The sequence below is a fragment of the Panthera uncia genome, chromosome B4 (genome assembly GCF_023721935.1).
Source record: "Panthera uncia isolate 11264 chromosome B4, Puncia_PCG_1.0, whole genome shotgun sequence".
NCBI lineage: Eukaryota > Metazoa > Chordata > Mammalia > Carnivora > Felidae > Panthera > Panthera uncia.
Window position 1 is genome coordinate 45,928,018 of NC_064809.1, and position 72,089 is coordinate 46,000,106.

Genomic DNA, 72,089 nt, shown 5'->3' on the forward strand with positions numbered 1-72,089 from the left:
TTTTATTCTTTCCTTTAACATTTATTGAGCTTTTACTGTGTTCCAGGCTGCATTATGTACTAAGAATATAGAGATTAAAGTCTCCGTTTCTGCTCTTCAGGAACTTAAAGTCTGGAGAGAGGAGATATGTACAAATGAACAAGGAAATACAGTGTGATAAGTGTATGGGTGAAGGTATACGTCAGTTAGTTCAAGAATGCACATGCACGGTTTTCTAACCAAGCCTGAAGCGACATCAGGAAAAGCTCGCCAAGGGTGGCAACAATCGAATGAAGCCTTGAAGTGTCATTAAGAGTCAGCCAAGTGGAAAAGGTCTGACGTAGAAGAGGAAAAGCCTACCCTTCCAGATAAAGGGAAAAGCACATGGAAGTGTATGGTAGATTCGATGAGCCACAATCAGTTTCTTGTGGGTGGCACTTTGGGTTTAAGTTGAGGAATCCTAGAAAATGAGAATGAAGAGGCCTGTAGGAGTTTGGAGCCAGACAATAAAAGTTAAACTCCCTAGCGTGGCTTTTGAGTTTTTATCTGGATGCCACTGGAGAGCTATTGCTGAGTTTTAGTCAGGGAACCGACTTGAATAATTTTATGTTCTAGGAGGATCCTTCTGACACTGTGTGAAGGATACATTGGAATAAGACTAGATCAGAGCCACGGAAAAAGCAATTGCAGTGATTCAATGCAATAAATGACAAAGGCAATTAAGAGAGGAAATAAAGAGTAGCAGATCGATAGGAGGCAGATAGATGAGAAAAGAGGAATCATCTAGAATGATTCCCAGGGTTCTACCTTGGGTAATTGGGCAGACTGTGGCACCAAAGTTAATATAAGAAGAGAAGCACACTGGAAAGAGAGAAAGAAGATGGGGAATTTAGTTTTGAGTCTGGTGGATTTGGAGTCTCTGTGGTTCATAAAAGTAAAGGTTTTAAGAATGTCTCTGAGGGCCCAGGAGAAAAAAATCTGGGTATACAGGTTTGGAAGTCATCACTTTTAGGGATGGATGGTCTGTGAAGTCTATGTAGATAGATCTGTGAGAAAATGAAGGAATCAAGAAAGGGAGCCCTGGAGCATCCCAATAAATAAGGTCAGCGGGGAGTAAGAGCTAGGACAGAAGGGGCAGAAGGAGAGCCGGTAAGGGAAGGAGACAATCAAACCAGAGAGGAAGTCATGAGAAGGAAAGGAGGTGGGGGGGGGGGTCACCAGTGTCAACTATCAAAGAGCGGCCAGGAAACTAGTAGGTCGATTTGTTGGGCTTCGTGCTAGGAAGTCCGTGGCATCAGGAAGGAGAATCGTAACAGAGGCACACAGTACGCTGTTAACTCAATAGACAGCTTCGACTCTGTTCATCAAGTATACACAGTGGGAACTCAAGAACACTGTGACTTTACCTGAACCATGGGAAGTAGGTTTGTCTCCATTTTTTAAATTTTATTTTTAAACGTAAAAATACCATTTTATTGTGCTAAGAACACTTACATGAGATCTACCCTTTTAGCAATTTTTTACATGCGCCATAGGTACTGCTGACAACAGGCAGAAGGAGGTTGTACAGGAGATATCTAGGGCTCATTTGTCCTGCATGATGGAAATTTTACGCCCATGGATTAGCAACTCCCATTTCCCCCTACCCCATTCCACTCTCTGATTCTATGAATTTGACTCTTATATACCTCATATATGTGGAATGTTTGTCCTTCTGTGACTGGCCCCTTTCACTTAGCATATATCCTCAAGGTTCACCCACATTGTCAAATATTGCAGAATTTCCTTCTTTTGTAAGGCTGAATAATATTCCACTGTTTCAAATAAGTACGTCAATATCCACTTTCAGGAGGCGTGTTTTGTCTATAATCAATTAAATGGTCACATCAGTTGTTCATCTTTTGTCTCTTCTGCAGTATAGGCCTTGTGAACTGAGTATATGATTTTCAAAAACCACCCAAAAAAAGGGGGTCGCCCAAATCTGCTACCACCTTCCTGCACTCCCCCTGACTCTGAAAGAGAAAAGGCTATGCCTGTGCTTCCAGCACTTTCACCCAAAGACAGAGGAATGCCACACCAGATGTGGGCTGCTGAACAGCCCTCACCGCTAGAGTGGCTCAACAGGAATCCTGGGTTAAAAGGCATAACAGAAAAGGCAGAGGTTATTTCTGGAATTATCATGATAAGAGATGTAATGAGAAACTCACTGCAGGGCTGGGTAGAAAAAAAAAAAAAAGAGGGAGGAGCTGACAAAGGAGAGAAAAGCTTCCCTGGTTTCCTTGCAAAGAAGCTGGAGGAAAATACCTGAAAATGTGTGAAAGTCGAGAAGCAGGAAAATGAAGAACGAGAGACATCAGCTACGGTTAGCTAATCCCATTTGCCTGTTTGTACATGAAAGACCAAAGCGAGAATCCTGACATAAAGCACATCTCAAGAAATCTGCAGGTGATGCACTGTATCCTGCGGTCTCTGCTTAAACTGTCCGGGAACAGCCTTGTGGGGCGGTGTCGTCACATATGTGCACAAGGCGCTCTGGGCACTGGCTCTCCAAACTGCTTGCTACCAATGAGGCAACCGGCTCTGTGGCTGACAGTCAATTATCATTTTCACCAAGATGCTGTGCACAAGTGCTGACTCTGTTCTCTTTCGTAACTGGAACTGCTAAGAGCCCTGGAGTCCAGTTCTGGCCGCTCGGCTGGTGTGTGTTTTGCGCTTCTGGGCTGGCATTGTCCAGATAACTAAGGCCCAGGCATCCCCGTCCACCCATTACAATGGCAATTACAATGCAGTAAAGCTAGACTGGCCGTCTGTTTTACAGAGTACGCAGGCTGAGGCTTACGAATAGTTGTTAGGTTGGGGAGGACGCTCTGCCCCAACTTCTGGCTGCCTCCCTGAAGGTCTACAAACGAGAGAAAGAGAAGCTCCCAGCTTCGAGAGAGGGTGGGAACAACAAGAAATAATATTTCAACGGAAGAAATGGAACTGAAAATGCCAGGTGTCTACAGCTTTCGGAGCGAAACAAAACAAAACAATTAGTAATTACCTAAGTGGGCCGGTTGTTTTCCTTGCACAGTTGAAACCTGGAGAGGCTAGACATTAGTGGGGTATTAGCTGCATATCATGTTGAGGGAATCGCCATTCAAACAGGAAAAAGCATCAAGCACAAGACATTCATGGTATCCAAGAGCCACAGAAGTTTCATGCCTCTGGTTACCAGCAAACCTGTGGGCCAAAATGTCCTGTCTTTTCTCAGGCTTATTCCCCTAACCTGGCTCTGCCCAGAATAGAACCACGTCACCCGACCAGTGGTAATTATACTCAAGCCATGCCTGAGGCAAAAGCAAAAATGCTGGATACCTTTGGCAAACACTGAGCATGAGGCTTGGGTTTCAGGGCAGGAAGAACGGATGGGGAAGGGAATCAGGCATCAGAACACTTAGAAGTTCGTGTGCGTTAATCCATACTGCATCCCCAAGAGCGTGAGAGTGGGGCCATATCTCCCCCTATGCTACATTCGGGGGTACGCGGTATTCAGTGTAGTCTCTGGGGTCCAACTGCAAGGTCCAAATCCTAGTTCCTCTATCCACTAGCTGTGTAACCTTCAGAAAGCCACTAAACCTCTCTGGGCCTCATGATTTTTTGGTCTGTTTTTTTCACCTTAAGTACTGATTCCATAGGGATGTTGTGAGCTTTAGCATGAGTTAATAAGTAATCTGCTTAGAACAGTGTCTGGTCTATAAGTGCCAATTTATTATAGAAGTGTTAGCTATTACTAATAGTTTATTGTCTGTCAGACAGGGTGCCTATCACTTTAGACAATCTTCTTTAGAAGAAGAGTTGGCACACACTGGAATTTTGGCTTGCTAAATCTTCTGATTTCCTTCCCCTCATTTCCCCTGCTTCCTGCCCTGGGTGGAGTCTACACTGTCCCACCTCCTTTTTTAGCTTCTCTTGCAATGTCTTCCCTTTTCCTTACCGTCTCTCTTACTTTCTCCACCTATATGTCAATCTTCTCACCTTCCTCACACTCTTTTCTTCGAGAACAGGGTTCAACACATTGCAGGCAAGGATTAGAACATTGTTGAATAGACAGTATGCAAAGCATGAACAGGCAGTTTGGTCCCAGAACACAACAATGACTTCAAAGTACAAAAAGGAAAAAAAAAAAGTATGACCAGGCCCTATAAGTTGTTTCTAATTTTAAAGACAGGGATCACAGAGAAAGAGGGAAGCAGTCACTTGCGAAGCGATATCCAGGAATACAGAATAAAAAATAAAAAGAGGAAGAGCCTGCTTCACAGTGGGAAGTGAGGTAGGAAACTCTGGTGGTCTGTGTGGACAACTGTGACACACGGATGTGCAGGTGGCACTGCCTGACCCTAAGCACCAATGTCTCTTTCGTGAAGGAGACAGAGACGGCCCAACTGCGTAAGGCTAAGACAGTCAAAGGCTATTCCCTGACTTCCTGGTAGCAAGGTTCCAAAGAAGTCTGCTCTACATTGTGATTCCTGCAGATTACTACAAAGGCAAGAGAAGGAGGCCAGTGTAAAACATTCAACCTCCCTTCCCGGAAGGTAGCTGCTCACAAAAGCCCATGAAGCCAAATGACCGGGCTGCCCAGTGTAGGAAATGAAGTTTAAAAATAAACAATTCTTATAGCCAATTCATGAACAAATAGTTGCCCCTGAAAATATGCCACAGTCAGAACACCGTGGCAAATCCAAACATGTGTTTGAAACCACAGATTGTCTGAACTATAAGGGACCTTAGGGACTTAATGTGACCCTCCTGATTCACAGAGGTGGAAAGAGAAGCCAGAGACATTAAGTGACTTGCTCAAGGTCACCCACTAATTGGTGGCAGAGCCAAGACTTGATAAGCCAAAGGGAGTGGATGCACCTGTTTCTGGGATACTAGGACCCAGTCAAGTAGTAGGCATCCTGCTTGAGTCACGGTAGCAGTGGGGAGAGACTGAGCAGAGAAAGAAATTAAGAATGGGGACGGGGAACATCCATGTCAAACAACTGGTTATAAAGATTCAGTGAAAGTTGAGTCCAGGGTTGAAAAACTAATTCAAAGAACAAATAGAGCAACAAAACCCACCAGGCAAACCACTTGCTGTCCTGGAGCGAGTGGTTATTAAATGGTGTCCTGGGGAACTGGGGACGTTCCAAGTATCTGCTCTAAAGGGCCAAATAGCTTTTTCATGTTCTAAAAACTGCTTGAGCTCTCCTTTGTGAAGAAAGGCCCAGGTGCTCATCTATTATTGAGCATGTTTAAAAAGGCATTTAGGGAAGAGCACCAAGAGGCAGATTTGCAACTCCAACGTCAGTCCCAGGAGGGCTGTGCTTGCTTAGAGAAGAAGCAGGGTTCACGTTCAGCAATAAGGAAGAAGCCAACACAGCCAGGTGTTCTAGCTTTCTCCAAAACACCTGTTGGTGTTCTCTCCTCCAGCAGTTCGCCAGGAAGTGAGCGATGCAGAGGGCAAATGCCAACAAGGAAGGGATCTTGCTACTGTCAACACACGCAGACCAACGAGCTATGGCCAAGATTTTACCCCACATGTGTGGGGAGGCACATAGGGGTGTAGAAATTTTGTGACATAGATACTTAGGTACAGAGTGCTTAAAGAATGTAATATGTGGAGCTAAAAAATTACATGATATATAGATGAACATAAATAGGTAATAGCTACATGGATACTTAATGATATAGTTGACATCGTATTTTATCTTTTCAATGTTTATTTATTTTGGGGAAAGACAGAGTGTAAGCGGGAGAGGGGCAAAGAGAGAGAGAGAAACACACACACACACACACACACACACACACACACACACACAGAAATGAAGCAGGCACCAGACTCCGAGCTGTCAGCACAGAGACTGATGCGGGGCTTGAACCCAAGAACCATGAGATCATGACTTGAGCCAAAGTCGGATGCTTAACTGACTGAGCCACCAAGGTGCCCTAGTTTATACCATATTTTAATATATCAATAATATATATTTGACATACTATTCACAAAGCATCATTAAAAATGTAGATTACAAAACAGGATATATAATACCATCCCAATTTTATAAAAATATGCCCTTATATTTCTAAAGCACATTTATAATATATAAGAACACAGAGGAAAAAAGACTGGAATGACAGAAACAAAATGTAAACAGAAATTATCTCTGGGAGGTAGAATTTGAGGTGCGCTTTATTTTCTTTTCATGCTTTTCTCTATTCTTTTTAGCTTTCCTCTGATGGACCATTACTGTTACTTTTGGAATCAGACACAAAGAAATACTGTTGCAGAAAAGAGAGGTTATCACTCAAGACGGGACGGGATTCCTCCAGTTCTGAAAAAGAAATCCTAACTTTGTGTACAATATGTTTATACCCACATTTTAGGGTGTTTTCCTCCTTTAGTCTTTAAGTGGCCAGTGATTCAACTGGAGAATATAAATACGGGTGGGGATCCTTGGGGGTTGCCTTAGTGGTTGCCTACCACAGTCATATTCGTCCCTGTATTTTATCTGTATAACATTCTTAAGAGGGTACATTTCTTGAGAACAGGGCATCTTATTTACCTTTCTTTCCTTTCAGCATCTAGCATAGGATCCTTCATGGAGAAGCCCTTCAGTATGTTTATTGAATGGAACTGAATCGGCCTGGAAAAAGAAGTGATAACTCTAAACACGGGAGGTAAAAGCAACACTTTTCTTCCACTGGACTTTGAGATCCTGCTTTCACGTGGAAAACAGCAATGCCAGTGGAGATCAAAGAAGAAAGGTTTATCTGAGCTTTGCAGAGTCGGAGAAAATGCTATACACTCACTGTAGTTCTTTGGATACTAGAAAGCTCCATCTTGAGATAGAATGTTTCTAACTTTTGAGCTGGGGTGGGGGAATCTAAAGTACCCTGTAGAGAGACCAAGCCCTCCCCTTACATCCTTATTCAGCACTCAACGCACAGTAAAGATACATGTGCCATTACTTTCATCATTAACGCATTTTTCTTTCTATTCTGCATGCTCAAAATCTCTGAGTGTGGATCTTCTCCTGCCAAGACAATTTCAACCTCTTTTCTTGACTCTGCTTTTTTTTTTTTTTTTCCTTTCTGTTTCTTGGCTTTGGTTTCATCAGAATAGCATGACAGAAGCCTTCTTGCTTTCTCACTACACTCAGACTCTATCACTCTCTAATTGCTATCGGTTTTCTGTTCCTTCGTTAAGATGTGACATTTGCCCACCCCTCCCCACCCCCCCCAGCCCGCCACTTCATTTCTAATTTCAGCTTTTCCTATTCCACATTCTTTCATTTGCCCACCCCCTTCCTTCATTCTCCTGGTCTCCCGGCTGAGTTTTTCCTCTGCCTGAAGCCTTCATTTCTCCACTAGGAAATGCCCCTGGATCATTCAAATTCCCCTTGAATGCTCACACCTATGAAGCCTTTCCAGGTTATTCATCCAGTTGGGATTATCTGTTACTTTGCCAAGTAAAAAAGACAAATACACACCCTTTATAAGACTAACACTTTTTAAGGCATCAGAAGTTTGTATTTCTGTATTTCACTGTCTCACAAATAGAAAGCCCGTCAGAATAGGTAATTTCTTTTTCCTTCTACAATTGTAAGGTGGATTTGGAAAATCGGTACAATATAGAACTATAATTGCCCAGGACAGGGAGGCATTTTTAGACTGTACTCAGAATTCTCAGCTGCCCCCTAGAGACTCCAAGGTGAACTGCAGCCAGCCATCAAAAGCGCTCCATAAATCCCCAATTCCTTAAAACTTGAATGTACCCATTCTCAAGGTATACATTCTAGATCTTAAGCTGGGACTGAATGTTTTCTGAATCCATTTCTGCTCTGTGAGTTGCAAACTCCCATATCCCAATCAGGTAGGTCATAAATAAAAGCGATGGGACATGGTGGGAGGCTGTACTGAACTGGAGAGCTGGAGAACGTGTATGCCATCCAAAGGAGGCTACACCCCTCAGCTCCAGCCGAATGTGAGCCCGGTGTTGCCACTCTCCTGATTCTTCAGGAAATCCAGAAATCTGGAGATCTAAGGGGAATCTCTAAATATTTACCCAAAGCAATTTAACCTCAAATACACCTCTCTTAAGCCACATAGAACATGTCTGTGGTCCAAAAGCAGTCTCTGGACTGCTAGCTTGTCACCTTTCCTCAAGATCCTCAATAGGTCCTCCTATAGTGTCACATCATGACCTCCAGGGTCAAATGGAGAAAATGGAGGAAGCGATTGCCACAACAGGTGCAAAAGAGTGGAGCACCTGCACCCCTTGGAGCAGGTGAGGGTAGGCAACTTCCTAAATACAGTTCTTACTAAACAATGAGGCCTAGTAGGTCTTGGTTATTTGGAAAAATCAAACATCAATACTGGAATGTTCACAGCCTGATGTGTCAAGTTACAAAGTTCACATCCCAATTCTCCGAAACCTAGAAACAAATGGAAGACCAAATACTACCCACATTCCTCCGCGGCTCAGAAGGGGGTCTATAGTCTCGACACAGTATCTACATACAGTTTAAGCGGAGGTCTTATGGGCATAATATGAAATACTTTTACATCAAGTTGCCAGTTAAATTTCTTACAACGGCCATTGGACATATTCCTTAGGAATTAAACTGGCAACTTATTTAAGATAATAAAGCCATTTCCAAAAGCCCCTTTGGGGGATGACATCATGTGGCTGAGAGCCATTGCACCCTATCTCGCCACCTCAATGGCACTTGGTATCATCTGAAATGATCCTGTTTATTTGTTGCTGTGTTTGTTGTGTGACCTTCCTTAACAAGACATAAACACCTCCAGGGCAGGGAACTTGTTGGTCTTATTACTGTTTACCCTATGCCCAGAACAGTGCCTGGCACTTGGTAAGGGTTCTGGAGATATTTGCAGAATGGATAAACCCAGACTTCCAGCCTAATATCAGGGAGTTTCTGTAGCAGTGATCAAAGATGACAAGTAATTCAGAATCTCCCGGAGTGAGCGGCACAGGCCTTAACTCTTTCTTGCCATGCTTCTGGATCTGTCCCTCACTTTATGAAGGGATAAAGATTTTTTACTTCGCAGTTAATGGCTGGAAAATAAAATGAGAACAGAGGACAGTGACAGAGTGGCAGTCTTAAATACCCATTAAACAAATAACTTCTCTCGTTCTCTTGTCCTTGTGAATAGGAAATGTCGGTGATAAACTATCCCTGCATTTTATAGGTCAGAATTCAGATGGTCGGGCCTCATTTTGGGGGCTTCTGAGGTAGGACCTGAGAATCTGCATTTCAAGTAAGTTACTAGGTATGCGGATGCTATTGGTCCAGGGACCGCACTGAGGACCAGCGGCGCAAAGTGTAAAACACTACTCAGGTGTCAGTACTATCACTCCCTTTATAGCCAACCCTGACTAGGACTGTCTTCTGTGGACGGAAACCACTTTCCTTTGTGGCGGGAATTCCTTGAAGGGTTGTGGGCCAATTACTCGCCACACGAGGAGGCCATAAAGGAGGGATTGGCAGTTCTTTATCGTCAACCACAAAGTGGTGGCTGATTACAGTGAAAACAAAACCCAAGGAGATCAAATGGCACAAGGACACACTACAAGCTTTCCTAAACTGTCATCACCGTTTAATGCATTTCGGTTGTTATTCAATAGTTACAGACAACCCACAACAGGATAAGTCTAAGCTGAGGAGGTTTTAAACGCACTGATGTCCCGGTGGCAGGCCCAGTGTGGACTTCTGTGCCATGTTGTGGACTGCGCTGTGTTACTGCCGTTATTTTAAGACTCAATTTTTAGAAAATCCTTGTGCAGGGGCGCCTGGGTGGCTCAGTCGGTTGGGCATCCGACTTCAGCTCGGGTCACGATCTCGCGGTCCATGGGTTCGAGCCCTGCGTTGGGCTCTGGGCTGATGGCTCAGAGCCTGGAGCCTGCTTCCGATTCTGTGTCTCCCTCTCTCTCTGCCCCTCCCCCGTTCATGCTCTGTCTCTCTCTGTCTCAAAAATAAATAAACGTTAGAAAAATTTAAAAAAAAATTCTTAAAAAAAAATCCTTGTGCAAAAAGTTGTTTAACAATAAAGGAAGAAAGCTTGCTCGTTACCAATTTATCTTTGAGCAAGTCAAGAATTCTATGTATTTCCTAGCTCCTTCCTTTCAGCGACTAAGGCCAAAATCCAACTGTGTCCTGTGGGTATGTGTTGTCATTTTCCTTCGCGTTCTTGTTTTCTAGAAGCCGGTTTCAACTGTGCTACATGGGTTTTACACTACGTTCAAGTAAAGTAACTGAACATTTGCACAGCACTTGCCCCGTGCCAGATATTGTACTAAGAATTTGACATGAATTAAAACTTATTTGATCCTGACGGCAACAGTTTGAGGTAGGCACTATACTTCCCATTTTATAGATGAGAAAACCGAGGAACAGAAAGGTGGAGCACCATTGTTGATACTTCTGTGGATAAATTACTGTGCAATGCGGAGGTAAGATATGATGCCTCTTGGGTTTTAAACTGTGCCTCAAAGGTCAAGCTTAATAATCCAAGGTCAAGGGGAGAGCATAAGCAAAGACATGTGGGCATAAAAGTACAAGAGGTTTTGAAGAAAGGTCAGTGGCAATTATGCTGGCGTGCAGACTAAATGCAGAGGGGTGGAGGGCGGAGAAGATGGGAAAATTGAATGCTGTGACTTGGGGGCTGGTGCAGGGAGCACATTTTGCCCTGAAGACGCACTTCGCAAATTTCACTCACTCAGGTACCACTGCAGCAATTTTCCCCACATCCGTGTATCACGCCGATGGTACTTTTAATTTAATATATGAAATAACCTTCCTTTTAAAATGTATTTTAAAAGTTCACATTACTGTAAATGTGAGGCAACTGTCACTTGCCAAAGACAGACAACTATAAAAATAAACACATGATTAGTTAAATAAAAAATACTCATCGCTCTTAAATTAACTCATGTATCACAGTGAAACCCACAATCACATTTGGGGCAACATTTAAGTGGCAGAGATGAATCACAGAAAATTGGTGTTCCTGTTCACTGAAGTTTGCTCTTCCCTTCTCTTTCACATATATATGGATTATATATATTTCATATAAGATACAATGTAATCTTAATGAACCTTCATCTAGTTTTACATGAGATCCCTAAACTCCACTACTCCTCTCTCTTAGCTAGTCGAGTTCATAAAATATTTGGTTGATTGTGTTTTATGTAAAGCTAAGTTAAAATTTCATGTTACTCTCCTACAAAGGTTTAAGGGCTGTTTTGTAGGTCAGCTATTTTAAATTCCCCTTGGTGTTTCAACATTTCTCTACACCTTCAGCGGATGTCTGATCAATGGGGGCTGCATGGCCACAGTGCCACAGCCATGGTGGCTGCATTTGAGAAAAGCTTTGAATGCAGAAGAGCACGGGTTCCTAGAAAATCCCCTCTACGCGATCAGAATTGGACAGCTGCTTCTGTAGGTAGTTATGCCTTTGTTATTGAAACATGTTCATCGACACAGTTTTGAGGAGACAGGTTCTTGCAGTCGACTGAAAAGAGGATACATGTATGATTGTGTGTGTGTGTGTGTGCATGCACATGTATGTGTGTGTAATAACAGTGAGGAGGTAGAGGGAGGTAGAGGAAGGTACGGATGCAGAAAAGCCTTTTTTGTTACTGTTCTTATCTTTCTTTGCTCTCTCCCTCCCTCTCTCTCTTCTTTTTTCATTTTTGCTCATCTCAGGAAAATGTTACACTGAAATAGCCAGTCACAGTCTGGGCTAACTACTAACTATTCCCCCCTCTCAAGGGTTTCCATGGTGTGATTTGTCCTCTGGTCTCCACAACTGTTTCCAAGGATATCGCTACACTCTGATCCCATTAGTTGTATTGTTATACTCTTCTGTGTGTTAAGGCACAAAGCATGCTGGATTAAAATGGAGCTGGATGTAAATGCCGACACCTAGTTCTGCCACTCATCTGTGTGGCTTTGGGCAAATCCTGTCACCTCTCTGAGTCTCAGTTTATTTATCTGTACAACTATTTGCCAAAAGTTTAATAGGAGTCAGAATGAGATCATATGCACTAAAGCTCTTCATAAGCCACATTGTTAATAAAATGTTATAGAAGTATCAGATGCGCCTGTGGCCAAACCTTAATTCTAGGCTAGACTGTTCTAGAATTGTACATCTTTCCCAGCTCCTATAGGGAAAATAAGGGTTCTGTTTGTTTTAACGTTTCTATAAAGAGAATGCTGAGGTGGCTTAACTACCCACCAGAAATTCTACTTGAGAGGTACTATTCTGTTCCTTTGCCAGCAAGTGCCTTTCCCTAGGGGATGAGTGAAAAAAAAAATGGTACATATCAGAGGAATAGCCAAAGACACTGATTTTAGAAGATATCCCACACCAAACCCTTGGAATAGACAAATGTGAAAGGATATCTAGAGGGGTTTGGTGTAAACACGGAATGCTGAACCCCTGGAAAATATAGCCAAGGAGAATGGTTTTCTTCCTCTCAATGTCCATTACTCTCCCCGTGACTCGTGTACATGTGTGTTCTTCTCCTAACTTGCCTCTCCAAATCACACTCGTCCTCTCACCTTCTCCCCCGCACCCCCCCCCCCCACATGCTTAAGTTTAAACCTTCAGAACATTTAGCTGGCAGAGCTAAGACCTGAAAAACCTGTTGAGTCAGCAGAGGGCAGCCCTTACAGAAAGCAGAGAAAACCCGGATTACATGAGGTGAGAGCCTCCAAGCCATCTGAAGTCCTCTTTCTCTCCTCCCACCTTTCTGTCTCTATATAGATACGTAATAGATAAATGTATATGTATATATACACACAGAGAGAGAGACGCATATGTGCATATATAACTGTTCCACATATCATGAACTAGATATACAAATACACTAATACTAATATGCTAATTAACTAGAATTAGAATGTTCACCAAATTATGAACAGAGATAATTCTAATAGACAAAATAATAAAACCACCCCAAATAATTGGAGTTCCATGGCTACTGTGAGAGATTAGTATCCATATTTCTTTTATTATTAATAGCTTTCATTATTTTGTAAAAAAATTTTAATGTTTGTTTATTATTTTTGAGAGAGAGAGACAGAGCATGAGCAGGGGAGGGCAGAGAGAGAGGGAGAAATGGAATCTGAAGCAGGCTCCAGGCTGCTGGCAGCACAGAGCCTGATGTGGGACTCGAACTCACAAACCGCGAGATCGTGACCTGAGCTGAAGTCGGATGCCTAACCGACTGAGCCACCCAGGTGCCCCAATAGCTTTCATTCTTAAAGATAATTTATTTTCTTAATGGGCCTACACTTCCTTTCAAATCTTTGTACTGCAGGCTGATTAGCAGCGTTAACATGTCAAGGTCAGAGCTTTTCTCCCCGTGTACATGGATTATGTTTACCCTGCTCCGGGCCAGCTCTCATAAATAGGTATTACAGAGAGAGAGGTTGTGTACGGACTAGTACAAATCCATCATCATTGCAGGAAAAACTCAAAGCAGATGATCTTGTCATGCTAGGTCAATAGAGCTTGTTTGTATATGAAGGACATTCAGATATTATAGTTTTGATGTCAAACTTCAGATCTCAGCTAGAGTCAACATGCTGTGAATGCATGCAGAAAGTATTTTCTTTGGTGGAAAATACATAAAAGTATAAAGAGAATAGCACCCTGCTATAGAGGCCTGGGCAGTCTTGAGGCATATCCGCCTACAAATAACAAGTGACTTTAGCCAGGTGCTGCCCCTACTGGTGAAAGAAGGGGATTCTCCTCCCTTCCTCCTAGTCACTTGTGCCACAGAGAACAGAAATAGCACTAGAAAGGCTGACATACCCAAGAGTTCTTTGGGAAAAGGGGTCTGAATTTTACAAGCTTCCAACTCTCAAGAAAATGATCCCCGTATGATGAAAACTGCAGACAGACACAGACCACACGGCCAACCCCATTCTTTGTATGCTGTAACTATCAAAGAAAAATCCTCATCAGCAAAGTTAGAGGGCTACACACTCAATCAGAAGATCAAAAGGGGAAAAAAAAAAAAAACCCTCCATGAGTCCTGACCGACCAGGAATCACAAAGTAGAGCCTTCCATTCCAACTGGATATGTGTCCATTGGTTATTAGCGAATTAATATAAATAACCCAAGCAATTCTCAATTTAAGGGCTTTCCTTTTTAATGTTTAGCACATTAGATAACAAAAAAAAAGTGGTCAAACCTTGTTACCCTGAAAAGCAGTCTTTATGGCGTCAGAGCTGGATTATCAAAAACTCTGAAATTATTTTCATATGAGCATTGCATGAAATATGATATGAATAGTTTCATTTCAGTCTCTATTTAATACACGTACGTTTAGTTATGAGTGACCAGTTTAAAGAAGTGGGATACATCCTTACAATGGAATATTAAACAGTCATTAAGTTTCGCGCTTTGGATATCAGGAAAACAGAAAAAAACATCTACAATATTATAGTAAGAGACAGTAAGAGAAGAAAGTAGATTGTAAGCTGTTGTAAGTTGTATTAGCGATTCTGCCATATCTCATTGCATTGTGTGATAACACGCACACGTAGAACACCCACGGAGAAGAAGCATCAGCAAGAGACAGAGAAATATAAATGCTAATTCTTTGAATGTATATTGTATGTATATTGTGTCTTATCTCCCCCACATGTCTTTTTAAAAAGAAAAATTTTTTAGTGTTTTTATTTATTTTTGAGACAGAGACAGCAGGGGAGGGGCAGAGAGAGAGGGAGACACAGAATCTGAAGCAGGCTCCAGGCTCTGAGCTGTTAGCCCAGAGCCCGACGCAGGGCTCGAACTCACGGACCGCGAGATCATGACCTGAGCCGAAGTCGGATGCTCAACCGACTGAGCCACCCAGGCGCCCCTCCCTCAAATTTCTTTAATAAGCATCAATTACCTTCATAATAAGAAAACCATAAATGTTTTTAACCTACATAACCTAGACAAGCACAAAAGTCTTCTAACCAGTATACCACTATTTCTTCTCCAATATCACTAATGGAAAAAACGCTATAACCTAGAAATCAGACAGATAGTTCAGGGGACTCAGGAGCCAACCATAAGATAATGGTCATGAAATAAAAATAAAACGTAAACAAGATGGACGTAAGCCGTATTTTAGTTCTGGGGACACATTCCTCACTGCCTTTTGTTAAGCCAGCACTTCAGTCTCCAAGTTCAATTCTGCTTTTTCTTCCCCATCAGCATGGATAGGTTTCAGAAGTAAAGTCAACCAAGGTTATCTTGTTCTTTTATCCCATTCATTCAGTGGCTGATGACAAACACACAGAGACAACCGGCCTTTATGAAATGACATTTCTGAAGTCTCTTCCCTCACTACATCCTGCTCTTCTCTTCAAATTATTTTAGAAACGTACACTGGGTTGCAGTTTGGCATTGTGGACTGAGTCTACTAACAAGCGTTGAGACACTGGTGGTTAAGAGTACACTTTCTGCTCCTCGGGGCTGGCCCCCAGTAGTCTCTTTCTGGAACCCCAGAAAAGGGGTTAACGAATAGGGTGGACCATGACTCTGGGAGATCAGTGGATAAGAAGGGAGCACTTGGATGTGAGAGTCCAAAATAATCACAACTCAGAAAGGCAGCCAAAAACATGTAATCCAGCCACCCTGTTTGTAAGCCATGGTCATAAATATATATCAGCAGAGTCTTTACCAACCAAGCAACATGAAAGAAACATCCACCCCATTATTCGACCATATCAAAGAGTAAGATTTAAAAACCACCTTAGGTTACAGAATTTTAAGTGTCACAATGAGCAATACCTTCCTCTTTCTCTTTGCAATACCTTTGTGGGTATGTATACCGGTAAATTTTACCTTATCCTCCACCCCCACATAAATTTAATAAGCAAAATGTCTTGGGGCACCTGGGTGGCTCAGTAGGTTAAGCGTCCGACTTCGGCTCAGGTCATGATCTCACGGTTCATGGGTTCGTCGGGCTCTGTACTGACAGTTCGGAGCCTGGAGCCTGCTTCAGAGTCTGTGTCTCCCTCTCTCTCTGGCTCTCCCCTGCTTGTGCTCTCTCTCCCTCTCTCTCTCTCTCTCTCTCTCTCTCTCAAAACTAAATAAACATGAAAAAAATTTAAAAAATAATCAAAATGTCTTTAGTAAGTATCTCAATAAATTATCTTTATAAGAAAACCATAAATGTTGTTCTCCTTTTTCCCCCAGCCACTAGGAAAACTACGACACTAATTTGGTGGGGTTAATGCTTGGTTCATGGTAGATGCTCAATAATTATGTGTGGGAGAGAAGGGAAGGACAGGGAAGAAGGGGGGTGGGAAGGAGAATGGAAGGAAAACTCACAACCATGTATTTCATGTATTGTTTTTTGGGCTGCACACTGCAGAGTGATGAGGACATATCCCATTTTTAAGACTTCCAAAGTCATCCCCTGGTGTCATTAACAGTCCTGGTACTCAAAACTTCTATCAAGAAGTTCTCCCTACAGCTAATATAAATCCTCTCTGCTTGATCTTAAGCCCACTTACTCCGGTTCTGTCTCGGAGGAGAAAAACGGAACAGCTGATCTCAACACTTGGTACAATAAGTCTTCATATATTTAATGAGAGTAAGTCATCACTTCATTGCCTTTTCTTCCTCCCCTTAACAACCCCAATTCCCATAGCCTTTCTCCATGGATCCCGTGTTCTAATCCCTTAATCCAATGATGCATATTAGTACTCAGTTCAAAGTCGGTAAAAATAGCATGTTGTCAAATGGCAGTATCGAGAGGTCCAGAACAAACACCCCCAACGTGAGGAGCTTCTGTTTCACCTCCTCAGACAACCTCTGTAAAGTCTGAAGAGAGCAGGGATGCTCCCTGGCCTCTCCTCCAAAGATGGGTGGTAGAACACAGTTTGTACAGGCATGTTCGGGCTGTCACCAGACATTTACTGGCCTGTTCAGGAATGTCTCGCGCTGTGCTGGGCACAGGCATACGGTGAATAACCAAACGGATGCGGCTCCTATGTCATGAGCAATCTGCCAGTTTGGATGTGAATGTGCCTATGTGTTTGTATGCACACACGCAAGGGAGGAAGTGGAGTGGCTGTTTATTTTGTCTGTCAACAGCTTTCAAGTGGCACCTGCCACAGCAGCAATCAACCTCTGCTGCATCATCACCAAACTGATCATTCTGGAATATGATCACTGGAGTCGTTAGGTGCTCATCGCACAGGGCATCCACAGCCTGGAGTTGCCGCTGTCTCCTGGATACGAAGCTATCGGAGGCATATAGCATCTCTTAACCTCTTTCATTCATCCCAGGCTTCAGATGCCAGTAGAACATTCTGTCTTATTATGTTGTTGCTGTTGTGGCTCTTGGGGGATCTTCCTTCTACCAGTTTAGTACCCTTCCTCCTCTCCCACTGTTCCATCCATTAATTCATAAATACTATTATAGGCCCGGCAGTGTGGGCTAAGTACTTTCATTTCTAGCACTCCGTTCAGTGGTGGATGTGGCTGTAATGTCTCAGTATTGCAAGCCTAAGGTGATAACTGGGATTTGGGGAGCCAAAACAATGACCCAGACAAATGGAGAATGTTTTAGTCTACATAAGGAAGGGCAATTTTCCAGTAGATGGAGGCAGAGAAGAGGGAATGCGGGCTTATAAAATACACCTGTTGTCCCCGGGGAAATGGTTTGCATCTCTGCCTGCCTTACGTCTCCTCCTGTAATTCGGACCCAGACAGTCCCTTTAAGGTCTGTTTACATCTTACAGCCTGAAAATGCACCATCATCATTTCTTGAAGTCATTACTCAGAACACACCCCCACTGCATTTCATTTTTATTATCCCCATTTTAGGAACGATTAAATGGAAGCAGAGAGCGGTAGCAATGAAGCAAATCATGAGAGGCTCTGATAAAGACAGAAGCTTGAATGCTTGCTGGAACTGCTTCTCTGTGCCAGACTATTTTTAATGCAAGTTTATGCAGCTGTCCCCCACTTAGAGAGAAGACTTACAAATGAACCCATTCTGCACGCATTTTTCCACCACCATCCCCTACCCTTTCCAACCTATCATGCTATCCCCGCATGCATGCAGGTGTGGGAAATGTTCTCCTCCACATTCCCACATACCAAAGACATTACTTGGCTTTCTGTGACTGTAATTCTGATCCAGAGATCTCTGTGCTATTCTAGCTGCCCCCATGCCTCCTTAGTGGCTATTTATACAGGATCCCATTACAAGTTCACAAGAGCAGGTGCTATTTTAAAAAAATAGGAGGTTGAGTAAATATATAGAATTTTTACATGCTTGCAGTATGTTCAGAGAAAATACGTAAGACCCTGGAAATAAGGATTTCTCTGGGGAGGAGCCTGGGGGAACTGAAGATCACAGATAAGAGGATGTTCTTTTCACTGGATACCCTTTTGTACTATTTGACTTATTACCATGTGCAAATGTTACCTTAAAAAAAGGGGGGGTGGAGGGCAGTGACTGACATTTGTTGAATACTGGCTATGTTTCAGTCACTATTAACTGGTATTTTATTATAAAAATCTCCTTTAATCTTTATAACAGCCTTATGTAAAACCCTATTTTACAAAAGGGGAACGGACTCAGGTAGTATGGCCACTTGGTTTATGCAGCTGATAGACGGCAACAAGGGGCATTCATCTCTGCTCTTTCTGAGTCCAAAACCATGCTCAGTCCCAGATTACGCTGCCTTGACTTCAAGTCTTTCAGAAGGAGCCAGATTTATGAGACAGTAGCTTTGAGACTATGTTTTAAAACCTGAGAGGGTATTCACATGGTTCACACCAGCATCTGAATGAGTCTTCGTCAACCTGAGGCTCCTCGTTGAAAAGTGTAAGGCCTGCCTCCTCTGGGAGGTTGGGCCTCACTGAAAATGGCGCCCACCCCGCCCGCCAGACCCTTGCTAGCACTTGGCCTGCTCACACTAGCAGTGGAGAATGTGCCTGCTCTCCCGCTCTCTTCAGTAAACCACTCCGTCCACCTGGAGGCATTTCAGGCAGAAGTGAAATGCCTGGTCAATATACTGACTCTCCTAAACATATGAATTCTTCATTTATTTAACAGCTATCTTTTGAGCCGTCACTCTAAGCCAGATACTCTTCTAGAGTATTTGGCTTATAGAGGTGAACAACGTCCTTGCTCCCAGGAAGCATCTGTCCCGGTGTGAAGAGACAGGTGATAATCAGGCAAATAGGCAAAACATCAGATAAAAAAGTATCCTGAAGAAAATTAAAATGAACTGTTGTGATAGGGTGGCTCAAGCTCTACGTTAGCTTGAGTCACCAAGGAAGGCCTTCTGAGGAGATGATATCTATCTAAATGACAAGAATGACAAATATTCCCTGGAAGCTACTGTCCTTAGAAACAAACTCAGGTTCTTTTTGTATGCTTCAGCTCCCATCCCAGTTCCATTCCAAGTGCTTACTTATTTACAACGTGAATTTTGTAATCCAAGAAGCTAGAGCCAGAAAGGGCCCTAGAAGTCGTCTTAATCTCATGCCATGATTTCAGACATGAAGAAAGAAAGATCCAGGAAAGTGAAAAGAGCAGGTCACACAGCTAGTTAAGGGCATGACCAGAAGCTGTGGGTCTTGTCTGTTGCCTCATTTTCCCCACAAATCCAGATTCCTTCTCCTTTTATCTTCCCAGCTTCCATCTCCTCCCTGTCAAATATTCACCCTGGTGCCTGCCTCTCTGGAGTCCACAGACACGAAATCTTCCCCAGAGGGCACATGGGACCCTCTGGAGTGGTATTAGAAATCCTGAGAATACAGAGGGTCCTGGGGGTCAGGGTAACAGTGGAAAAAAAAGGTTTGACTTCCCGTGGTACAACTTCAGCACATCCCAGATATGCACTAGAGCTGTGCCTGGCTCCTGCCACCCGTCTCTGCCCACAAGGGAGCCCTAACAAGGGGTTCCACACTGGGGAGCCTCCTGGATCTGTGAATCCAACGAACAGTAAAGACCACTCTTCAGCAATGTCCCCTGATTGAACCAAACCGTATGAATATGTGATATTCTATGACCTCCTACCCCCTCCCAAAATGCTTTACAAAAAGATTAACCACAGAATTTCTTTAAATAACAAGCTCCCTTGTTTAAAGTACATTTAAAGTATGATCTATGAAAACTCAATCTACATAACGGTTTTATCTCCCCTCTGCCCCCCAAAAGAGGTATTACATCAAGGGCAATAACGTAAACTTGGATTCTTAATGATGGATTTTCGACTCTTGTATTATGCAATGGTTCTCATTCACCTGACACATACTTATTGAACTGCTCTATGCAACACACTTTTCCAGGTTGCTGGGAGGACAAGACGATATAAAGACACAGTCTCTGCCATCTGGAAGCACACATCCACACAACTCTAAAACAGGCAGATGGGACGGTGCTACAACAGAGGTAGGGACAACGGTTACGGGGGGCAAGGGAGCGTGACAGATTATATTTTGGTCAAAGACGAGAGAAGAAGACAGTAACAGTTTCATTGGGCTTCAAAGGACGGTTATTATTTGTATAACTGGACAACTCATTTCAGAAAAAGGAAACATGATACATGCTGTACAGGAAGCAAGACATACAGGGAAATATCTTAGAACAGAGAGAGCCCAATGTAGCTTGACGGTGAGACGGGAAACAGCAAGGGAGAGAAGACGGGCTTGGAAAGGTAGACAGGAGCCTTGAACACCAGAATAAAGTTTGGACCCAGTGCATAAACTATAGAAGCTTTGAACAAGGTTTGGGCAGAGAAAGAACATGATCAGAGTTGTGCCTTAGGAAACTCATTCTAGCAGCCATGTCCAGGACTGATCTGAATGGATAAAGGTAGGCATCTATTTAAAAAATTATCACATGCTTCCTGGATCATATAAGGAGGAATAAACTCAAGAGCTACAGCAAAGGTAGAACTGATGAGAAGGGAAGGGATGCAAATCTGAGGGAGGGTGACTAGTTTGGGAAAGGGCAGTAGTGGGAGTGGTCACAGGCCTCAGATTCCAGCCTAGAGAAGTCAGCACGAGTGACAGTAAGATCTCTTTAAGGAAGGAGAGGTGTGAGATGCCCCATCCTTGAGGCAGTAATCGTGAGTCTACTGCATAAAAGCTACCCAACTGGACATCTCTGATCCATGTACGAAGCCTCAGTTATTAATAACTCCTCTTCTGGAGATATACAGAGGTGCCTATCATACATGAGTTCCAAGAACACTTCTTAAATTATTATGTCTCTATAGCAGCAGTGAAAAGCAGCTTGATTGGAGTGCAGGGCAGGAGCCCAGGGGAAAACCATTTCTGAACAAATGATAACTCAGTAGAGGGAGAGCAACTTTAATCAAGAACACAAGGAATAATCTAAGTCTTATGGCTGTGCCATGATATAAGGAACTCCATGACAGATTGAAGTCTTTCAAGTTTAAGAATAAGGCCCCAGGTTCCCACTACGTGAGCCACACATGCTGTTTCACAGATGAGCATTCACCTAACTACCCTTCCAGGGTTCACGGACAAGACTGTGAATTTCAAGACATTTATCTCTGGTCTCTTTTCCTGGCCCTTCTTTCTGGAAATATATAATGTGGGTTTCATTCCAGTCAGGGCCATGCTGACATCTTGAAGCCTGTTCTCAGCCAACTGACTGAGTCCATAGAAATTGCTTTAAATTGGTGTTTCCCAACATGTTTTACAGACTATGAATTTCATGAATAAAGGGGTCTAATAATAAAATAAATTTTGAAAATATCAGAGTAAGTAAAGTTAAAGATGGCCCTTTGCTATAGACAGTATTCCTCTGAGCTTCCAAATGTTACTAGGCTCTGGGAACCTCCCAGAAGGAGAGCCTGGAGGTATGTCTCCCAACCTTATTTATCTTCAGAACCATTTTTCAGCAAAGAATCTCGAGGGACAAATGACACCTGAAGAACATATACCAGAGAAACACCAGTGCTGACATTGCTCTGGGGAGCATTTGTATTTAAGTAGGAATCGGGGATAAAATCAAAAGCGAATACCTGTTAAGTTCTTACTGTGTGCCAGGCACCTTTCTAAGTCCTTTGCATATATTAATCTATTTAATCCTCATAACAACCCTGTGATCTCAGTACTTTTATTTTTATTCTCATTTTATAGATGAAGACACTTGAGGCACAGAGTACTTAAGAGATTTGTACAAGGTCCTAAGTAGACAAGTTTGTGAGTAGAAGAGCTAGGAAGTGAACCTACGTAGTCTGGCAATCACAGAAATTAATTTCTAATGGTAGAGTTTCAGATACTGTGGTCAGCTGTCAGCGGGAGAGATCCTGAGGAGAGCCTTGCATAGCAAGCCTCTGATCACAGTAAATTCAAACCCATGTGCTTGCAAATTACGTTTCATCGGCCTCCCCAGTACACTGTGTAGGACACAACTTCTGAATTATACCACTGATTTGATTTCTTCACTGAATTATGTTACATTATACATGTACACTCTTCCATTAGAATAAAGTCATGATTCACACAGCACCATAACCAATAAAAATGATAATGCATAAAGAAAATAATCTCTTGATTAACCAAAGGGCAAGAACACGAAGATGCAAGTTGGAGAAACTTTGAGTTTGAGCTTCTCCTGTACTCTCAAAGTATTGCACTCTAACTTCACAGCTCAGAGACCAAAACTAAGGTTGGGTTTGGTTTTCTTTTAATGTGTCGCAAAATTTTATGTCCCTACCCCATCTGCTTTGCTTGAGAATTGACAAAAGATATGTCCTACCCTCTCCCACTTCCTCTCCTTGTTCAGAAGGATTATCACCAGTTTCGGGTGCATCTGGTAACCATCTTCACTGAAGGACAGATTTCTTCCCTCAAAAGTGACATTGATCAGATATCTGTAAAGATAAAAGAAAACAAAGATTAAAAGTATGAAGAAGGTATGCCAAGAATAAGACAGGAAGACAGAGGGAAAGGTGAATGGAGACAGACACCTAGATAGACATACAAATATCACTGTGAAACTGTTAAGCATAGAGACATTCAAGTTTTCATTTAATAGGAATAATATGGAAAGATAAGAAACCTACTTCATTAGGTTTGTAAGGCTTAAATGAGATAACTTCCCACCGAGGCCTGGGACATAGTAAACCCTCCTTAAACATTAATGGTTATTATTCACAAAGGGAGGTCAATTAAAGGGTGGAGTCGGTAGAGAGAAGAAAGGGGGAGTGTACCAAGACAGCTTTCTGCTAAGAAAGGTGGCACACTGGAGCACAGGGTCTCTCTGCCTCTCAGAGATATGTACACACTTTTGAACTCTTGCCAAGATCCAGGCCATGCTTCTACAAGCTGTGAGAGGAGTCCAGCAGTCAGGGGTCTGGTTCCTCAGGATACATCTGGAAACTGGGGCTATTGCACTGTGTATAGTGAACAGAAAATACCGGGGGATGGGGGGGGGTTGGAGGAAGGAGGGAGAGGTATCTCAGAAAGTATTCCAGGCACAGGCACGTAAATTAGCAGTAACTCTGGAAGTAACTGGAGTCAAACCAATGAACTTATCTTCCCCCTCAACACCTGCACCTCCAGCTCACCCTTGTTCCTCTGCTGGCTGCTCCGATCTGATGAAGAGCTCCCTCACTGGGAATTCCCACAGGCGTGCTCATTACAACCACATTAGTGCAACTGTGCTGATGGTAATTAATGTCCCTTTACCATAATGGCCCAAGGAGTCAATAATGATTAGCTCAGTGTTCACATGACATGCTACTCCAGAGCCTTGGGTCTGGTGCCGTCGTGAGGTGTCTCTGCTGAGAAGCAAAAAAGGTATCTTGTAATTGCCACCAGGGTTCTAGGGGCTTCGAATTTGTGACCAACAACAGTTTCCTAACACACTGAAGGGAAGAAGAATGTATCAGGAGGCAGCTTAAAGGATCCTGTTTTAAGTCTTCTCATTCAATGAAACTGTGAGGCTCTTTGTTCTTCCAGGTAACATTAGGTTAACTAACAAGGTTGCTAAGATGCAGATCCTTCAGGCACTTATAAAAAGAATACTAGACTTCATGAACCAAACCCGCATGGACCACTTATTATTTCAAGAGCTGCCTGGGCTTTTTCAGCCTGTCATTCTCTGGTCTTATGGTCTTCACAAATGCAATCAAAAACACAGAAGGCCTCAAAAGAATAGAGGCCTCTAGAATCTCAGAATTGAAAGAGACTTTCGTAGTCAACTGGTCCACCACTTCTTACAGTTTATGCTTTCCCTCTCCAACAGAAAATTGGCTCTCTCAGCCCTTCTTGTTATCACCGCACCCTCTATCATCAAGAGTGCCATCTCACTGTTGGGCAGGGTGCCTTTTTTTATTTTTTGTTTTGTTTCGTTTTGTTTTGTTTTCTACTTAAAGTTGAAATCTGCTCAGGGCACCTTGGTGGCTCAGTGGGTTGAGTGCCTGACTTTGGCTCAGTGAGTTCGTGAGTTCGAGCCCCACATCAGGCTTGCTGCTGTCAGGACAGAGCCCACTTTGGATCCTCTGTCCCCGCCCCCCACCCCGTCCCTCCCCAGCTGCGCTGTCTCAAAAATAAACAAATATTAAAAAAAAGCAATTTACTTTCCTGAAACCCCTGGATACTGGCTCCTTCTTAGATATTATTCAGTCTTAGTCTACTCCTTCTTCCACATGAAAGCTCTTCAACTATTCAAAGACAATTATCATGCCTACCTTGTAAAGTAAATGTTAATCTTTGAAGAAAACTTAAGCTCACTTAGTTCTACAATTTTATGTTTTTAAACATTAAAACAAATTTTTTATTATTTATTTTTGAGAGACAGAGCGGGAGTGGGGGGAGGGGCAGAGAGAGACAGGGAGACCCAGAATCCGAAGCAGCCTCCAGACTCTGAGCTGTCAGCACAGAGCCTGATGCGGGGCTCGATTTCACAAACTGTGAGATCATGACCTGAGCCAAACGAAGTCGGGCGCCCAACCGACTGAGCTACCCAGGTGCCCCTAGTTCTATAATTTTTACCTGATAGGAAACCGAAGCACTGAGAAGTCAAATTATTTGCCCAATGTCCTACAACTAATTTAGAGCAGAAATTACATTTTAAGCCATATTTCTAGTCCCATGATCTCTACTGCACCAGCCTGACATATGCTACATCAGGTTTAACATCACCAGTTCCTTCACGTAGTTATCATATGCCATGACTTCAAGCCCCCATTCTCCTTATCCCCTGGCTGCTCTTTCTGGACACTTCCAACCGGTAAAAGTGTAGTGCCTCCTAATTCAACTCAACACTCCACACAGCATCTCTTCCATCCCTTGTACTGCCCCTCATCTCTCGGGTCCGTGCTGCTTGCTCAAGCCCATCACTAGTTAGAAAATAATAATCAGGTCTCCTATACTTTACAACTTCAACACTCCAGCCAAAGCCCTATATAATTCATTCCAAGGAACAGAATTACAAAACCACAAAACACTTCAAACTAACAAACCAGAATTTAAGCACCCAATGTAATTAACTTGGAAAATATATTCTTATTATAATAATACTGCATTGCTTAGAATAATTTCTGGAATTCTTCAGAGAAGGTTAATGAGACATGCAAAAAAATTTAGTTTTCTCTCTCTCTCTCTCTTTTTTTTTAGAGGAAAGGGAGGAGGAGAAAGGGAGAAAGAGGAAGGGAAAGAGAGAAATTAGTTACCTAGCTTAAGCACTCTCCTTTTCCACCTGACATGGCTCTGAATAATTCTGACTTTATCTAAAAGACCTTTACAATGTTTTTTAAGAAATGTCCATTTCAGAAAGCAATTATGAGAAAAGTTCCAAAAATAAGTAATAAGAAGCATAAATGCTTCTCAAGATGACTTCTCTGAAGGGGACAGCATTGAATTGGGTGTATAAGTTTTAAAAATTCAAACTGTCAGAAAATAAACTACATTCATGGATAATGTAATTGCTCTGTAGTTAAATTTTTCTAGTTATTCCTGTTGCACATCCTTTTGATTTTTTAAATGAACTCCCTCTGGGGTTCGCTCTCTTCCAGCTCTACAGGTCCATTTTATTCTACCTAGACACTTCTCATGTATTTTACACTTATCAAAAATATTGATACATTTTATGGCAATATGCAAAATATTCTTCTCAAAGTATCCCTTAATTATTCATATCCTTCAGCAGTATGCAGATTAATCATTCACATTTTGTTTTTCTGAGTAATTCCCTCTAACGTGCCAACATTTGGCCATTAGTGAGGAGCTTGCAAATACACACCCGGCCTGAACAAGGATGCCCTTTGAATAGCAGAACAAAGCAGTCCATTCACTAGGGACAGCAAGTGTGATAAAATAATCAGGAGTGTGGTCACTTCTAGGCATGGGACTTTGGCATTTCCTCTTCAAAATGGAAACACCATTCTACCTCCTGCTTATCGGAGAAGCCCAATGTGCTAATCAAATGAAATAATGAATTAAAAAAAATCAAATGAAATAATGGACAGGAAAACTATAGAAAACAGGATACAAACATAAGGTTATTTAATGGGAAGAATCAGAAAAAGAAATATCTTAGTGTCATTTGAATATCTAAAGGGAAGAAACTTGCCTCATTTTGGATCTTGTGAGTTAAAGTGTGATAACTACATTTTAACGAGACCCAGTTATCAATGGAATACACATTGGAGGAATGGAGATTGCACTCCACGTAGGGAGGGATAAACTAGGTCAAATGGTCACATTCGTCAATTTAACTTTCCATAAGGCCTGAAAATATCCAACCACCTTTGGATCTGGCTGCACTTTGCCAATTTTGAGCATTAATTAAAACCCCAAAGCTTCCATGTGTAAATCCTTGGTAAAGGATTAAACTATAATTAAGATGCGACAGACATTCTGTTTTCCTCTAAACGTGTCATCCTCAAGCAGACAGAAAGCCTAGCTCAAGTGGCAGTCAGATTCAGAAACTCTTCCTGGAAGATTCTAGGCCCCTGGAAATCCCAGCAAGGTTTGATATATATATATATATATATATGTGTATATGTATATATATGTGTATATATATATGTGTATATGTATATATATGTGTATATATATATATGTGTATATGTATATATATGTATACATATATATACACACATATATATATATTGCTTGATTTGTCTCCAGGATGCAGATGGACCCTAACGAACCTCCTTGTGTCTCATAAAGTTCTAATACTACACAGAACCTTAAACTGTTAGAACCAGAAGAAAATTTAGAAACTACCCATTGAGGGAAGGGGAAAACAGGTCCCAAGATGCTACCCTTATTTTCCAAGGTGACCTGCCCGTTCAGGACTGGAGTTCAAGTCTTCTGGTTTTCAGTTCAGTGTTTTTTTCGTTATAACACCGAGTGAAGGTGAAAGCAGTTTTGTGAGCCCCAGATGTGCATTTTAGCACTCTCATGTCACGTGTCATGCCTTGGACTATGTAGATCCCTAATACAGACTGCATGAAATAAAATACATCTCATTTCCTGCTTGATTCCTTGTTGAGAAAGAGCCTCAGAACCCCGATGGGCTCAGAGCCAATACATTTGCTTTATATGGCTAAAGTCATACTCCAGTGGGTTTAATGAGGTCAAGCTGAGGTAAAAAAGCCCTTGTGCCTCTTTGACATTGACCATGCCACTCAGAGCTCATCCACTGCACCACAATGATACCTAAAGCAATGATTTAGCAGGATGCCCTGTGTGGGAGGCATCCAGAAGAGCTCTGCTAGAATTTTCCCAGCAAACCAAGAGCCCTGGCACTGTAATTCTCATTCTGCCCTCCATACTTTTACAAGGCACTCAATTTTTAAAGTTAATGTCTGTTAATAAGAAATATAAGTGGTAATGGGAAAGATAAGTCTCTCCCTTCATCCAATCCTTTAATTTCTAGATGAAGCGGATAGAAGTCCAGAAGGATTTGTGGCTTTACCAAGATCACATGGCGGGGCTGGAAGCAGGATCCAGGTACCCTTACCCAGGGTCCAGCACATCTCAAAAAACAGTAGAATTTTTCATAGCTCTCAGTTTCCATTCTCCAGCTATTTTTTTAAAATTTTTTTTAACCTTTGTTTATTTTTTTTTTTGAGACAGAGAGAGACAGAGCATGAATGGGGGAGGGTCAGAGAGAGGGAGATACAGAATCTGAAACAGGCTCCAGGCTCCGAGCTGTCAGCACAGAGCCCGACACGGGGCTCGAACTCACGGACTGCAAGATCATGACCTGAGCCGAAGTCGGACGCCCAACCGACTGAGCCACCCAGGCGCCCCCATTCTCCAGCTATTAAGAGTGAAGCAATAAAGGAACAAAATTCCAGGCACAAAACTTGAATTCTTGATCCCTTGTTTACAATTTCTAACTCCAAAACTCTGTAACTCTATAACTGAATCTTTGGTGTGTTACTTACTTTCCAAGGCCTTCAGCTCCCTCATCTATAAGACTGACTGGTTCACACTGTCTTCCTTGCCTGATGAGGGAAGTACAGGGCTGCTCCCTGACATGAAATAGATGATCTATTTCATCTGTTACATTACATTATTATACTCTATCATCTGAACGGCAAAACCACAAATCTTTCTGTCTTTCTCTTGTCTCTCTTAACCACTTTACTATTTCACTTCGTATTCTTTCATACACACATTTCCTCTTGAAATAGTGGAAACAATTTCTCACAGGATTAGAAATAGCAGACTTTAAAACATTTAAAAGCTATCTGATTAGAGACTGGTATTAGGGAAAGGAGGCAAGGATATTGAAAAGTTGGACAGTCAGTGTTATGGTTTGGTAAACTAAATAGAAAACTTCTGACTTTTCCCCACCTTAGAAATTCACAATTATCAACGTAAATCCAAAATGACCAGTACAGCGCTGTCTACATGGCAAGCCATGGCCAGGGAAATATTTGTCCACTGGACTCACCAATGGGTTCTTCTGAGATTAAGCCCAGGAGAAATATATCATCAGTAAGATATCCTACAAAGCGAAGATTTAGACAATGTCCCAAAATGCTAATGGAAAATAAAGAGAAACAGAAAAGAAACTGAAGAGGAAAGGACTGTGGTGCACATTCTCCATAACCACCCATCACCACTACTAGGCAGCGTAGCATGGAGAGTGTTTTAAGAGCAAGGATCATGCAGTCAGACAACCTCTGTTCAAATCCTAGACCCATCAGTTCCTAAACTGTGTGGCCATCTTTTCAAGACTCACGAATTATTTTATTCTTGCCAGTAATGGTTTTCTTTTTAAGGAAAAGGTATTTGAAGAAGTTTTAAAGGTTTCCTCTGACATATAATGTCATATGTAGAAATATTACACCACGCTGTTGAACGGAATAATTAGAAATACCAGTTTCCTAAGCTGTCAAATACAATTCTTTTCTCTTATTTCTGTATAACGACACTTAATAGAGAACCTCAGGAAAAACTAATTTAAAGACTGCATTGCCATATTAATTTAATAATTGCTTGAAAAAGATTAAAAAATAGTTTGTCTTCCAGTAAATTAAACATTTTCTCTGAAATGGTGTTTATATCATTAATCTATTTTGCAAACCATTCTTCACAAATCACAAAAGGTTCAAGTTTGGGCTAGTCCATATTTTAGTGATTTAAATTCTAAATTCCCAGTGTTAAATTAATGAGATAGTAAAGTATCTTGAGGACTGACTGATATAAGTTTAATATACTTCCTCTCACCTGCTGGTGGGGAAGATTGTGCTCTGGCCCCTTAGCAGCCTGGGCTGAACTGAGTTCATTTGAGGAGTAAATGGTGATGTATCAATTCACCATCTATTGCAACCAAGAGGCTTCTCAGGCCCCTTGGCCTAATAGAGGGAAAAAGTGCTGCTTCATGAATGAATGCCATGAATTATTTTCATGTGAAATCAAAGTGGAGAGGCATTGCTGGAAGTTGCTCAACAATCCCTGCTTGAATATAAGAAGACAGAGAACATTAACGTTCCTCCAGAAAGATGTTAAAGCAACGAGCATATTCTGAGTGGCTATGCCACGAGCTGCAATGACCTCATGCCTACCCACCAGTAGTACCCTTTCACCAAGTCGGGTCGATGTGGCAGGCCATAGCCAGAAAACAACTCTCCTCTGGACTTCCTAACGGGTCCATCTGGATCAAACCCAGGAACTTGTCCTCATTAATAAAATAGCCTATCCTCAAATGAATGACAAAGCCTGGGCAATGCCTCAAAATGCTTTAGTGGTGAGGAGTAGAAAGAAAACAAAAGGGAGAAACAGAATAGGTTAAGCAAAGAGGAAAGGAATGTGGTATGCATTAAATACACACATACACAACAACAACAACCAACAACAACAGGCCTTGCAGTGGGGTGTGTAAGAGCAAGGACACTGGGGTCAGACAAGTTCTGCCCAAGTCTTTGATCCGCCAGTTCTGAAGCTGTGTGATCTCACAAATTATTTAACTTCTGTCTCCATTTCTTCCTCATTAAGGATGTGAATAAAAACAGTACCTACCTCATAGGACTGTTGTGAGGATCAAGTAATTCAATACACAGATCGGACTTAGAAATGCACCTGTCCCCCAGTGAACATTATGTGTTAGCTGCATCTCTTACTGTAATTACCTTTTTTTTTTTTTTGGTTGCTTAGTTATCAGAGAATGTAAGTTTGCAGGGACTTTGGGAATCAGTCTAACTTTTCATATTTAGAACCAAACGCACCAAGGCCTGGGGAAATGCTGCTATTCTTTGGCATGTTAAATTCAGAATCTGAGTCTCCTAATTCCTAGGTCTCTGCTTTTTCCCAATACCACCAGTCCAGAACATTTCCTCTAATTCCGACAATACCCCAAACTCTGAAGGCTCTGGACCATTTGGTTTCTTACTATGATCAGTAACCCTTGTGAGGGTCTGTGTAGTGGGGAATCACTCAAATATACTTCAATATAAAGTTCACTTCCTGAGAAAGGCAAAAGAGGAGCTCATATCCCCATAATTTTGGCCTAGAAAAAGTGACTCCTCAAAATGACCCCCATTCTGATCTCCTAGAGCCCTGCTTTCAACACTCTGTAATTCTCTTTAAAATTCCTTTGGAGCGGGGCACATCCTTGTTTGTGTATTCCTTGGAAACTAGTGAGGCCACCACCCCCCCCTTTTTTTTATTGCTACACCACTTCATTTAATGCTTTATTAGACACACAGTAGGGAAAACAGGTATACCTAATCACAACAGTGAAGTTTACCCTATTTTTTAAAGTTTTTATTTAAATTCCAGTTAGTTAACATACAGTGTAATATTAGTTTCAGGTGTACAATATAGTTATTCAACCTTCTGATGTCAATTAACAAAGTGTGCTGAACAGCAAAGCTGTTTCCCATTCAGGAAACTGTGCACAGAACTCAGTAATGGAAAAGGAATCCCTCCTTGCTCTCATGCCCATAAACTTTAGTCACCTCCACTATAGCTGAGACCTGCTAAAGTGCTAGGGAAATTCAGAGTTACTAGAGGCAGTCGGAAAGGTGGAACTTCCCAGTGGGAAGGAATCAAGTAACTCTTCTGGATACTGTTATTGCCACCTATCTCTTTTTGAGTTCTTATTTCCATTATGTACATAAGTTCAACTCATTTTCCTTTTAAAAAGTCCTGAATAAAAGATTTCTTTCCTGTTCCATAGATGAGGTGCTCAATATGTTGGAATATAGACCTATAGGCTATCAAAGCTAAGTGGTTGGACCTTCTCAGAGAAAACACCAAGACAGGTCAAAGGCGAGCTGATCTCTGAGTACACTGATATTTCTTTTTTATGCCCACTAATAATTTTAAGGTGAAGACTTGCCTCTCTGACACCCATTTTAGCCCATCAGCTGGCAATACTGCTCAGGGGCTATGCCAAGACCAGCCAAACAATGACTGGCAAAGATTTCTCTAGGACATTCACCTTTGACCGGAAGCCCTTTTCTTCCTGTGAACTTTCAGACTGAATTATAAGAAACCCTGGGCATATATATACCCAAGAAGCCCTTGGTCAAAAATTCAAAGTGATCTGGGAATGATATAAGGGGAAAAAAATAAGGAGGCGCTTCTTTTCGTTTTTGAGCTTTCTCCATTTCCTCAATTCGTTCTTCTCTATTCTGGAGCCCCTCTCTATTCTCTATTATACTTCAGGTGGTCAACAAAATTAACACGTCGGCAGTACCTCCATACACAATGGCTCCCACCGCCTCTGTAGCTACCATAAGCTTAATTTCACAACTCCCTCCAATAGTTCTAATAAGGGGTAGCAAAAAGGGTGAAAAAATGAATTATTGAGGTGGCTTCAGTTCCAGGGATTAGGAGTGGAGGTTATGAGTTGCTGTCATCCATGGGAAAAGGGGGTTATCATTTAGTCTCCCAGTAATGGTTGTCAGATGTCTTCAAATGGATATTTCTAGAAGCAATTATATTGAATGGCAGGGAAAGAGGGTCAAAAGAGGGAGAATATTCCAGGGTCAGGTGATGGTTTCCAACAGACAGAGGAGTCAAGATGCCTGGGTGAAGATTAAGTCTTAGGGGAGATAGGTGTTCCATAATTACACCATGCTGCACATGCCATACAAAAACAGCAGTATTCAAAAACATTTCTCTGTCTTCAGAAAACCCAGGGAGCAATACCTACCCCATGGAGAAAGCCCTTTCACATAGAAAATAAAATGATTTTTTGAGTCTAGGGTCCAGGGAAAGACCAGGGGAACAAAAGAGATGCTAAGTTCAATATAAAATGGGAATGGAGAAAGTGAACCATCAGGAAAGTTGGTCAGCAACTTGGTTAATGTGGCTCCCCCAGCACAGTGTGGAGAAATGGCTTTCCGGGACTACAGTTGAGTGGGAGGACCCATCCCCAAAAGTATGATTGGATTTGAAGGTACAGGAAATGCATACCAGGCAAAAGTGAAAGGGATCTCACAGAGTTGAAAACAGTGAGATGAAATGTATATCTAATCAACGAGAACACACCAAGATGGAAACCACAACGCCAAGGTGCTGGTCAAAGGTTACTAGCCAAACACACATCCTATGTTTCTAGAGTTTTTGCAAGTGCTGCTCTACATCACAGTACTTTATGGCACTGTTTTCAGATCAGGTTAGGATAGAGAGGTCAGGGAAAGATTAAAGTTTTTGTTTATTTAATTTTAGTTAGCTACTTAAGACACCCGTTGATCTTTTCCAATATTCTAAAATAAGCCTGACCCTTGAGTCAGAATTTAAAGCAAGGTGAGGGCAAGCATTTATTTAAAACAAACTCTATTTCCCTCTTTGCTTGTCCTCAAAAGGACAGCACCATGAACCCCAACTGTATCCTTCACAGGGAAGCTAAAAGAAACGTGTAATCATTTCTCCCTGCTGTACTGTGTGGGGGCTAGAACTCTGCTGTTCCTTCTTTGTCAGGGGATCCTAGCTCTTTCTCTTCCTCTGTAGGTTGATGTTTCCATGGAAACATGCTCTTTAATGCTTCTGAAATTACTGTGCATTTATACCATTAACTCTTTGTTGACCAAGGCAGGTCATAAAGTGATTTGTTTTCCGATCTCTGAAAAGTAATTCCATTTCCTATCTCATTTTACTTCAAACTGTTTAAAAAAGTTAACTGACACCTGATTGTCCCTTTTCCCCTATCAGACCTCACTCCTTAACCCTTGCAATCTTGGCTTTTGCCTCTATCATTCTACCAGAACTCTTCAATTTACAAGGTTATCAATAATTGAAGGTCAACAAAAATAAAAGCAGTAGGCTTTGCTTCATCATCATTCTCCTAGACATTATACAGTTTCTAACAGTTGACACTCCCAAATTTTCAGCAGCTATCCTTTCCCTTGTTTATTTGTTGTTTAAAATAGAATAATTTTTTGATTCTCCTCATACTTCTTAAGTTAGTTCTCTTTCCTTTTCTGTCCATTTTCACTTGAAACCCCCTAGCTTGGGGGTACCCCAAGACTGTCACCCCTGCTCTCTATTCTCTCCCCGAGACTCATTCATAGCCATCATATCAGCAATCACTTCTACACCAAGGCCTCCAAAATCTCCATCAGAGGTCCCATCTCCTTCCTGACCTTCAGTTTGATATCTCTGATTGGACCACTCTACCTGAGTGTTCTGATATCAGGTCAAACATAACAAAGCCAAGTCCAAGTCAAGTTCCTGCCTTTTGGCAACAAGACCACTACACATACAGTGTTAAAATTCTGGCACAGCTTTGACTTCTCTCTGTTATAATTTCATCTTTGCAACATGAATGAAGAGAAAAATAAGCTGACCACTCTTATTAGCTGCATTCTCAGAAGCAATAAAATCAGTTAAAATGTCAGCTGTAGTTTAACATTATGTATAAAATAAGTTGATTGATATTTTTCCCCTTCTCAGAATTTTGTCTCCCCAAGGTAAATGAATCTCATGGATGTCTAGCCTATAAGTGAAATTGCTTGGAAGTTGTATTTCTGTTCTGGTCATTCAATTAAAAAAAACCCCTCTAATAATGCTACTATTTATTGAGTACATGCCAAGCTCTGTTCTGGATGCCTTGCATTATTTTAAATTCTCACAGACATGCTATAAAATAATAGATCACATTGTAATGGAGATCCAAGGTTGGTGGCACTGGCAGTTGATCTCACTTAATTTTGTGCGATTCTAAAACCCATACTCCTTCCATTGCCTCATACTAAGAATAATGTTGTCAAGAGAAGCAACGGGCAGGAGAAAATTTCTAACATGGCAGGACTAAAATCCAAACCCAGATCTGAATGGCTTCACAGCCGGGGCTCTTAATCATTATTTAAACCACCACCAAGCGTTAGTTGCCTTTAATTGTCCCTCGTGCCAGCCTCATAAGGGAGGTCGGCAGGGAAGAGGGTGAAACACACTGCCTCTGTACAGCTCTAAGAAAGACTGGAGGCACATTGCTGGTCAGGACACACATACAGAATAACAAGAGAACTCCAGACTCTAGGACTGTCAATCTATCATATTTTACACGCACTAAGCTAAAAAAGTGAAGAAATGGAATTAATTTTCCTTATAGGAAAACAGGAAACAAACCACAAAGTAGTAAGCTTGACTAGACTTACAGAGGAATTAATTCTCAGATCACACTCTGGGAAGAAGTAACTTATGAAAGTCTAGGGCTATATTCTTGGTGTTCTTGTTAGAGACACACAACAAGAGCTAGAATATTTATTTACTTGGCGTGGTTAAGAATTGAAAAAGTTTATCTTGCTTTGGCACAGAATATCTAACCTCTCTCTGGACTTAAAGTACAATATTAAAATACTTATTTGGAGCTACAATCAACTCTCAGTTACCTTCAGTAACGGAGGCAGAACCATACTCATGATCTGAATAATCAAATACGTAGCGTATTCTCGGTACTTAGCTTGCTTCTTCCTTCTTTGCCTTCTTTCCTGTATGCTTTTCTTTATCTTTTCCTTTATTTGAGGTTTTTTTTTTGGGGGGGGGGATTCAGTAATGGTCTCCGTTCATTTTAGACATTTTCAGGACACGAATTCTTCCTCTAAGTGCATGAATCCCAGTTCTATCCCTGTGGTCCTGACCTCTTTCTCATCCCCCATTTCTATGTCTTGTTGGCCATTTCCGCCTGATTCCCCATTACAAACTCCAAGTGTAACAGATGGGTTTGTTTTATCTTCCCCCTCAAAATAGCTAACTTCCTAATTCCCCTCTCTCATTAGCATTTACCAAGCACTTGGAATAGTGCATGACACACAGTAGGCACTCAGCAAATATTAGCTATTAATATACAAATATTTGTTTATCTTGAAACCTCCCAGGTGTTTCTGACTGCTTCCTTTTCTTAGTTTTCCATGCCCAGTGAGTACCCTAAAACATTCCTGTTTTTACAAAATAATTATTGCATTTGTCTCTTCCTTCTTATCCCCACAATTTTCATCCTAGACCAGGCCTTTATCATATCACACCCAGTCCCCTCCTGGGCCCTCTGCCCAAATGCCACTTGAACTTAATCTTGCTAGACTTTTTAGTGCTATGTCACTCCTGCTCAAAACTCTCCAATGGCTCCCCATTCCCCTGAGCAAAAAGGTACCCTCAGTCAAGGCTCTCTACCTCCTGGCCCTATCTATCTATTTAGAGTTCTCTCATCCTCTATATGAACTCTTGCTGAAGCTAAGTGGCAGCTTTACCGTCCCCTGAATGTTTTGTCAACTTTCTTACCTCTCTTCTATTTTCACTCAGTTGAGTAATCCAAATCTTGCTCATGCTTATGGACTCAGGTCAAGTCTTACCCTCTCTCTACACCTCCCTGACATTCAAGGTCTCTCTCTCTCTCTCCCTCTCTTCTCTCCTCCTGCCCTTTCTAGCTGCCAGTCTACATTTCAGTACTTCATCATTACCAACATGACCTGTTTTGTTCCTTTTTATTACTTAACTTTTCATGTGTCTGTATCTTGTTTTCCATGATAGACAATACACTATTGGAAGGTAAGAATCAAATCTTGTCCTTTTACTATCCTTTTCAGAATTCAAATTAGTGCCTTGCTTGTGTTAAGTATTCGATAAATATTTATTGATGTGTTTTGAACTTCCAGAAGACTGCTCTTGAAAGTCTCCCTTGCTACTTTTCACTTCCCAGCCCCTCAACATGTACCGCTTCTCTCTCTCTCTCTCTCTCTCTCTCTCTCTCTCTCTCTCACACACACACACACACACACACACACACTTAACACTGAGTAAAAATTCATGTGGAAGAAAGTGACTGTCCAATTATCGATTAAAAAAAAAGGTATAACTACAACCTATCTAACTTTTCTGAAAACATGGAGACAAAAAGTGGAGTTGATTTCATTCTTGCTGCATGGGTCCTTTAAAAATCTTCCCCCTTCGGGAACACCTGAGTGGCTCAGTTGGTTAAGCGTCTGACTGGATTTTAGCTAAGGTCATGATCTCATGGTGGGATTGCAGGATCGAGCCCTGTACAGGGCTCTGTGCTGACAGGAGGGGGCCTGCTTGAGATTCTCTCTCTTGGACCCTCCCCCTCCCTCACACTATCTTTCTCTCTCTAAAATAAACTTTAAGGGCACCTGGTGGCCAGTCAGTCAAGCATCCAATTCTTGATCTCGGCTCAGGTTGTGATATCAGTTAGTGAGTTTGAGTCCCTCTGTGCTGGTAGCACAGAGCCTGCTTGGAATTCTCTCTCTCCCTCTCTCTGCCCCCCTCCTGCTCATGCCCTCTCTCTCAAAGTAAATAAACTTAAAACATTTTAAAATAAACTTTAAAAGAAATTTTCCCCTTTGAATGTTCTCCCCTTTATACTGTCCATGAAAACATCTGTCTGCCCATGAGAATCACAAATCTTATTTCATAAGAAAGAAAAAGAAATAAAACTTTTAGATATTACTGTGCTGGCAATGATTTTTCTTTTCAGTTTAGAAAAGAAAAACATTGGGGAAACCTGAAACATATGTAAAAAATAATATTTGCATGTTCTTCATCAATGTAAATTCACTTTGTTAGCTTAGGGACAGAGAAAAATAAAACTCATTTTGCTGATAACATTGAGATGAGAAGGTCTTTATGCTAAGTGAAATAAGTCAGGCAGAGAAAGACAGATACCATGTTTTCACTCATATGTGGATCCTGAGAAACTTAACAGAAGACCATGGGGGAGGGGCAGGGGGGAAAAAAGTTACAGAGAGGGAGGGAGGCAAACCATAAGAGACTCTTAAATACTGAGAACAAACTGAGGGTTGATGGGGGTGTGGGGGAGAGGGGAAAGTGTGTGATGGGCATTGAGGAGGGCACCTGTTGGGATGAGCACTGGGTGTCGTATGGAAACCAATTTGACAATAAATTATATTTAATTAAAAAAACAGATAAGAAGATGTGGTGTGTGTGTATATATATATAATGGAATATTACTCAACAATCAAAAAGAATGAAATCTTGCCATTTGCAACAATGTGGATAGAACTAGAGTGTATTATGCTAAGTGAAATAAGTTAATCAGAGAAAGACATATGATTTCACTCATATATGGAATTTAAGAAACAACACATGAACACAGGGGAAGGGAAGGAAAACTAAGATAAAAACAGAGAGGGAGGCAAACCATCTGAAACTCTTATTAAGCACAGAGAACAAACTGAGGGTTGCTGAAGGGGGGCTGGGTTGGGGATGGGCTAAATGGGTGATGGGCATTAAGGGGGGCAACTGTTGGGATGAGCACTGGGTGTTATATGTAAGTGATGAATCATTAAGTTCTACTCCTGAAACCAATACTACACTGTATGTTAACTAACTTGAATTGAAATTAAAAAACAAAAACAAAAACAGAAAAACAAAAGGGGAATTTGTTTTTTGTTTTGTAGTATTTTTCAGTTTTTGAGAAAAATTAAATATTCTCACTGGGGAAAGGAGATTAAGTTTTTTTTCAATGTTCACAATAACTACAAAATTCCTCCATTACCTCTCCTCCCTGCCTGCCCTTCCCCAACTAATCCATCCCATAAGATCAGAAGAGAAACTGAGGGTGAATATTCCTAGTAAGATCTTCTCTACATTTGGCTCAACTCTTGATAACCCAGGATATATCTGCAGAGATGCCTATGGGTCAATGCAGAAAATGCACAAAGTGAATATTTCACAGGTGGGAGATTAAGAGCTGAGGATAGTTCAGACTTTCTCTTTTGTAGATAACACCAGGATGCGAAGTAGTAGTCCAGGTGGAAATCAGAAAGTTATTATTAATAAGTCTCTCTGAACCTTAGCAAAGGTTTAATCCCTGTGAAAGCAGAGGGAAGTTAATTTGATTAACACTTGCCTGAATTCCCTCCTATTTGGGCATCCTACCATAACCTAGAGGAATTTAGCATTTGAGTCAATTTCCTTCTCTCTCTTCCAGTCACTACCGGGTCGCTTTGATTATATAAAGTTAAAACACATTCGATGTGATTGGGGGAGAGGAGAAAAACAGCCTGAAGAAATGCAGTGTTTGATGTGTTTAATTACAAAGGGGGTTAGGGTGGGTGTCAAGAGAAAGAGAATGTGAGGGCGCAGGCACACACTGGAGAGGAAAGAAGAGATGGAGAGAAGATGAAGCAGCACGCAGCATGCTGGATAACATTTCCATGGCAACCACATCACATGCACAGAGAACTGCCAGAATAAGTCAAGATCCAAGTGAGTAGGTGTTGGTGGAAGAGGAGATTAGAACTCGGCAGTGGACAAAAACCACTAGAGGAGATGAATGATCTTGGTGCGTTCAACTCTCCTTCCCATTTCTTCTTCCAACCATACTCAAAGCTCCAGTTTGAGTGAGAAGGCAAGTGCAGTGTGACTGCTGCCCAATCAAAATTTCATCCAGGAAGGTATCAGGATGATAAGAAAGAAGCTTAAGAGTCCACAGTAAAGCCCAAAGTGAGGTAAATAATTTCCTTATAGCTGTTAGCTTGATTTGACAACTTTTTTTCAGCCATTTGAACAGGAGGAATAAATTTGTTTTCATTTTTCAGGTGGCTTAAGGAAGGGAAACAATATTAATGAAAATATTATTGGGCATGAAAAGATAGGCAAAGTTCCTGCATGAGTGGTCTAGGCTGCCTGCCCATTGGTGAAATCTACCCCGTAATATAGGGAGAAGGCTGTTCAAAAATATAGTCAAGATGACCCTGGAAAAATTAGGTGCTTGCAAAGATGTTTTTCCTTTTTCCTGAGACATTTAAAATTACCCAGAAAATAATAGCTTTTCCTTTCTAACTTTAGGGCATCACACAGAAGAACCATCAAGAGTGTTAGAGTTTTTGTGCTTTCCCACAGCATTCATGGAGAGCCCAAAGAGAGCATGTTACATGATGCTCCTTCACAAAGCGTTATACCGAGAGGCTGAGCTATGTCTCTGATGCTCACCTGGGGAGCCTGTCAAAAATATGGATTCCTGGGCCGACCCCAAAGACAGGGATTCAATACGCCTGGGATAGAGCCTGAAAATATGTATTTCAAAGCTCCCTGACAGTTCTGCTGTATAGACAGGTTTGGAAACCATCCACTGAAGCATACTTCCTTCCTCTCACTTCCCTACTCTCTGCAAAAAGTAAGTAGGCAAGCCTTACCTCACCCCCAGGAGTGGTAGAATCATCAAACCTAGCAGGAGTTGCCCTTCACACACTCACCAGGCCAGAAAAACATCATTCTGCATTAAAAAATTAATCTTAGAATAGCACAGGTCGCCAACTACTCCTGTCTGGGAGAGTCTGCTTTTGGAACCACTCTCCTATAAATGTTGGTGGGTAAGGGGTGAACTAGGGAGAAAAGAGAACAGTTTACACTGAAGAGCTTAGACAGTAAGCAAGAATAATTAGGTCTTAAAGTAAAATAAATAGCTAAATTTTGAATGAGAAGTGAAAGCACTCTTTATTGTCCTATCAATCCACAGAGGTACTTCCCTGAATCGTATAACCTTGCCATAAAAATCACAGGCAATTCAAAGGATCCCTTGATATCACTTATCTCAAAACTCAATTCTTCTACCTTTTAATAACACCATCCTTCTGATTCAGATTTACACAACCCAACATTTGAGGAACCTCTTCCCAAACTAACTGATGTCTACCCAAAGTGATATTTACTAGGTGAGGCATCTGACAAGAGCAATATCACGTTATTCAACAAATGATCACTGAGCCCTAACATATGTCAGTCACTGTGAATACAGTGAGGAGTAAAAGACGTTACCTGCATCTCCCAAGCACTTACTCTATTAGGTATTTTGCATATGTTATTGCATGTAATCCCATATCACAGATGAGGAAACTAAGTCTCAGAAAGGTGACTCATTTTGCCAAAGTCATACACCTAGTAAATTACAGGATGGAATTAAAATTGACATTTGTCTGATCCCCAAATTATACTTTTGTAACCTGCCACACTAGCTCTTTCCTACAGTTGGGGATACAAACAAACATATATATAAAAATTAATATTGCTGACCATATGTCCACTCTTCCCCTCTACTTCAATCCCCAAACTGGTACCAAGAACACATGGATTTATCAAGGGAAAAAAAAAAGAATGCCCTTTTTTGAGAAGAGATGAGAAACTTCTGTTCCTTTGTCCAGGGCTGGGGAAAGTGAAGATAGCCTTTCCATGAGTGGAGTAAATACATATATCTATATATAAATATCTATATCTTTGTCTTTCATTTCTCCCCTTTGATAAGGCTTGAGACTTTGCCTTTCTTCTACTTGAGAGGCGACAGACTCTGATGAATAATGAGGATTTGATAGATCAAAGACAAGGAAAAAGGAGCTTGTTGTTTTATGGAAAGCTGCAAAGGGATCCCTAAGGATGCTCCACTCAATTATCCAAAGACAGAAAACACACAAGAAGCAGCATTTATCAAGGAAATAAAAGAATTTGTATTTTGGGTTGTGTCCCAACAGTCATATATATGTGTATGGTAACACCAGGAAGTGAGAGCACAGGGGAGGACACACACAAGCTGTGTGAGAAGGAGCTTATGGCTTCACAAGGAGAAGCTAGTTTAGCTGGGTCTTAAAGAATGAGTTCACCTGGAAGACAAGAGAGGGATGGAGAGCCTAGAGGATACATCATGTGCAAAGGCAAATGTCTGCAGGAATGGTGATAGTGTGATTGCAGGAATAGGATGGAGGAAAGGGAATACCGTCACTATAATCAGGAAAAGCAGTGGCAAGATTTAAGCCTAGAAAGAGAGAGACTGAGGTCATTTATGAAGGTCTTGAACATGATGCTGTATCTGTATAAATAAATATACATGAAAAGTTTCAAACAAGGCAGATAAGTGGATCCAATTAGTTTTTCTAATTAATATTTCTGTTCACCAAAATAATGCTTGGCATGAAGACAAGTTAAGGGGCTTGGAGTCTAGATAAGAGAAACAATGTGATTTTGAAACACAGTAGTGGAAACAGTGATTGAATACTGGAAGACAATCTAAGAGACTATTGTGAACCAAGCAGATGGATGTGGAATGTGAAATGTAATGATTTAACTGCATCAATTGTTCCTTCTCATTACAGGGAGAAAAAGCACAGCTCTGAGCTCTGCAGGCCACTCTCAAGGTAAGACACCTTGCATTTATGACCTTTATTATTCAAACTATTACCTTCTTAGGACTTCAAGGTCAGTGATGAACTGACTGGTTCTTATTCAAATTAGAAGAGGAAGGAGAAGGAAGGCTGGGAGAGTCAAGAAGGAAAGGGAGCTTGGGGTATTTAATAAAGACCTAAGAGAGGGGGCAGCATATGCATTTTCAGGTTGGAAGGTCACGCTGGCAGTAGTGTGGAGACTGACCCGAAGGTGCCAGCACTCCCCAAGTATCCTTTGGTAGGTCCAACAAAAGGAGTCCTTCTTTCTTCAGGTTTGAGAATTCTGCTTTCTTGCCCCTTTGTGGAGACCCTTTACCCATGTTCATTATTCTTGCTCGGGCCCTCTCAAAATCACCGGCAACTCTTTTACATGGAGAGAGAAGATTCTATGATTAACTCAGTAATTTTTCTAAAGTCCACACCCTCAAATGTTAGCATGCAGAGATACCAGTGCACACAATTTGAAAAAGTTGCCCCAGGTGATTCTAGAATCTGCTTCCACCACATAGTCTCACCCCCACTGGAAACTTCTGCTTTAATGTCTGCCTGACCTATGCTGAGTGAGAAGAAAGACTGCACACCAATTTGATACTTCAATGAACTCATATGGACTCAGGCTTCCTCTCATTACAGCATCATATTACAGGACCATGTTTAAGTCATGGCTCACCGCAATTCTGGCTTTATTTTGCAGTCCCCTTCCATTCTATTTTTCTGCAAGTCAACTCTTCATTACCAGCACTAAATGGAGGACAGGGAGGGCATACGTAACCAAAATCAACAGATAACTACAAACCCATATTGAAGGCAAAGGGTTCAAAATTCTCTCCCACTGAGTCTTTTGCAGAGCTCCTATCATGAAGCAAAACTTAATAATGCTTTAGCTGTTCTCTTTGCTTCTCCACACCTGCTAGTGGATGTCCTAACAAGCAGCAAAATGACCAAATCCCAGCAGGAGGGGTAAGGGTGAAAAGCAAAAGACCTAAAAAATTCACAAAGTGGATCATAAGTGCCTGACTGATGGGCTCTTGGAAAATCAGGTCCTGGTTGATGAGGCTTCTTTTTTCCCCTACATGCAATGAAGACAAATCATCAAGCAAGTTTGCTCCAAGATGTAAATTCTGAGTTGCCATGAATTACTCCCACAACTCAGGAGAGAAGCAAAGAATGGGAAAAGCCTCAATTTTCACTTTTTAAATGTGTAACCATAACCTTAAAATTCATCCAATTCAGGAAGCAGCTTGTCTCTGAATGTGATGAAAAAAAAAGTCTATTGAGTCTATCAGGGCTTCTGACACACTCACAGATGGTGCAATTAACATCTAGCTCTGCCTATATTCCAATCCTACCCTTTTCCCCCTTGTCAGTGAGCACCACCTGATTTCATCTTTCCTTTTGTTCTGTCCCTTGTTTTCTCTTCTGTGGGTGCTGCCTCATTGGGGGTGGGGGACTTCATTTCTTTTGCCAGTGACATTCCGAGAGCAGGAACCACAGTGGAAAGGCTAGAATGATGGCCCAGCCCCCCATGCTCCTTATCCCTGAAGCTCTTTTCATTTCCCCCAAGATTGTAGGGGGAAGCACAGTCTTTCAAAGAGATCTGAAGCAAATATGGCCCATGGTAACATTAAGTCTGGGTGGTGAATGCATGGTATCTGAGACAGTACTTTCGGCACTTCCCTGTGCATTTAAAGAATTTCGTATTTTAAAAACGTTTCACTGTACGGAACAAAGACAGCAAATCTGTAACAATTCTACTGTTCCACGGTTAATTAAAAGCAGGGAATGTTGATCCTAAGGAAAGTATTTTGCTGTTACGTGGTATTTACTCTTGTTGGAAACTAGGCTTCCATATCCAACTCAACATGCGCCTCTGAAACATGCACCAAAGTAAGAGATAAGGTTCACTTTTCCATCTCACCTATATCGGGTGATAAATCGAGCACTCTCCTCTATTATAGGTCTGTAGCATTCCTAAGTGAGAGGCTGGGACCTTATTCAGATGTAACCATGGTTGCACAGAACAGGATGGTTTCTTCCAGCTTCAACATTTAGCTGGAGGTCACCTCTCCACATCATTATCGGCCTTCTTCCATGGTTTATGAGGCAATGAACGCATAACACACGCTGCTAATGGAGCCACGTGCATGCTGGTCTGTACTGATGCAGCCTGATGTGGGAAGACATAATTTTACATTTAAGAATGTCTCAAGTTCCCAGCAAATTCTTGCCTTGTGAGAACAGTGAAACCCCCCAAATGGAGAGTCCCTAGGAAAAACAAAGCATTAGGAAAAAAAATTCCTTTTGTGGAGGCATGCAAATATTAACTGAAGTTGCTCTGATAGCATAAATTTTTTTTTGTATACACCAAATGATATAGGTGTGTCTGTATACACAAAATATGTTTATAGCATTTTTTAAAGTCTGGAGGAAAATACCGAAAATATAATAGTATTAGCTCTGTGTGTGATAAAAATCTTTGTATTTTTCTCATACTTATGTAAATTTTCAAATGTTTATAGATATCTCTATATATTATATATACATTCACATTTTAAAAACCAAAAAGGATTCACTTTGGTCATGTGCCTAGCCTATTACATAGTAACTAAACGCTATTATTGTAATATGTAGAAACTTGGGGAAAAGTCCATCCATCAAAAGATCACCTGAAACACACAGTGAAAAATTGGGTGCACACTGTGGCTTTTTGTACAGAAATAGGTACTCATGAGGTCAAAGGCTATAATAAAAGTACTTGTGTTACAGTGGTGGGAATATTAGTGAGTTTTCTTTTGCTTCCAATTTCCCTATTGCTCCTATCAATCTATCGATCTAGACATCATCTTAAAAATACACAATCATGGGGCGCCTGGGTGGCTCAGTCGGTTAAGCAGCCGACTTCGGCTCAGGTCATGATCTCAAGGTCTGTGAGTTCGAGCCCCACATCAGACTCTGTGCTGACAGCTCAGAGCCTGGAGCCTGTTTCTGATTCTGTGTCTCCCTCTCTCTGACCCTCCCCCGTACATGCTCTGTCTCTCTCTGTCTCAAAAGTAAATAAACGTTAAAAAAATTAAAAAAAAAAAAAAAACGCAATCATGAGGCACCTGGGTGGCTCAGTTGGCTAAGTGTCTGACTCTTGATTTTGGCACAGGTCACGATCTCACAGTTCATGGGACCGAACCCTGCACTGGGCTCTGTGCTTGACAGTGCGGAGCTTACTTTGGATTCTTCCTCTCTCTCTCTCTCTCTCTCTTCCCCATCCCTGCTTGTGCTCTGTCTCTCAAAATAAACAAATAAATAAACTTTAGAATATGTAATCACTACCACAGCTTGCTATGTCAGTTGATTACAGGTTAGGACCAAGTACCTCAAGAAATGGAGAGAAGCTGGCTCCGAGAGTAAACTGGTAAAGTTCAACTTATCATGGCGGATACAGGCTTGCATACAATATCACAAAGGCTGTGCAGGTAGGGAAACCTGAGCTGATGTCCCATCTGCCGTGGCACTTACTATGCAGACTGTGGGCAAGATGGCCTCTTGGAGGCCCCCTTTCCCCAAATACCCATGGTGTGATAATGTTTATGGGGGGCGGGGACACAGAGTAACACATCTATACTGCCTAGTACTAACAGGTAATTAATAACTGGTTGCTACTTGAGCCTCCTAAGTCAAATACACTAAGCAGAGCCTGGAACTTTTACCAAACTCATCCTAATGGTATAAGAAATCCGTAAAAGAATCAAACAAATTAACATATGCAAATTAATTAATGCATAATAGGAATTATATTATGCATATATATAGGAATATATATATTATTGCAAACAAATTAATATATGCATAATAGGAATTTCTGAAGAAAGACTGAATTGACAAAAGAAGCTTGCCAGTCTGAAACATAAAAGAACCAATGCATATGAATTTGCCAGTGACTCTTCCAGTGCTGTAGAGAAATGCACCTGGAAAGACACAAAATGTTTTTTTCTTATCCAAATAACATTTGGCAGGTAACACTGGGATTGAGACAGGTACATCCTAACTTTAGTGACACCAGCCCCTCAGACCATGTAATTTGCTTCTTTTCCTATGGTCAACCCCGGGGAAATCTGGTCTACCAGGGAATCTTGTTATAACTCAGCAGTGGTAACTCCATCATTTCAGTAGAACAGAAGTTCTTTGAAGAGCAGTAACATGCAGTCTGTGTGTGGGGAGATGGGGTGGGAGATGTGAGCACGCTGGACTTTTAAAACGTCATCTGCATAATAAACATACAATCTGAGTAAAGCCAGTGTATTTATTTGCCAGAGTTTGGAAAGGGGAATTAATAGGAACTTTAAGGAAGCCAAGTACTATCCCTCTCCCACTGGCCTATGTAATTTAGCTAACTGTAGAACTTTTCTATAAGAAGAGAATACAGCGAGCAATCAACTTCAACAGAAAATCTCTAATGTATTTTTAGTGAATATTGGAAGTTCATTAAAAATGGCTACAGGGCACCTGGTGACTCAGTGGGTGAAGCAACCAACTCTTGATTTCTGCTTAGGTCATAATCTCATGGTTGGGAGATCAAGTCCCATGTCGGGCTCTGTGCTGAGCATCGAGCCTGCTTAAGATTCTCTCTCTCCCTCTCTCTCTGCCCCTCCCCTGTTTGTGCATGTGCACATACTCTCCTCTCTCTCTTTCTCTCTCTCAAAATAAATAAATAGGGCACCTGGGTGGCTCAGTCAGTTAAGTGTCCAACTTTGGCTCAGGTCATGATCTCGTGGTTCATGAATTCGAGCCCCATGTCGGGCTCTGTGCTGACAGCTCAGAGCCTGGAGCCTGCTTTGGATTCTGTGTCTCCCTCTCTCTCTGCCCTTTTCCTGCTCACTCTCAAAAATAAAGAAACATTAAAAAAATTTTTTTCTAATATAAAATAAATAAATAAATAAATAAATAAATACAAATTCTTTGTCACTTGTTCTTTCAAGAGGTAGTCTATGTCTCCCCTCCTCCCCTTTTCTCCAAATTGAGTTAGGCTTGTGCCTGCTTTGACCAAGACAATACAAAAGTAACACTGTGCCAGGTAGAACTAGCCACCATGTCTTGAGGAAGCCCAAGTAGTCAAATGGAGAGGCCCTCATGGAGGAGACTGAGTCCCATCTGACAGCCATCACTGATGGGCTAACTATGAGTATGCCATCTTGAAATTAGATACTCCAGCTCCAGTCATTCTAACTGATGCCACTTGGAACTAAAATCAGCTGTCTCTATTGAGTCCTTCCCAAACTGCAAAACTGTCGGCCAAATGACTGTTATTTTAAACTAGTAAGGTGAACCATCTCAGTCTATCATGAGTTTGGTTAGGATGGATTATTGCCCTGATACTGACCAACTCAGAGAATAAAATTCAGATTGGGAGACCAGAAATTCAGTCATATAATCCTATCAAAGTAGAAACTTCTCTTCAGCTTCTGCTCAAGTACTCCACTGGCCTCCCTCTGCAATACTTTGTTATTCATTTATTATTCACTTACCTAATATTCACCTAACTAATATCAAACAAATATTATGTGTTAGGCTCTGGGGATCCAGTGGCAAACAATTTAGACCCAGTCCCTGGTTTCACAGTGTTCTTGTTCTCGTAGACCTCAAAGTTCACCTCACCAACTGCAACAGCAGTATCTGCTCTAAGTGAATTTACTACCACTGCATGATCCAGGCCAGATCAGAGTGGAGGTTCTGTTCTGGTGGTGAAAGCTGGCCACAGAATGGCACAGCTGAAATATGCATATTGAACTGCTGTGACCAGTTCCTGTGGCTTTTCCTCCAGGCTGGTGCTCAAAGATCCAGGTGAGAACTGTACCCATCCTTCCTGCACACCACCTCAGCTCAGGGTTCTTTGAAATTTTTTTTTTTTTAACGTTTATTTTATTTATTTTTGAGACAGAGAGAGACAGAGCATGAACGGGGGAGGGGCAGAGAGAGAGGGAGACACAGAATCGGAAACAGGCTCCAGGCTCTGAGCCATCAGCCCAGAGCCCGACACGGGGCTCGAACTCACGGACCGCGAGATCGTGACCTGAGCTGAAGTCGGACGCTTAACCGACTGCGCCACCCAGGTGCCCCGCTCAGGGTTCTTTGGATGAACAACCAATGCAAAGTAAAGCAGACGTTTAGAGTTATGGTGAGAAGAATCCTTGAAGGCCTCTTGAAAAATCCACATGCAACTCCTCTACCAAAGAAGTGTAGCGTCTTTGCTATACAAATCAATACTAGTCAATTTGAACTCCAAAAAGTTTTTTTTTTTGATTTGGATAACCTCAGCAATAACAGAACCTTAGCAATTTGTCAACTAATAGTCACTTTAATCAAGATTTGTATCATGAATGTTTTATGATTCATGGATCTCTTCCACATACCCCACAGTTCTTCCAGTATCATTCTCAGGAACTGTTTTCCATGGGGCATTAGATGAGCCATCATTCCCACAGTAACAGAATTGTAATTGTTAAACATGTCTAATATAGGGGCGCCTGAGTGGCTCAGTCAGTTGAGTATCCGATTCTTGATTTCAGCTTAGGTCATGATCTTGGAGTCATGGGATTGAGCTTTGCATCAGGTTACACACTTCATGGAGCCTGCTTAAGATTCTCTTAAGACTCTCTCTCTCTCCCTCTGCTCTACCATACTCACTCTCCCTCTAAAACAATAAATAAACAAAAAATGTTAAAAACAAAGTTTAAAGACCTCTACTATATATATAATTTCTTAAAAAAATGTCTAATTTGATTAGTTCAAAAATATGCTTGCCAGGATCTTTCCCTTGAACAGGGAATCCCAAGTATTCACTTTTTAGCTGATAACTTCTTGGATGCACACTCTATCAATCAAAACCACTTGGATCCAAGGAGCACTTCATCACCTGACAAAATAGCCAGAGCACGCACATGGCATCTGTTTGCTCAGAGATCTACTGGTTTCCTTGTGTGCTCTCAGGCTCCTGACTTTGGTGGATCAGTGATAGATGAAAAAAATTTAGAATGAAAATTGTCCTAAGAGGCTATGAAATAAACCAAGCAGCACAGCTGTTAAATGAGCATTAGGATTTGAAAACAGGAATAGATCCCATTAATCTGCCCTCCATAGAGGTCCGCACACCAATAGGACAAGTCTATCCATCCCTGGGACACGATTTTCATTATAAACCACGAAGGCAGTTCCTTTCCGAGGCCCCATGAGGAGGGGCTCCATGAGAATGAACAGACTGCTTCCCATGCACCCATGAACACAGGAGCACACAGACCAAGATTAATAATCTAAAGTATAGTTTTAGATTCCCATCTCCTTCCTTTCTGTTCTCTCAGGCCCTGGCCTCCCAGGTTCCTTTTTTCCCTCAGTTTGATGCCCCATGTTGTTTCAGGCTGTCTAAAGTTTCCAGATTCAGAGCTCTCTCAGGTGTCTTTTGCAAGGTGCAAAATATTCAGTTTGTTCCTCCCTTCCGTTCAAACCAGGTGCTCATCAGATCTCCCTGCTTAGAGCCAAGGTCTCAGCCAGACTAGGAGGAAAGCAACCTCCACATTACTGATTCATACCATGGTGGGGGAATGTTGCTTACAAGTGTGCAGCAATGTCCCCGTACAAATGCAGGAAGGTCATCAGGACATGAATGTGGCCAATTAGTGCTTTCATTATGATGGTTTACCAGCACATGGCAGTAAGGGGTTTTGAGGAATGAATACCTTTTTCTAGTTTGCACTAATGTGACCTGTGGGCAAATCGCTGATAAATGCTTGAACTCCCAGGGGTACTGATTTATTCAAATGAATCTCTAATTGGGCAGAACTTTTAGGAGGAGATTTTATGCAGTGGGTGGGCTTCTCTTTAAGTGATTCCACTCATATAATGTGAGCTGGAGGAGGAGGGAAAGACAGGCTACCGGGCCTCAGTTGGCTGTAACAGTGGACCTCTTCCTGGGTGCCCACTCTTCGTTTTAGTGTTGGTCCAAAAATACTGCTGCCCTCTCACAACTTTATGTGTATATTTTATTGTTCATGTATTACATGTTCACTGCAACAAATCAGAAGATGCAGTTAACATATGTGGAATTTAGGAAACAAAACAGATGAACATAGGGGAAGGGAAGCAAAAATAAGATAAACACAGAGAGGGGGGCAAACCATAAGAGACTTAAATACAGAGAACAAACTGAGGGTTGCTGGAGGGGGTGTTGCATGGGACATGAGCTAGATGGGGGACAGGTATTACAGAGGGCACTTGTGATGAGCACTGGGTGTTATATGGAAGTGATGAATCACTAAATTCTACTCCTGAAACCATTATTACGCTATATAGTAACTAGCTTGGATTTAAAAGAAAAAAGAAAATGCAGTTAAGAGAAAAATGTCACCCTCCAGAGGTAACCACATTATTATTTTAGCAATTTTCTCATTTTCATTTTTACATATTTTCCCAGAATATGTAAATGCAATAGAAATATATATCACATTACACACAAGTGCTCTAACCTTCTATTTTTTACATTAATGCTCTCATCTCTCTTTCTTTTTTTTAAATTTTTTTAATGTTTATTTTATTTTTGAGAGAGAGAGAGACAGAGTGTGAGCAGGAGAGGAGCAGAGAGAGAGGGAAACATGGAATCCGAAGCAGGTTCCAGGCTCTGAGCTGTCAGCACAGATCCTGATGCAGGGCTCGAACCCATGAACTGTGAGATCATGATCTGAGCCGAAGTCAGACGCTTAACTGACTGATCCACCCAGGCACCCCTCTCATCTCTCTTTCTAGTCACACACACACACACACACACACACACACGCACAAATGTGTAATATTTTTAAAAACCCATAATATCTCATTAACTAAAATTTGATCAATCCCTTCATAATGGAAATCTAGCATGTTTTCAATTTGTAACTGCTAGATGATCACCCTCCTCTGCATATCTTCGTGCAGTTAACCTTTTCTCTATTTTAAGTAAGGCTGACCACAGCCTCAATCAATTTACTCCCAGCTACCTCTTCCCACCCAGGGAACATATATACATATATACAAAGGGGTACAAACACACCCTTTACTGTGTATACACCTCTATATAGTCACTTTCATTCATAATCATACTCAGATTCAAACTTAAACTTATGAAGAAACCCAGCCAGTATACAGATTCAGGTATTTAGCTTGCCTCTGTGATCCAAAGTGAGGGAGAGGCTGTGGTGGGGGGCAAGGGGTGAGCAAGGATGGAGACAGGGTGGGAGGGGAGTTCTGAAGGTGTGGGATAAACGAAGCCAGGCAGGGATTGTCAGAGACATAAGAACAGTCACGTGAAGAGAAGGCATTGCGGGCCCCAGTTAGGAAAAGGTCTGATGCTGAGACTGGGAGCCCAGCAGTGAGGTCTATGCTTAAAGGGCACAATGCAGTGAGAAAGACCTCACCAGATAGCCAGCCACTCACTCCCTAGCCGCGTAGGGCCAAGGCTAGGGCCAGGTGAAAATGGCCTCAGAGAACAGAACCACAGGTGAGAAAAGAGAGGGAGTGGAGAAGGGCTGACAAGGAGAGGAAGGATGTCATCCCTGTGAAACACACTGCTCAACTGGCCAATCCCTGCCCATGCAGTCTCCCAGCATCTCTGAATGACTCAAACCAAATCCTGACACAACCTACAGGTAACCTCTTATCCCGTATTCATCTATGTTCAGAAATATGCTGAAGTAGTGCTTGTAGCATTACATATGTCCTTCTTGGTCACCACACCATCCCTCGGTGATACTCCAGCCTGAAAGTATCCATATACCCACCTAATCTGGAGCACTCCCCCTCCCTCAATCCTATTGGTACCATCTCTAAGTAAACTCCTTGTCTGATACTCAGACCCCTCTCCCCCACCAACTGCATCTATTCCCGTGCAATTTCTTCTTAGTCATTTCCATATCTGTCTCTGTCAAATGGAGAAAGAACAGCATGTGCCTCATAACGCTGCTGTGAGGGTTAAATGCAGTCATATGTGTAGAAAGACTGAGAACTTTGCCTGGGATGTTGGAAAAGCTCAAAAATGTAACTATTGTTACAATTATTTCCTTGTTTATAAATAAAATTCATGTCACTGGTACTCGCCATTCCTCATCTTTCACCTAGCACCAAATTTCGAGAAGCCAGTTTGTTCTTGTCTGACAAATCAGTGCCAAATGACTAACATCAGCGGAATATTCCCAGAACTGATACTTCCTCAGATCCTCCTTCTTCAATGCCCAGGTGTCATCCATCACACCAACGTATCTCAACTGGACCATTCTATTCGTCCTTTTCCCTTTCCTCTGATGGTACTATGCCATCTAGACACATCTCTGAATACCCACAGTACAATGTTTTACACATAGGAGGTATTTAATGAACGCTGAATTTTATTCCCCTGCTCTCCCACCTTAGACAATCCCCATAACCTACGATCTCCTTAACCTCTCCATAAACCACAAAGCCATTTCATGAGAAAAATAAATGTCATACACTCTCTAGTTGTTTGTAATAATCATTATGTCTATTATCTCATATTTCTTGGACAAGGTACTCTTAAATACACGAGAGAGAACACTTCCAAATTGATCAGACAAAAAGGGAATGGACAATATAGAGCATAGTGCCTTATCTTCTCTAGGTTTATAATTCAGAAGTAATTTCATGACAGGAAGGCACATGACCATGTCCCCAAGGATTTCAAAGAAACATATGTATAGTATATCACAATGAGATTAGGTCTGTCAAAACAATAAAACATTTTTTAAAAATGCATTGTGCTACCAACATCCCTACCTAAAACCTGGTCCTAGAACCAATTTTACTTCCGTTGAAAATGGCCAATGAACTTCTTCACATTGAAAGCCACCTATGAGATCTCCCAAACAGTTATTTTGCACTCAGTCAAAAATTCTGTTCACTATAGTAATTATTTTCAAATAATGTAGAGAAACTCAATAGTTCAGAAAACTTCAATAAAGATAGATAAAGGGGGAGCCTGTGTGGCTCAGTTGGTTAAACGTCCGATTTCTGCTCAGGTCATGATCTCACAGTTTGTGGGTTCGAGTCCCACGTCAGGCTCTGTGCTGACAGCTTGGAGCCTGGAGCCCGCTTCAGATTCTGTTTCTCCCTCTCTCACTCTGTCCCTCCCCCACTCACACTCTGTCTCTCTGTCTCTCAAAAATAAACAAACATTTAAAAAAAAATTTAGGGGTAGCTGGGTTGCTGAGTTCGTTGTGCATCTGACTTTGGCTCGGGTCATGATCTCACAGTCCAGGGGTTCAGGCCCTGCATAGGGCTCTGCACTGACACCTCAGAGCCTGTAGCGTACTTCGGATTCTGTGTCTTCCTCTCTCTCTGTCCCTCCCCCTGCTAGCACTTGATGTCTCTCTCTCTCTCTCAAAAATAAATAAACATTAAAAAATAATGAATAAATGAATGAATGAATGAATGAATGAATATTTCAAAGGGGTGCCTGGGTGGCTCAGTCGGCTAAGCGTCCGACTTTGGCTCAGGTCATGATCTTGCAGTTTGTGAGTTTGAGCCCCCCTCGGGCTCTGTGCTGACAACTCAGAGCCTGAAGCCTGTTTTTGATTCTGTGTCTCCCTCTCTCTCTGTCCCTGCCCCCACTCACACTCAGTCTCTCTCTCTCTCTCTCTCTCTCTCTCTCAAAAATAAACATTAAATTTTTTAATTAAAAAAAAAGATAGCTAAAGACATAGAAATAAACCCTTTGATGAACAGTGCAAGAAAGTGGAGTTGTATAATGTAGAGAGAAGGGGTAGAAGGTGATGAGATTTTGTCTTCAAGTTCATGAAGTGCTGTTTCTAGCGCTCTAGTAATAATTTTCTATCTATGCCCACAATGGGCAAAACAGGAGAAAATAAATTAACTTGCATCAGGAAAGACTTCAATTAGACATAAGGAAGAACCTTCCAGCTGATTAATTACTAGGATGAACTACCTGGGGGAGGCTGTCAGTCTCCATCTCCAGTGTTCTCCAAAGAGAAAGTTAAAAAAAACTCCATCTTGGCAGGCTTTGGAAATCATCTACCTATAGGCACAATGACCTCTAGAGGTCCTCTCCAATTATTTGATTTGAGGACTCTCACAGTGTTTACTGATCGTATAAATATATTGGAACTGGCAAGGGGCTGAGGATCAATAAAGCTGAAGAAAAGCGAGGATTAGTGGTAGAACTAAGTGCTGAATAGATATCAGAAGTGCCATCCTCCAATATAATCATATTCTAGGGCTGTCAAGATCAAAAGAAAAATGCATCAACCCATACTTTCCCCGTGGGAGACTAAATGGTTAGAAACACAATAAAGTTTCCTCCAGTGACCTAAGCAGAACTCAATCAGTAGAGAAAATTAAAAAAAAAAGCCAAAGTAGACTCATTACGTACCACATTTTCTAGTACACCAACATACCTCCGATAGACCTAAAACCCCAGCTTTGTGCAGTACCACCTCATGGACAGCAGTGTTCGCCAAATGAGTCTTCCATGTTTCCTCCTCTAACTTGAGCTTATAATCCACCTCCCCTTCCTCCAGTCGTGTCTGACCATCAAAGTCTTCACTGCTTTTACAATCTCCACTCAGATGCCACTTTCTCTATAAAGATACTTCTCAAATCCCCCAAGCTGGAGTCACATCTCCTTCGCCACATCACTGCATTTGTACCTCTGTCACTGCACCCATCGGTGCTCTGTGAACCCTACTTGCTTTGGTTCTCTATAGCTACAGAAACAGATGACTGGCAGTCAAGTACAGGAGAAATGCTGGTCTGCCTCATCCCAGGCCCAGATAGCTCCCATGGCTGTCTTCCCTCCCTTTGCTGCAGGCTCCCTGGACATGGTCTCCTTTCCCCTCCACTTAGGAACTTGTAGCACATTCAGTTATCCCTTGTCAAACCTCTTGTTGAGCCTGGCTACGGAAAGGAAATCAGTCTCTCCAACCCTTCACTTCTTGCTGCCCATAAAGGCAGCATATAAGCCCCTTTTTGTTCAAAAATCTTTTCCTTAGTCACAATAGGCTTATAAATAAGTGGGAATGAATTTTTTAAAACATCGATTATAATAAAAATGAAAATGTTCTTATGGTTTTGGTTTGGCTCCTTAGCCGTAACTCCCTCCTGAGATGGTAAATGGAAGTCTCATTTGGCTTTCATTCCTAGAGAACCTACCAAATAGCAATCCTGTCACCTCTCAGCCTGTTGATGAAGGCCTTGAGGTCCTTTTCACCCTAAAGAGATTTATTCAAAGGAGAAGAGCAGATCTACCCTAGCATCATGTGGCATCTTGGAAGACCTCCACACTGGACAATACCCAGTTAAGTAGGTCTCCTTACACTCTGTAAAGAACATATTTTAAATGATGGTCTATGACTCTGGAGAAGCTTCTGTCCCCCTTTCCATATTCAATCCCTACATCTTCTCCTTGAATTCAACAGCTATGATACCAAAGAGTAATGAGAGCTGACGACACTCAGAGAGGTCCATTTGCTGTGTATTTATACTGTTTCGAAGACATTAACAGCATCTTCCCAAAGTCTTTAGAACGTTGCAGGCATCTAAAGAAAAATTAAATTGTGTTGTATCAATGAACAATTAAATCAAGGCAGCCAAGGCATATTTTTCAACACTTACCAGATCTCTTGCATGAATATGTGGCAGTCTTAAAGTCTGAAATTTTCATCAAGCATCTATTTGGTGCAGGGCATGGGTGAGTTGGAGAATGTGAGAATATATAAAATATAGATGCTTGGTGGGCATTAGCGTGAAAGATTTGACTAGTTTAGTTTTTTGTAAATGTTTTTGGGGATACTTCGATGCCTGAAAAGAAAGAATGAAAAAGATAAAACTCTTTGGTTGAGAAATGATGCACTGAGAATCCGTAACGAGTGAAATGCTAAGCAAGGTTATTGGGTAAGAGGAACAGGCTTCTAGGTCCCCCACAGAGCTCTGGTAGAGAGTTGCTCTGGTGTGGATCCAAGCTGAGTCTGCAAGCAAAGCTGGATGAGGGATGAATGTGCCGTTTTGGTCTGCAGGCACCAAGGAAGTCCCAGGCTTTATACAGTAGGAGTAAGTCACAGTAGGCTGAGATTCATCAGGCAGAGAGTTGTGACAAACTTAGCCTGGCTATACCAGACCAAAAGGTCAATAGCAGCAAAACTAGTAAGGTTGTCAATTTACCACTGCCCATCAGAATTGGTTTTGGAATTGAGCCGGCAATTATAAGATTCTCCTTGACAGGCTGGGGAATGAGAAGAATGTGTCCTCTCATTACCCCCAATCCCCCACGATTTTTATCCTGCCACACTTAAAACAGCTCTGTGGGAGTAGTATTACTCCCACTTTACAGAGAGAACTGGGCTCAACCTGAGGGAGGTTAAGAAGAGTCACCTATGAAGCCCATATAACTTCAAAGTCTGTGATATTATCCGTTTCCATTTGAAGAGCATTTTCGTTAATAGAGAAGATGGAAGGAAAATAGGAATGGAGCAGTTCTGCTTTCACTTGTCAACCATTCACACAAAACCAACAGCCCTGGGACATGATCCCTTCTTTTGGTTATTCTTTTTTCTCCAAATCTTTTTTTTTTTTTATTTTTTTTCAATGTTTATTTATTTTTGAGAGACAGAGACAGAGCAGGAGTGGGGGGAGTTGCAGAAAGAGAGGGAGACACAGGATCCGAAGCAGGCTCCAGGCTCTGAGCTGTCGGCACAGAGCCCGACGCGGGGCTCGAACCCACGACCCATGAGATCATGACCTGAGCTGAAGTCGGACGCTTAACTGACTGAGCCACCCAGGCGCCCCTCTCCAAATCTTAAGTTGCCTTCATTGTTGCTGCATCTGAAGAGGAGTGGAGAGAAAATATGTTTTTGAGCACCTACAATGTGCTCAACACTTTCTACATTTCCCCCTATTAAATATTTTCCCATTATATAAAAGAAGACCCTGATACAAACAGAGAGGTTAATCAACTTACATAAGGTCACAAGTATTGGTCATTCTAATTATCTTCTTGCAATACTGCTATTAGTCCTTGTTTACTAGCTTATTTTTCATTCATTCTAAAATATTTATTGAATGCTTTTGAAAAGTATTTAGTTCCAGACACTGTTCTGAGTACTTGGCATACGTGATAATAGAACAAATAATCCTTGCTCTTGTGAAGCTTGAATTCTAACGGTGGTAACCAGACAATAAGTAACAAACCCAGGTACATAAATGAATAAGTGGGTTTTCTTTTATCTTGTGAATGCATGCTTTTGAAATTCAAGTTTAGTGGCTCTGGTTTCAGGTAAAATGGAGCAAACGCCAACTGTTCTCTGCTGTGGAACACAGCTATAAAACCTGGACAGAAGGCATGAAACAGATACTTGAGGTTTCTGAAAAGCAAATATCAACAGGCATATTGGGAAGGACACCGAGATTCAAAGTAACACCAAACTTAATGGCTTTAAATGAGGCTCAGAATCTCATAACAACAAAATTCAAAATATTTAAAATGCAATCTAAAGTTACTCATAATACTCAAAACCATGAAGATCTCAACTTGTATGGGGAAAGGTAACCAGCGGACACCAACAATGTGATGACACAGATGTGGAAAGCTTTTAGAACAGCTGTTCTAAAAGATACTCAAACAAGCAATCATGAACACTCTTGAGACAAAAGTTAAAACAGAAATCAAATGGAAATTTTAGAACTGAAAGATATAATAGCCAAAACAAAAAATGCCCACCAAATGGAAGCAGTGACCCGAATGTCAGAGGCAGAAGAAAGAGTCAGTGACTTAAAGGTAACAAGAATATCTGGGGAGTACTTCCTCCTTGGAACTCCAAGTCCCATACCAGATTCATGTGGCACCATGAATATGTCCTTCTCTAAGCTTCTGAATTCTGAAAACCACAACCCTAGCTCCAGGAGTAATAGCTGTTCCTAAAAGTATCACTTCCCAGTAGTCCCTTTTTGTTCCTTCAGCCCTCCAATTTCCTGTATTACATTCCCTCTGTTGACTGCAACACTCGTACATTTATGGTGGGAATGTAAAATTATAGAACCATCTTGAAAAATGGTTTGGCCATATCTTACTAAGTTAAACATATACCTATCCTATGACCTAACAATTCTCTCCCTGGGTATTTACTCAAGAGAAATGAAAACACATGTCCACGAAAGGATATGAACAAAAATATTTAGAACATTTTTACTCATGATATCCAAAAATTGGAAACAACTCAGATGTTCATTAACAGAAAACAACATACTCTAATATACTTACACAATGCACAATTCACTTAAAAACAGAACTACTGATAAATGTAATAACATGGCTGAATCTCAAAACATTATGTTGAAAGGAACTCAGACACAAAACAATACATATCATATGACCGCATTTATATGAAGTTCTGAAACAGGCAAAATTAATTGATAGTGAAAGAAATCAGATAATGGTTACCTTTGTGTGTTGGGGTGAGGGTAGTAGTGGTAGGTAGGAAATAGACTAGAAAGGGGCATGAGGCAAATCTGGCAATGAAAATACTCTGTATCTTGATAGACATGTGGGTTATACCCATGAAGGCATTTGTCAAAACTCAATACACATCTAAAATACATGTTGAGATACCTAGTTGCTTTGTTTTCATTAGAATCTTATCTTTAGATGGTATTTTCATCTCTGGACATCAAATCAAGCCAATGTTTTCTATCATCGTCTGAAATATCTTTCCATAAAGTATAGGGCATATGTTTTCTAACTTCACAATTTTAAACCCTAAGTTAACAGGATCATTATCTCCCAAGATTCCCAAGGTAGCCACCTTCACATCTTCAAACAGCTCTTGGACACAGCTTCTCTTGGTGCTTAATTTATATTCAGGGTATGTTGTACTATAGATATTTCTTCATTTCAATTTACTTCACTTCAGTAAGTATTTATTGGCCATAGTTGTGTGCAAGGCAAGGTGCTAAGCAATGTAAGAAATCCAAAATAGCATACAGTCCTCTCTTCAATATGCTTATCATCTAGAGTAAGGTAGAATGTAGTTTTTAAAAGCATAACGGGGGATCAACAAGATATAAAACTTTCACAATAAATATGAGAAATGTTAGGTACTTCTTTTAACATCCTTGGTTGAAAGGCATTCTACATTAATAACATGATTTTTTCACTCCCACTCTCAGTCCATTTGATGTGCTACTTTTATGCTGTAGCAAACATAATTAGCAGACATTGATGATTTCATTCCACTAGATCTCCATTCCTATTAGTCCTAATAATTTTAGCAAGTGATCTTCAAAGAACATTGACCTTAATGGCTTAGACCTCACATATTCAGGAGGTCCCCAGCTTACACAAGACAACCAGTATGATCTCCCCGCCCCAAAGGGGCACCAACTTCTTTCCAACAAAATCACAGAATCTAATTATCCTGAGAATTATCTAAGCAGTATTCATAGCTTTCCAATAAAAAGTCGGCCAAGAACTACTTCTTTCCTAGGAATGAGCCATCAGTGTTTGTAACATACTCTTAATAGAACAAGAAGTCACACGCATCAATATTTCATTCCACACGTAAAATGAAAATTCTGTAAGTGAACAACTCAGAATCTGGCTGTATTTTTTGCTACTTTTTTTTTTTTTTAAATCAATGTCACCAACGTTTAAGAAAGAAAAGTACGAAGAGGATGGGACAAAAGTTGGTGCTATACAGCTTACACATTTGGAAATCTGGGTTTGCAAGATCTTTCCTTTTTCTGAACAAAAGCTTGACATCATTACCAATCATACAGAGCTGTTAGGCTGCCTGGCTGGAGAACAATGCAGTGTTTAAGATGCTCTGTCACTAGAGTCTTGTAAGGATTTTTTCCTTCCTCCAAAGGACTCATTCTTATTGCTCCTTTAGGACCTAAAGGGTATGTAATTTTCAGCTTCTGTTTAGAACTGACAAGATGGGTAGTGTTTCTAGCCCTATGTTCCATAAACAAAATCTCCAAAACTCCAACTCAGAAATTAAATAGATTTCTAAAAATGGACCCTCTATCACGCAACCAAAGTCTGTCTCTCAGAAAGTAGGTGGGAGTAAGATTCTCCCCTTCCTGTTGTCCCTCCCCCACCCATCCTTGTTGATGGATAAGAGATGTCAGCTTGTCAAGTCTTATTGGGTGCTACCTGATGTCAGTCCACACTCAGGCAGGAAAAATCTGTTTGCAGTCAGCTCTTTTAATAACTCTCAGCAAATAGGAGGAAAGCAGATCTATTCATAAGATACTTCCTCTGATATGGTGGGGGAAAAATAGTCCATGACAGAGGCTTGATATGGAGAAGATTTTTAAACAAAGAACAATTCTTTCTTTAGAGAAACTGGAGAGAAATAGTTTCCCCAGGGATTTGGGGATTCTAAGAAATATTACGTTTCTATGCTTATGATTTAAGGTCACCTAGACTTGAAGCTCTTCGAAAAGGAGGTCATATCTTCTCCATAAAATATCCCCACTCCACAGAGTCCTGCTGAGTTCCAAGCATTCTATGGATTCTGAACTTTGATGGATAGTATTGATGCTGCCCCTTAATCTCAAGCCCAAGGGAAAACTCTGGGAGGGTGCCCAGCGTTCCATCTATCCCAGAATGGATAAGAAAGACTAGAAGATCAAATGTTCTGATGGTATATTTTATGACATAAAGCACCTAATTCTTTAGGGAACCAAATTAAACAGGTTTCTCTGACAGATTTTAGAATTCTACGAAATATATTTCTATGCACCGTGACCATATTATTAAGGTTAAATTAGGTGCCAAGCTCCTGAAGACGGTGGTCCAATCTTTCTGGTAAATATTCTCATGTATAGTGTCTAGAGCACTGCTGGTGGACCATGGGTCTTACGGTGCTAAATACTGAGTGGTAGCGGTGGGTATGATGGTGATAGTAATGAAGACAATCATGTGCACTAAAAAGACTGAGCCAAAATTAAAAAAAAAAAAAAAGACCAGAGTGCACTGAGAATTATACTGAGTACAATTACTATGTACGTATTCACTCATTCACTTTTCTGAAACCTCTCAGCTATCATCCTCCAGGTAATATTCACTTCTCCTAGAATAATATAGATGTGGCAGAAAGTGAATTCCTAGAGTCTAGTTAACAGCATTCCGGTTAAACAGAGAAATATTTTTCTTTCTGGTTAGAATTAATAAAACAACTACCAAAGTTCTCAATATCAAGCTATTCAGAAATAGTTTTGCATAGAAGGTTAAAGAGCTGTCCTTGTTCCTCATCCTCCAAGGCAAAAAACATGCAGTCAACACTTAGTAAATGTTTTGAATGAATGCATGCATGACTGTAAATTGAATTAATACATGAATAAGTGATAAAATGAATGAATGGCTCCTTGCACTGTATTTCTCTGCCTATTAGAATACTTATTGTGTGGGTAAAGTTGCGTTCTAAGAATCTAGCACTTAGGCTCTAAAAGAATGGTCCCAGGGAAAACCGAATGCTGATCTTTGAAGTGAGCAACACAAGATTCTATGAGCTCCAGAAGCATGTTGCAGAAATGACCCCTTGGTGACAAAGGAAAACAAATTGATCATAAGGATGTCATAAGAGCAAGTTTTTTTAAGCCAGCATAATTTTTCATGTCTATTTTAGTCAGAAGATTTGTGGAAGCAGAAGGATTTGATCCCTAGACAAAGTGGTGATGGAGGTGTGTTTCTTCCAGTGTTTACTTCCCCTATAGTATCTACTCCCAAATCATTAACCTGTCCATAATGATTTGAGTCCAAACTGAGGTAGCTAACAGCCACAAAATCCTCTCTATAGGGTTAAAAGAACTCTGAAACTGCAACCAAAGTATCAATGGACAGCTGGTCACCTAAACCACTGCCAGGTTGAAAACCCCCAGGAATAAGAATATCTAATTTACTTCAGCATCTACAGCAAACTGAATATAAAGTTGTGAATGGAACAACCTCCTAATAAACATCCACTGATTAAACGAAGAAATGAGCCTAGGGTGATGCAACAGGCAATAAATACTCTAAGTTTAGAGACAAAAGAGCACAGTGTGGGGAGGTGAAGTCAGAATAGACTTCACAGAGGACATGGGACTTAAATAACATGATTTCATTCATAGGTGGAATTTAAGAAATAAAACGAATGAATGAAGAGGAAAAGGGGAGACAAACCAAAAAGCAGACTCTTAACTACAGAGAACTGATGGTTACCAGAGGGGAGGTGGGGGCAGGGGGGAAGGGTGAAATAGCTGATGGGGATGAAGTGTGTACTCATCTGGAGGCACCTGGGTGGCTCAGTCGGTTAAGCATCCAACTTCGGCTCAGGTCACGATCTCATGGTTCATGGGTTCGAGCCCCATGTCGGGCTCTGTGCTGACAGCTCAGAGCCTAGAGCCTGCTGCGGATTCTGTGTCTCCCTCTTTCTCTCTGGCCCTCCCCCATTCGTGTTCTGTCTGTCTCTGTCTCTTTCTCTCTCTCTCAAAAATAGATAAATATTATTTTTTTAAAAGCGTGCACTTATCTGGATACACACTGAGTAACAGATGGAATTGCTGAATTGCTATATTGTACACAGGAAACTAATATAACACTGTAGGAATTAAATATTACACTGGGGCTAAAAGAAAAAAATTAAATAGTATATTGAAAGAATGGTCACATTATGAGCCAATACTGAGCTAAGCGCCCAATACGAAAAAGTCCTAAGCTCCTAGGGTCCCTAGTAATCATAGCAGCACCTGACCCCAGGTTTTTCTGACATTCAGTATCTTACTCTTTCAGAGGGACCATGGCTGAACAGGCCACACACTTTGTCACAGTGGATGAAGGCAGACGAAATAGCACAGGCTTTGGAAGACAACGCAGTCAGAAGCAACACTGCGTAAGAGCTCAATGCTAAATTTCAAGGATGAAAGACAGGGGGAGGGAATGAAAGTGAAAAAGAGAGGTAGAAAGAAAGAAGCGGTTTCAATGAGAAAAATCCTCCGTTCTCACAGTTTCAGGTGAAGGATTCGTCTGTCCTGTGGGAATGAATGCCACGGAATAGTCTTCAAGAAAACAGGAAACAGAGGGGGATTTAGAGCGATCCAGTATCCCTATCATTCGATTCCTGTTCTGTCCACACACGGTGGTGTTGGTTTTTTCATCTTTGGTCTTCAGGACTGAGACAGTCCTTCCTATTCATCACCTCAGAACACTGTGAGTACCCCAGTGGGACTAAACACACAAGGGCTTGGTTCTTTGATCACGAGAATAAGAACTGCAGAAAACTACTAAATTTTATGCAACCACAGAAGAGAAGAGTAAATTCTTATCAGAAGGGGGGATGAGGGAAAGGGGACTGGCATGTCTTATCTAATAAGTGTATTATACATTCTATTAGGCTATGTACATGTACACCCATAAATACCTATATCTGTATATATTTGTATATGTGCATAATAACTCAACCACCACAGAAATCCTTAAAAAAATTAATATCCCTTTTTTTTTTAAAATGGTAAAGCTGAGGTGCAGATAGTTTTATACAAGCTGAATAGACAGTAGGGAGATCTGGGATTCCTAATGAGGTCTGACTGACTCTAAAACATACCGCAGCTCAGAAAATAGGCAGAGAGCATGGCAATTCCTGGTAATAAAACAAAATTCTGATTTAAAATAAATGCAAAGCAGAAAAGATCATTAGAATTATACTCAGAAGGCCTTACTAGGAATGCCCTTGCCACCGCCAGCCCTTGGACAAGTTTCTCTGAGTTAGCCTCGGTTTTCTCCTCTGTACAATGGTATCACAACAACCGTCCGACAATGCAGCATCACAAACTAGATATGGTCTCTTTCTCAACGTGCCCAACACCGTAGCTACTACGGTAATGCTCCTGGCACATAATCTGAACCTGGTAGGCATTCCATAAATCTGTGCTGGACGATAATGAAGTAGAAGTGAGAAAACCCACAAGAACCACTCCTGTTTTCGAAACTATGACAGATGGTCAACTTATTCTTCAGGATTTCCGATCTCTCAGAAACCACTCGACCTATGCCTTTGCTGTTATAAATCAAAAGTGAAAAATACAAAAACACAGGAGGTGGAGGTGAAAGCATAGCCTGGCAGTGGTTGGGGGTCCAAAGTGGAAAACAAACTCGTCCTTTTTCAACAAATCACAAAGCACCTCTTTGTCCCTGGAGGTAGCTTCCCCTATGACCACAGTTTCCCTTTGAGTGAAAAACAGGCGAATCCCAGAGGGAGCACAGGGGCGGACCCCGAGGCACAGTCCTTAACCAGGAGGGATACTCTCTGGGGCCCTTCCCTCCCATTTTTTTTTTTCTGTTCCATCTTTCCTCTTCTCTCTCTTCCATGGCCAGCCTTGTTTCTTGAATCTATAATGATGGTTTCCTGCTTCTCCTTATGGAAGGAAAGTCTGGTGGCTCTCATGGGAAATTACCGTCTCTCCTCCCCGCCCCCCTCCCCCACAATATTCCTCTGTCTCCCTCTGGGTGGGGTTTCAGCTGTGGCAGCTCCTGTGGTCTTCTCTGTGGAAAAGTTTAGGGGGGGGGGGACTTCAGTTCCCAGAACAACACCTCTGTCACCTGCAGGCCACATAGACCGTTCTCCCTCCTCGTCGTCACTCTTAAGGAGAGGGGACAAAGCCTCTTAGGCTCATCATTCAAGAAACTCAACCGACAGTATTTGAAGGAGAGAACCACAGCTGTGAAAGCCCACGGAAGCCTTCAAGTGCTAAGCAAGAAGTACCAGGGAAAAAGGGCAGACACCTGGACCAGGGCAATTTCACAGATGAATGGGTGAGGTGAGGGGGGAGAAGCAGGAGCTGTTGCTGGCTTATACCCAAGTGTAAATTGCTTGTTTTGCCCTACAGCATTTTATGGTGCTGGGAAGCTTCTCTAGGAATCTCCTGTGGGACTAGACATGATAAAAATGTAAATAAGAGAAGCTATAATGCCACCTTGCACTCCAACTTCTGAAGAGGATCCAGAAGCCCCTTTCTTCAACTGCGTGACACCCCTGGGAGTCTAACTCTGTCACATGAGGTTCAGTGTAGTAGAGAGGAGAAAGTTAAGGCAACACAGGGCTATCACTGAAGATGTGGCTTCAGTGTATTTAATTTTAAAAGGGGGTACACTCACTGGTTCCCTTTGTGCCATAAGTGGAAACAGAGAAGAAAACAGGCTTCAATAAGTACCCACCTCTCTCCAATTCAGCCACACGCATAATGACCAAAGATGCCCTTATCTACCAAGACTCCCGCTCCAGAATACAAAAGAGCAGTGCCCTGCCTGCTTGGCTCAGACACATGCTCAGTCGCAACTACTCATGGGGTTAGAGGCCACCATCCACCCATACACCTGCTCTCACATGCACGAATCCTCCCCAACAGTCCCTCGACACACTGAAATCCCTTACACATGCACTTTCTCCCATCACCACTCACCTTCTTCCCTTTCCAGAACCAAAAGCTGACCTACACCCGCCATTTAACGGAGGAGACTGGCACTCCTGTGCACAACCCACCCCACCTCTCTCTCTCTTGCGTACTGATCCACTCGCTTCTTCAATCAATCCCCGGCATAAATACATGCACAGTGCATCCTGTCACTCATTCATGTTATTTGTGTTTGCTTTTTCCCATTCGAATGAACTCAGGTGTAGATCTACTCCTTAATTCACTCATCCATGCTAATCAGACAAGTATCAACAAATCACCCCAGTACTCTGCTATAAATTCCAAAGCTTGGACATAGCTCCTTTTCAGGAAAAAGTGTCTAAGTTCCCCAATAAATTTTAACAACTCTTTGTTTTCATATGGCACTTCGGCCAAGAGAAACCCTTCTTAACAACTCAATGACAGTAACACTCTGGTTTACCACCATATCACTGTAAGAAGCGGCATAGAGTTAGACAAATATCGTATGATCTCACCCATATGTGGAATTTAAGAAGCAAAACAAATGAACACAGGGGCAAAAAGAGGCAAACCAAGAGGTGGGCTCTTAACTCTAGAGAAAAAAAACTGAGGGTAAATCAGGGGGGAAGCTGTTGGGGGGAAACAGGGGACGGGGATGAAAGAGGATACTTATCATGATGAAAAAAAGAAAATTAAAAGACAAAGCTTTTTTTTTTTTTATGTTTATTTTTGAGACAGAGAGAGACAGAGCATGAATGGGGGGAGGGTCAGAGAGAGGAGACACAGAATCAGAAGCAGGCTCCAGGTTCTGAGCTGTCAGCACAGAGCCCGACGCGGGGCTCGAACTCACGGACCGCGAGATCACGACCTGGGCCGACGGGACGCTTAACCGACTGAGCCACCCAGGCGCCCCAAGACAAAGCTTTTTACAAAAGGTGACACGGTGGCACCTGATCAGGAGACCATCACACCGCAAAGCTGAGGTTTCTAGCAAAGCCACGCCGACATTTCTGTTCATTATGTGCAGGCTACTGATGCGGGTAGGCTAGGAGATTCAGCAGCATAAAAAATGAGGACGTTCCTGGAAAAATAATTACATTTTCTCAATGAATTAGAAGGCAGATTTTACCAGCAGAGAGTGCTAGTTAGAGGAAAAGAGACTTAGGTTTGAGGTGAGAAAAGAGAGTGTGAAGTTATTTTGGAGTGGGAGAAAGTGAACGTAGTAGGAAATGCAGCAGGAGCTGGGCGGGACCAAGTCACAACTCCAGATCCGGGCCGTGTCCTCACGGCTTGCGCGCCTGCAGCCTGGAGAAGAACCGGAGTTGCCGGACTGCCTCGAGGAAGGCGGGACGTAGGCGGCTGCTTTCACTAAGGCTGGGCCCGGGCACCGCCGGGGGTCCCCTTCGCGTCCCTTCACCTCCCCCCCACTCTGCCAAACGTGGACGAGGCGACCATTTGTGCCCGGGCTTCAGCCAGCTTCGGGCGGCGCCTCCTTGCGAGCACATCCTGTCCCTGCTGCGCCGACGCGGTGGTCCACGAGCCAAGAACGACTTGCAACCCGGCAGTGCGGGAGACTAAATGGGGGCAGGAAAATAAAGGTTCCCCCCTGTTGTCTTTCAGCCCACAGTTCTAAGATACTTTTCAAGGCTCCTTAGAGGATTCTGGCATGATGAAGGATCACTCGCCCTCAGCAGCGCTCAACCCAATAACGTATCCTTGTATCCATTTTCCCTCCCTCCCTGTCCCATTCTCCTGGTCCCCAGCTCCTGCTTCCCTTGGAGTCACTTTCAAAACCGGAAACCAACAACAAACCAACCAACCGACCTCCACAGAAGTCTTTCCCTAAGGCTCTGCCTTCACCAGAGCTCGGCGTAAGATGACTGGTGACAGCAGCGGCTACAGCCGGGATTACGGATTTCAGCAAGGACCCCACTGCTGGGTGTGAGTGGGGTGGTCACACCTCCTGGCGTGTACCGGCACCACAAAGACTAAGACTCTCTCGCCTGTGGTGGACTGGGGGGGGGGGGGGCAGGGGTGGAGACAGCGGGTGAATGTATCAGGTCGAGTGGTGCCTCTGTCAAATATGTGTAAGTCTTGGAAAAAGAAACCGGAAGGGTCAAGTCAGCCAACTATCAACTTGAGATATCCTGTGAAATCCAGAAGGTCTGCTAGGACATGTTTAAGGAGACGAGCGTCTTCTGCAGCCATAGGGCAGACTGCTGGAAACCAGACCCAGGAACTAACTGTAACAGTAGCAATGCTACAGAAGAGACTTAAGGCGCAATGTTGGAATGTCCTCTATGGGAAAACCCTAATAAAAAAAAAAAAAAAGATCGGGGGCGGGGAGGCACCTGGGTGGCTCAGTCGGTTAAGCGTCTGACTTCAGTTCAGGTCACAATCTCACGGTTTGTGAGTTTGAGCCCCACGTCAGGTTCTGTGCTGACAGCCCGGAGCCTGGAGCCTGCTTCAGATTCTGTATCACCTTCTCTCTCTGCCCCTCCCCAACTTGTGCTCTGTCTCTCTATATCTCTCAAAAAGAAGTAAATGTAAAAAAAAAAAAAAAAAAAAAAAAAAAACATGGGATCCTGAGACCCCCAGGGGAACGTCTGGGTACACAGCAAGGGAAGATTTTTCCTACGATCTCCAAGGTGGCAAGACAAGCTTCTCTCCCATTGCCAGAGGAAACAAACTTGACCTTAGAGACCTTATCTGAAGCAGGTGCCTTTCAACAGGACTCCTGTCCTCCCAGATATACGCCCCTACCTCCCTCCACTCCCTCCAGGCCAATAACAAAAGTCAGGTCATGCACAAGTAGAGCTGGAAAACACAGCTCCTAGCAGGAGGCAAATAGCTAAGAAGAAACAGCTTACATACTGAAGGAAATGCAATGGAAAGACCTGGCCTATATAGATCTTCAGAAAGCAGGGAGCACATGTGGAAGTGGATTTTGAGGGAGCAAGAGGGGGATACAGAATTTATTGGCTCGGGAGCACTTTCTTGTGAATTACAGGTCAAAGGTCTGGCAAAGACTCCTGGAGGCACTCCTGACATGCTCCTGCATGGGTGGCTTAGTGAATGAGGCAGTAGATGATGGGATGACCTTGGCAAAATATTGCAAAAGGGGCCAAAAGATGAGGGAGGTGGGAAAGTTAGGCTGGAAGGATTCTGTGAGACTGAGGATTGGTTACCCGATGTTCTGAGATGCATTTCGTAAGTAAGACTCTCCTAGAAAGGCCCAGTGGGATTAAGCACCAGCCCCCACCCAGGTCTATCAGCTCAATAATGCTCCTTTCATTGGCCTTCCTCTTCCCCTGCCTCAGCCTCCTTGTCCCTAATTTCTGCTCCCAAAGGTTGTTTCCCACAGAAAGTCCTTGTGCAAAAGACTAAGACAAGCTATTTCTGAGGGAACGAAATTATAAGCAAGCTAAAGAATCCTGAGACTGCTCCTGGACCTACCACAGACTCCAAAAATTACTGTCTAAATTAGTGCATTCTAGTAGAGTGTCTAAGTGGGTCCTCCAGAGGTAATAAGTTCCTCCTCTCCTCTTCTCCCTTCACCTGAATCTGTAAATTAAGATGGCAGTTAAGGGCAAACGACTCCTTGAAACAGAACAATAACGCAAATATAACCACTGCAATCTCTTTGGCTCTGTGCAGACCAGAAGCCCCTGTGAACACGCTTTTCCTTGGGCGTGACTCGGCTTCTCATTTCTCAGTACACTGTTTCCTCCATTGTCACTATCTAGCCTCAGGACAGCAGTGTCCCCTGGAGGGTTCAGATCCCCTTCTGGGGAAATCAAAGAGCCGATCAGGAATTAGTCGCCAAACTGTGTCACTTTAGATACAAGGAAGAGAGGAAGAAGGAGGGGAAAGGAGCTGGGAGGGGAGGGGAGAGAGAGGGAGAGAGGGGAGAGGAGGGTGGGCAGGTGACTGGGAAGGGAAGGAGTAAGGCAGGAGGGGGAAGTGCTGTAGTTGAGGGGAGTTCACACTTTTATTTAATTATCACAAGACATGTGCAAGTGTTCTCCTGTCACAGAGATGAGGAAGCCAAGGCTTAGGGTCCCTGTTTTAAATAATGGATGCTTAGACTACACGGACAGCTAGGGGCTGCAGGTTGAGCCCCAGCATAAGCAAGAGACAAGACTTGACAGAGAAGGAGGGAAACCGATCAGATCAGATACACAGACGCCTGCAGGCTTCTGCCTTCTTATAGCTGGGATTTATTTTGATACACCAATTTATGGGGGAAAAAAAAAACTTCACAGAACTGGAATGCAGGCAACCAGAATATTTTCATTTTCCCTCTATTTAACAAGCAATGGCTGCCAAGCAAGCCCATGTGAAGCAATTTCCTGGGAGGAGGACCCAAAGGCTTGAGGAAAAGCACCGACCTCACTGGACCCTGAGTTCTGACAGTCCCCAGGATGAGGGAGCCGAGAGCCAGAGTGGCCCTCTGGAATGGGAAGAGGCAGATCAGCAAGCCAGCTGCTGTTAACTACAAAATGAACTTAACAATGACACCCCCAGGCAGCTGGACCAGATCTGAGCTTCTTGTAAATCTTCCAATCGCTCTGCTTTGTGTCTGGAAGGTCCAAAGCGTGACAGCACCTCCCTCCGTTTCCCTAAGATCTTTGCCCATGCATATCCACCTATGCCAATGCAATAGCTAATGTTTTATTACACTATATCCCTTTCTTGAGTTTCCTGCTGAAGTCATCATAACGCTGTGCCATTTCAGCATTCTCCTTTTCAACCAGCCCTTTGTAAATTGTACATTCTTTCTCCATTTCCAGTAATAACTAAGCTTCAAAGGCTTATAATACCACGGAGCTGAAGGGACCTTTTTTTTTTTTTTTTTTTTTTTTTTTTTTTAAATTCAAGAAACAATTATATAGCATTTATCCTAGGCCACACACTGCTTCTTCACTTAAAATTATTAACTTATTGAATACTCATAACAATTCTAGAAGTTAGGTACAGTTATCCCCATTTTCTGGGAAGAGACCACTGAGGCTCAAAAAGACTAGATAACTCGATTCGGGTCAACAATTAAGTAGAAAGTGGAAGAGCCAGGATTTGAACCAGGCAACCTAGCTCCAAAGTCTGTGCTCTGAACCTCGGGGATCATTTAACTCATTCCCTTCATTTTATTTTACTCTATTTTCATTCTTTTCATTTCATAGAAGAGGAAACTAAGACACAAAGCAGCTAAGTGGCTTGTGCAAGGAGAAGGTAGCGTGTGGGCTGGCTGCAGGGCTTCTGATGTCCAGTTTGACGTTGCTGGCCGCGGTTCCAGCCGTATTCACCTGTAGGCTGCCTTCCAGTGGTGGTTCCCCGTGAGTTCTTCAACTGATCTGTAGATTTACAATATCGCAGTGGAGCTTTATTTTACCAAGACTGCGTAGAAAAACATTTGGAATTGTGAGGATTTGCACCTAGTCTTTAGGGGCTTTAGAATTGGGTAACACAGGTTCCAGAGCTTCCATAATTAGCCGTGAGACCACAGTATGCTCCTTTACCTTTCTGTGAGGTCTAGCCAGTATATGGGATGGTGCCCTACAACTTGTCAGAAGCATATAAATCTGGTTCTTACAATAAGAATGGTGATCAGTCCTGTTAATAGCATAATGTCTTACCTATTATTTCTGCAGTTTGTGAAATGGTGACAAGGATATACACTCGGATGGTCATTGTTTCTCAACGAGGGAGGGTCTGGTGCAGAGATGACTGCTGGGGATGGGGAGGCTGTGGCTCAAAGCTGGGAAAGGCAAACCATGTTCCTGTTAACAGCTCTGAGTAATAGTGTTGTGAGGCAAAACGCAAAGCTGTTAATAAGGGAGAAACCGGGGCTTTATAGAAACATACCTCTGCATGCTCTCCTTCCCCTGGGCATGGGGTACCATGCCTTCACCTACTCTTCGTATTAGCACTTACTGTCACTTCACAGAAAAGCCTCATGTAAAGCTGATTGCCTCTGGTATATTGGCTGTTTCCTCAACCACGTCTGTCACTGGAGATTGTGTGTCCTTCAAGGACAGAAAACCCTGTCTTTTATTTCTATCTACAAAGCTAGTAGCATGGTTGGCACTCAGTAAACACGAGTTGAATGGTTAATGAGTGAATGATTTTTCAACTTGATTGAAATGCAACCATTTTGCTTTCATTCAGCAGCCCGGGACTCAGGTTGTCTTCTAAGAACAATGCACTAAGTAGTGCCCCCTCCCCCCACCCCTTGACTATGTGTTGGGTAGGAGTAATACTGAAGCATGAGAGTCAATGCACTTTTCCTGAGTGGGAAGACATGTTGAGGTCTGGAACATTTTTAGATCCAGGTTTTGAGAACGGCTGTCCGATACTTTTCCAAGATGTTGTCAACCAATCACCAAAGGGTGCCCATAACTCCCTATGCATCAGAATGTGTCCTATACTCATTACAAAGCAAAACCAAAATCAAGTTTTTAAAAAATCTCAAGCTAGCATTTTGTCTTGTTAACACTTTA